General features: G+C 43.4%; 3 protein-coding genes and 1 long non-coding RNA gene across 11 annotated transcripts; 2 read left to right on the forward strand and 2 right to left on the reverse strand.

Moving 5' to 3' along the window:
• The first annotated feature begins 550 nt into the window (after positions 1-550).
• LOC143516138 (free fatty acid receptor 2-like) lies at positions 551-2,469 on the forward strand. Its single transcript, XM_077007730.1, has 2 exons — positions 551-617; positions 1,167-2,469. The coding sequence occupies exon 2, from the start codon at positions 1,211-1,213 to the stop codon at positions 2,207-2,209; it is 999 nt and encodes a 332-aa protein (XP_076863845.1). The 5' UTR covers positions 551-617; positions 1,167-1,210; the 3' UTR covers positions 2,210-2,469.
• Positions 2,470-6,636: 4,167 nt separating this feature from the next.
• On the reverse strand, positions 6,637-18,420 carry usf2 (upstream transcription factor 2, c-fos interacting). 2 transcript variants are annotated; one of them, XM_077008011.1, is made up of 11 exons: positions 18,279-18,420; positions 16,695-16,738; positions 15,083-15,201; positions 13,861-13,980; positions 13,531-13,693; positions 13,126-13,213; positions 12,820-12,864; positions 12,278-12,336; positions 11,804-11,898; positions 9,334-9,462; positions 6,637-9,235 (listed from the first exon to the last, which is right to left on the reverse strand). In XM_077008011.1, the coding sequence occupies exons 1-11, from the start codon at positions 18,314-18,316 to the stop codon at positions 9,146-9,148; spliced, it is 990 nt and encodes a 329-aa protein (XP_076864126.1). In that variant the 5' UTR covers positions 18,317-18,420; the 3' UTR covers positions 6,637-9,145. The 2 variants fall into 2 exon arrangements, with proteins under 2 accessions (XP_076864126.1, XP_076864127.1); XM_077008012.1 differs by lacking the exon at positions 12,820-12,864.
• Positions 18,421-18,673: 253 nt separating this feature from the next.
• Positions 18,674-27,844, forward strand: LOC143516437 (uncharacterized). Of its 5 annotated transcripts, XR_013131679.1 has the most exons (6): positions 18,674-18,815; positions 18,927-19,036; positions 20,242-20,386; positions 20,493-20,593; positions 20,749-26,661; positions 26,837-27,844. It is a non-coding gene; the product is annotated as an uncharacterized LOC143516437 (long non-coding RNA). The 5 variants fall into 5 exon arrangements; XR_013131676.1 differs by having other exon boundaries at positions 18,927-19,476; positions 20,749-27,844; XR_013131678.1 differs by having other exon boundaries at positions 20,212-20,386; positions 20,749-27,844.
• A 19,172-nt stretch (positions 27,845-47,016) lies between these two features.
• LOC143516438 (fMet-Leu-Phe receptor-like) lies at positions 47,017-51,951 on the reverse strand. 3 transcript variants are annotated; one of them, XM_077008016.1, is made up of 3 exons: positions 51,724-51,798; positions 50,046-50,565; positions 47,017-49,819 (listed from the first exon to the last, which is right to left on the reverse strand). In XM_077008016.1, exons 2-3 carry the CDS (start codon positions 50,562-50,564, stop codon positions 49,301-49,303), a joined length of 1,038 nt encoding a protein of 345 aa, XP_076864131.1. In that variant the 5' UTR covers position 50,565; positions 51,724-51,798; the 3' UTR covers positions 47,017-49,300. The 3 variants fall into 3 exon arrangements, with proteins under 3 accessions (XP_076864131.1, XP_076864130.1, XP_076864129.1); XM_077008015.1 differs by having other exon boundaries at positions 47,018-49,819; positions 51,759-51,951; XM_077008014.1 differs by having other exon boundaries at positions 47,018-49,819; positions 50,046-51,310; positions 51,759-51,951.
• Positions 51,952-71,773: the final 19,822 nt, after the last annotated feature.

The following is a 71,773-nucleotide window of genomic DNA, read 5'->3' on the forward strand; positions in this document are numbered from 1 at the left end:
TGGACAAACATATAAACAAAAACGCAAAAAGAAAATGCACCGAGTAAGAGCGTTGAGCCGCTGCGTCTGTGCGCGCCGCCGATAAGCAATGCAAATACAAACACATTTTTGAAACTGAAACAAAATATTAATATTGGTAAAAAAAATTGTTCCTAATTACAAATGTGTTGGTTACTTCTAAAATGGTCATCCTGACATTACTGATTAACACCAGAGGATGCATTCAGAAAAAATCATCACAATGTCATTTAATTAACCCTTTCTCCAATTCTCTCCCTCTCTCTCTTTCAGACAAACACACACAAAAGAACAGCCACACACCTATAATCTCGGAGAAAAAATGTTCTTTTAACGGATGTAGCTTACATTAACAATGGTTATGTCATCTTCCTGTGTTCCCCGAACAGACTAGTTTAGAGAGTTGCTGAGCAACAGTGTTTGGTGAGCTTCAGGCATGCAGGTTGTGTTCAACTAATTAAATTTCCGTATGGAGAGACACCGCATCCACCCCATAATATAATAAGGTAATATACGGTAGATTGTACAAGACAAACCAAAAGGTACATACAGCTACAAGGGGGACAGCTACAAAATAATAACGCACATTATTTTACAGGGTGAGTTTTAACTAAATTGTTCAAATTTTAAGTAAGTAATACTTAATTGTATTATTGATTTACTTTAATAAATTCACTACAACAAAGCATCAAGGATGCCTGAAGTGCAATAAAATGTCCCAGGACTTTAATGGTTTGTACAGCTTGGGTTTTGTATTTTGTGATGACATTTTTGTTGTTAATATAATGTATAATATAATGTTATTTTAATTAGATTTTTTGGTACTGACTCTTGTCATTGATATGGCTTTAATTTGATGATATCTTAAAAACGTTTGACTATAACTTGAATAAGGGTGTCTTTCTAAGGCAATCACAAAGTACTTCATGATCTTGCATTATGTATTAAATAATCTACACTATAGTGTTTAAATTATGTATACATTTTTAATAATTAATAAGTAAATATTTTTAACAAGTATTTAACAAGTTATTGAAATTGAAAACTGTGGAAAAATGTGGATCAAATAACTCTCTGATATGTTGTAATTTGTCCTCTATAATTTTTTAACTTTCTTTCCAAACAAATTATTTCTGCTCTCTTTATAGTTTTCATCCTGTTGTCAAATGCTTTGTGAGAGACAGACATCACCATGTTGGTCAGTCAGCTGCTTCTGCCTGTCTACACTTTCACCTTCCTTCTTGGTCTTCCTGCCAACATCCTCGCATTCTGCACTTTCTGTCGCAAGGTCCATCGCAAACCTGCGCCCATTGACATCCTTCTGCTCAACCTCACCATCTCTGACCTCATCTTTCTGGCCTTCTTGCCTTTCAAGATGAAGGAGGCGTTTGATGACATGATCTGGACTATGGCCGACTTCCTGTGTCCCCTTAGCAGTTTCATGTTCTTCTCCACCATTTACACCAGCACCTTTTTCCTGACGGCTGTTAGTGTCGAGCGCTACCTGGGAGTTGCTTTCCCGTTTCGGTACTCATTGAACCGTCGGCCACGCTACGCGGTGATAGCTAGCGTGTTCTTCTGGCTTGTGGGCACCATGAACCTGAGCATCGTCTACATCGTCCCATCTCTGCCCTCACGCAGCAGCTTGATCGACTCCAGCCCTGTCCAAAATGGTAGTGTGCAGACCTTAGGACAAAAGTGCTACAGCAACTTTACCCTGGAGCAGCTGGAGATCCTGCTGCCGGTACGCCTGGAGCTCTTCCTGGTGCTCTTCTGTGTCCCCTTCCTCATCTGCTGCTTTTGCTACATCAACTTCATTCGGATTCTGTCAAGGTTGCCCCACATTGGCCGCCGACGCAAGCTGAGGGCCATTGGACTCGCCGTGGGGACACTGGTGGTGTTTGCTGTATGCTTTGGACCATATAACGCCTCCCATGTGGTTGGTTTCATCAAGGAGGAGGATGAGGACTGGCGTGATATGGCTCTGATCTCCAGCACCCTGAACACCTGTCTGGACCCCATTATTTTCTACTTCTCCTCAGCAGCGGTACGGAATGCGATCAGTGGTTTTGTAAAAGGACTCAGGGAGAAAGTTCTGAAGTGCAAGAGGATTGAGTGTTGCACCTTTCTGGTCCCCACACCTGAGAAATATAGAGACACACAACCACCCGACAGCTCAAGATGTGCTTAGGATCACTGGAATTATTATACATTCAGTATGTATGATTAGTTATGGGTGTTTGAACTGGAAGGCCCACAGTACTTTATGCTTTATGCAGTACTTTTAGGAGGATTTATGTAAGCAGCAGTTCAAGCTTTTGTGTGACCTTAAACGTATTCCTTATGACTGGCCTGTGATATCAGAGGAGCAATCATACCACATCGCATTCCAGTGAAGTAACACCTCCCTCTATTCACAGCAGTTGTTGTTTGATGTTTACTTGGACTTCAACGTGCTTAACATTTTATCATTATTATTATTGTTATTATTTTGTTGTTGTTATGTTCTACCACATCAGTTAGTGATGGTTCCTGTAGTATTACTTTGAAATTAAGGTTCAGTGATATCTAACTGATAAAATCACTTCAAATTGTGCTTGATTATTTTTAAATGGTATTTAGTGAGTGCAGATCATGTGTTCAATAATGGCTGAAATAGAGGTGAGAGGACTGTTTAGCTAAAACGTTGGGCTGTATTATGGAGAACAAAGGGGGAGTCAGGGAATACAATAGGGAGACTTTACTCTTTAGGACTTTAAGACTTTTATGAGTAAAGATGGGCTTTTCTGTTGTGGTCTTTCTCTCAAATATAACTTATTCCATAACTCCATGTAGTGTTTATGGTGATAATTGGTCTGCTAATTGGTCTTTTAAGAAGAATCCGCTAGCAGGGTGGAGTGTAGAGGTTGTTGTTTTAACCTTAAATCTGGTTAGGGTTAGGGTGACTGTTATTGTGTGTCTGAAGAAAGGGCATGGCACTGTTGTTGATTGTTTTTTTTTTTGCAATTAGATTTAAAACAATTAACATGCTAATTGAATTCAGAATGTCATTTTTTGCTCACTCACATGATGGACACTGATATTGAAATTATATATCTATTGTATACAGAAATACTAGATTGTTTCCCAAATGTTTTTTTTTATTAACTTTTCAAACATTCTTACATTCATTCATCAAACACGTAAATTAAAGAATAGCACAGTATATAGAAATAAACACATATCACACACGTACCGAAATACTAGATTGTTACTGTATTTGTATGTACCTATTTTGGACAGTAAATTCGAATTAGAATTACAATTAGAAAGGGTGCAGCAATGTATATATTGGAAAAGTAGATAAACCAAATATGATGTGTACTTTTTATTGTTTAATTAAATAAGTACGAACTCTGAATAATTGGTAGCCTCAATCAGTGAAGTTATCGTGGTGCAGGTAAGGACAGTGTCGTTCTCCAATGGTCCTGGTCATTCTCTGCCGAGGACGTTTGAGTTTTGTCATCTGGTCAGAACAAAGAGGTTGAGAAACCCATTTATTCAATTGACAATAAAAGCACAATTCTCTTGCAATATAAATGAAAAATTCATGTAAAGGTGACTGAGGCTCTTAAGTGACAATGTATTTAGGTCTCTCCAAATACAGTCTCGCATCAACTCAATTTAATGTGTATGTCTACTTGTATTAATTTGGTTTTATGTTTGTAAATGTTAGTTATATATGTTTTCTAACAACTTGCGTAACAAGTTTCCTTTGGAAGAATAAAATGATTTGACTGATATATTAACACTGCATAGGTGCAGGTTCAGACTACATGACTGTGGTCACCTCTGAACCCCTCCCTTTAGTTTTGTTCTATAGATTAGCCTGCCAGAGCCACATGCTAATCAATGGCATGTGAGCTATGTATGTCTTTAAATCAATGGTTGTCTAAATTGATGTTGCATGCTTCTACCAAAGACGATTCCATACAAGCACCTAGGAGATGGTCTGGCTTGCCAGTGGATGTGCTGATGCCGGGGTTGGATGTGCCATTGCTGCAAGAGGACGAGCTGATGCTAGCTCCTACCTGAGGCTCACCATCTGCACTGAAGGGACTGTGTCTACTCGGCTAGAGAACTATAGAACTATATTTGAACTACAATTATGGACCTGTGCTAACAGGCCGCCCAATGGAGGATGGGTTCCCTTTTGAGTCTTGGTCCTCCCAAGGTTTCTTCCTAATCTCCACCATCATAGGGAGTTTTTCCTCTGGCTTGCTCATTAGGGATCTGGACCCATGCCATTGTAAAGCTCCTTCTCTGCATGTGCTAACAAAAGTAGATGTCTCAGCTTGGCAATATTACATAACTGGAAAAGGCAGCCTTAGTGACACTGCATATGTGTGTGTCAAATGAATGATCCCAATCAAATAGTGACACCTTGTAATGGTGTCTAAACTTCCTCCAACTTAATGAGGACAAAACAGAAGTTCTCCTCCTGGGCCCTAAGGCCTCAAGACAGAAAATTCCAGATCTAATGCTTAATCTCGCAGGCTACCCCATTACACCTGGCTCAGTAGCCAAAAACCTAGGCGTCATACTCGACTCTGACCTATCATTTGATAAATACATAGATAATACTACTAGGATAGCTTTTCTACATCTCCGCAACATTGCAAAGTTAAGAAATGCATTATCACAGGATGATGCAGAAAAATTGGTGCGCGCCTTTGTTAGCTCTAGCTTAGATTACTGTAACCCACTACTGTCAGGATGTTCAAATAGGAATCTAAATAAACTTCAAATAGTTCAAAATGCCGCAGCCAGGGTTCTGACCAGAACTAGAAAATTTCAGCATATTAGACCAGTCCTATCAGCCCTGCATTGGCTCCCAGTTAAATTCCGTATTGACTTTAAAATTCTTTTATTAACTTATAAAGCATTGCACAGGCTTGCTCCTGAATACCTTCAGGAACTTATTTCCTATTACAAACCCCCACGTCCACTAAGATCACAGGGTGCTGGTCTTTTATTAGTTCCAAAAATTAACAACGTAACAGCAGGGGGAAGAGCCTTTTTTTGTAAGGCCCCCCAGCTTTGGAATAATCTTCCTAAATGCGTCCGGGACTCTGACACAGTCACAATCTTTAAGTCTAGGTTGAAAACCCACCTATTTGGTTTAGTGTTTGATAATTAACATCCCCCCCTTAGATAAAGGTACAGATTCAGGGGTTCATAGGCGAAGGGTTTTATGGTAGACTGGGGCGCTGGTGCTGTCGTCCTGTCACTGCTCGTGGTCACTCAAGTTTGTTGACAGTGCAGTGGATGGATGCCATTGTCTCAGAATGCCCCCAATTTAATTTACAGCTAATTTTCGCTGTTTCATTTCTCCACATGGCTGCCCGCCTGCTTGAGGAATAATGAGATGAGGAGACCAGCGATCCATCCTGGGCCAGCCACCTCATGCCTAACCGGATGCATACATCATGATGGACATTATTACATATTTTTCCTTTTCTTTCTGTCTAAATTGTTGTTGTTGTCATGGTGACCGGTGTCGGCCAGAGGAGGATGGGTTCCCCCCCTGAGTCTTGGTTCCTCTCAAGGTTTCTTCCTCATGCAAAAACTAGGGAGTTTTTCCTTGCCACTGTCGCCATTGGCTTGCTCACTGGGGGCTAGGACTCGGCACTTGTAAAGCTGCTTTGTGACAACAACTGTTGTAAAAAGCGCTATATAAATAAAATTTGATTGATTGATTGCTGAGCCAGGGTTGGTAGAGGCTGGATGCAGTTATAAATTGATTTGTAATAAAAGACACTAAGACAATTACAAGTAGGCTAATATCAAATGCAGACAAACCAAACAAGTCTAAAGACAACAACCAAGTGCTACTTAAAAAGCCTCCGAAGTAAAGGAACTTCATGATTTGTCACCTAAAATTCATTTACTATCAAATTGTCAGTATCACACTTTCAAACAGCATATAGAATGTTGGTAAATACAAAAAAGTGACAAGTTCACGCATTGAGACACAGCCACATGAGGTCCGAGCGTACGCACAGCATCGTCGCAGCACAGCACGCGCCAAGTAGCCGGATACGCGTATGCTAGTTAGATTTCTTATAATTGTAATATAATTACAATCATGAAGAGCTATGAACTCACATATGGACATGTTCAATTTTATACTGCTTGACTAAGTTAGTAGCATTCAATAATTAGCTTTTTGTCTTTTAAAAATAGCCCATTTTGATACTGTTAACAATCATGGAAATCTTAACATTTATCGTAATGCACAATGACAATAATTTAGAGATTAATATAAATAAAATGGAAGGGGATGGTACAACCCTGCCTAACGGCACATATTATATAAGATCCTTCGGAAGTACTTAAGCACTCAATTGAGAAAATTCAAAAATCAAGCTTTAGACTGCAATGAGTGTGCATAATCGAACAGGTCCAGGATCGGTCTAACTTTGTTGCTAATATGAGCACTTTTATTAAACCCTTTTGTCTCTGAAACATTTACTACCTAGTCCTGTAGGTAGGATCAAACTGACCACAATCTATACTTTATTGTTTAGAAAGAATTGTGATTTTCTGGCATGGACTAAAAAAGTGATGCACCCTCTGTACAGTATAAATATAACAATTTTATTGTACATTTGGTAGAAAACATGCTAGTGAAATGGCCATAACATCCGAGTTAAGGCTCTTAGTTGGCAATTAGTAATCTGAGTATCTAGCATTGCCAGCATTACCCTCCAGGAAGACCACAAGTCAATCTAGAAACATGTTTATGCAATTTTGAATACAATGAGGATAAAGTAGGACAGGCTATTAATCATCTGTAATATTTCTGATAACTCACATGGAAGTATGGCTTGGGTTTTAATAAGTCTGTTTGTACTCACTTTTTAAGTCAATTGTTTTGGAGTTATGTACAACGAAGCCACTGTTCACTGTACAAACTAATTAATCAGGTAATTATGTCAGGTGTATCAAAAGTGGAAAAACACTGAGCCAGAAATAACTTGAGCATCCCTGGACTGGAAAACATCCCAAGTGCACATCTTGAATCATCACTCTCATACCTATCCAAGTTCAGCCAGCTCTCTCTTTTGTTGAAGATATATATAGGATATCTCAAAGTACGCAAAGAGAATAGTTATTTAAAAAAGACAGAAAATTATAAAAAGGAAAAAAGCCTGATATCGTCTTTGAGAGGACTGCTTTCATTAAAGATTCACTGTCCAAAGATAATTCATAATATACTTTGAACATCAACAGAATAAAAGATCATTTTAGTAACTGAATACAGATTTCAGAAAACAATTTGGAAGTACTTGCTACAGATGGTTTAAGTTTGTGCAGTTACACTGGGAACTACACAATCCTGAACAGCTCTTAATGCTTCATAAAAATGACAAATGATATAGATAAGCAAATTAAATAAGCAAATTAAAGAATCATTCATTAATTGTGGGCACCTAAATGTTTTTTTCTTTTAAGCAATAAATTAAAAATTACATTTTTACATTTTTTGCTTTAATGTTTGCTGTTTAACATGTTTAATTTAGTTTGAATGTCATTTAGTTCATTTGAGTGTCATTTCTCAAACCTGCTTGCAAAGAAAAAGGTTGTTAGCCATTTGTTAGATAAACTATCTTTGGCGGTCAGCCTTTTTTTTAGGTTTTGAGATACAGGACTTCATTTGAAGTTTTTCACACTAATTTCACTCAAGTGGTGTGAATGGTGCCTGTAGAACAGAGATGAGTCAGACAATAAGTGTGGAAAACAAGAACAATCAGTAATGTTTGAAAACACATTCAGTTGCATTCCAATGTCATTTAAAGTTTCTAGTAAATTTATTCTTGTTACCATGCCAAAGCAATTTTGCAGTCATCTTTAAGGCAGGCAGAGGGGCAGGAGAGGTTATCAGGAAGCATTTCTATGCAGTCTATGGCATCCTCCACCTCATAGCCATTATGTCCTAAGGTAATTAGTACAATATTTGGCCTGGGGATCTGGACGTGATCCAGGACCCATCACTGGCCCAGACTGAATTGCCACATTTACACAAAGCCCCTACCCATCCACTCCAAGAGCCAGACTCCCTGTGATGTTTCACCGGCTTGATGTGAAGATACATGGAGGAAGACTTAGTTGGAAAAAGCAGCATGAAGGAGAACAGCCTTGTAAATTAAAAAACAAACAAACAAATGCAGTATGAAAAGACACATGGGTCCACAATAAGTGGTGGCGACAGATTCAACACACCATTTTACTTCTTTGCCTCTCTAGACCCTGAGCTATGCACATATCTTTTATGTAATTGCATTTCATTCTGAATTATAAGACGTAGACCTGAACCAAATTTAGTTTTGCAGGTGTTAAGGTACTGTTATTTCGCTATCTAAATGCTATACATGTCCAACTAACAAGTCATTTGGTTACATTATAACCATTGTCATACTGCAAACAGAACATCAACGCTACAATCCTGATCTGATCTACTGACCTGATCTTATCTCAAAAATAGCTAAAAGTACATGTCTAATAGGCTCAGGAACAAAGAAAAATTGACCCTAATTGATTTGAAAGTATTTTGAGGAGAAAGGCAAATCAAGTTCATGACATTCAAGCCTCACAACAAAAGTTTTTCATCCCTGGTGTGTACCTTCTTTTTTCCTGCAAACTAATAAATAATTCAGGAAAAAAAAACTTCCATTATGATCAAGACAGTAGTAACATTTACAAGGAAATAAACAAAAAAGTAAACCCCACTGCTGTAAACCAAAGAGGGTCATGGGGAACTGTTCATCTATTAAATGGTACATAATTGGAAAACTCAAATTAGACGGACTTCCGATGCAAGCACGCGTACTTCAGGTGGAGGCTCTGCGCTGCTCCGGTGGTCAAGCTCTCACAGGTGACACGCAAGACGAGATGAAGAAAGAGGTGTGCTCTTTTTTTAAATAGTGAGGGGTCTTTTAACTATTGTCCAGTCTCTCTCTGGGGATGCGTGTTAATATCAAACAAGAATTCTTATTCTACCAAGTTACCAAACATCTGAAGTCTGTGATGGGATGTGAAATGTGTTTCACTGACAGGTCGTCACCATACTGTTCCATTACATCCATCACTGTGAAGTCGTTTCTCCACTGATTTCAAGGCCGTGCTGCTGTAGTTGGGCCCTGAGCAGGGCGTTGTCATTCTTCAGGTCTTCAATCTAGAGCAAAGTGACATGCAGATATTTTATTGCGCTCCCACATTGCCGTGCAGGTATTCAGCTAAGACAATGGCCTCCTGTGATAGAGGAGGGTGTACCTGTTGTCGTAGGAGCTCGTTGTCCACCTGTATTCTCTCCACTTCTTTGAAACTCTCTTGCAGCCTTTGGTTACTCTGCCTGAGTTCTCTAATGTAGTCACATGCCTTAGACAGTATTCCCCCTTTACTCTGTGTGCACGAGTGATGGAGAAAGAGACAATCTTTTAAAGAATGAATTTGACCAAACCTATGTTGAATACCATGTTTTGTGGTCTACTAAAGGTTCTGGTAACTCATCTTAACGGGCTGGTGTTTGTGTTGTGGTCATACGTTCTGGTAACTCTCATCTTAACGGGTTGGTGTTTGTGTTGTGGTCATACGTTCTGGTAACTCATCTTAACGGGCTGGTGTTTGTGTTGTGGTCATACGTTCTGGTAACTCATCTTAACGGGTTGGTGTTTGTGTTGTAGTCATACATTCTGGTAACATCTTAACGGGCTGGTGTTTGTGTTGTGGTCATACGTTCTGGTAAATCATCTTAACGAGTTGGTGTTTGTGTTGTGGTCATACGTTCTGGTAAATCATCTTAACGAGTTGGTGTTTGTGTTGTGGTCATACGTTCTGGTAAATCATCTTAATGGGCTGGTGTTTGTGTTGTGGTCATATGTTCTGGTAACTCATCTTAACGGGCTGGTGTTTGTGTTGTAGTCATATGTTCTGGTAAATCATCTTAACGGGTTGGTGTTTGTAGTCATACGTTCTGGTAACTCATCTTAACGGGCTGGTGTTTGTGTTGTGGTCATACGTTCTGGTAACTCATCTTAACGGGTTGGTGTTTGTGTTGTGGTCATACGTTCTGGTAACTCATCTTAACGGGTTGGTGTTTGTGTTGTGGTCATACGTTCTGGTAACTCATCTTAACGGGTTGGTGTTTGTGTTGTAGTCATATGTTCTGGTAAATCATCTTAACGGGCTGGTGTTTGTGTTGTGGTCATACGTTCTGGTAACTCATCTTAACGGGCTGGTGTTTGTGTTGTGGTCATACGTTCTGGTAACTCATCTTAACGGGTTGGTGTTTGTGTTGTGGTCATACGTTCTGGTAACTCATCTTAACGGGTTGGTATTTGTGTTGTGGTCATACGTTCTGGTAACTCATCTTAACGGGCTGGTGTTTGTGTTGTGGTCATACGTTCTGGTAACTCATCTTAACGGGTTGGTGTTTGTGTTGTGGTCATACGTTCTGGTAACTCATCTTAACGGGTTGGTGTTTGTGTTGTGGTCATACGTTCTGGTAACTCATCTTAACGGGTTGGTGTTTGTGTTGTAGTCATATGTTCTGGTAAATCATCTTAACGGGCTGGTGTTTGTGTTGTGGTCATACGTTCTGGTAACTCATCTTAACGGGCTGGTGTTTGTGTTGTGGTCATACGTTCTGGTAACTCATCTTAACGGGTTGGTGTTTGTGTTGTGGTCATACGTTCTGGTAACTCATCTTAACGGGTTGGTATTTGTGTTGTGGTCATACGTTCTGGTAACTCATCTTAACGGGCTGGTGTTTGTGTTGTGGTCATACGTTCTGGTAACTCATCTTAACGGGCTGGTGTTTGTGTTGTGGTCATATGTTCTGGTAACTCATCTTAACGGGCTGGTGTTTGTGTTGTGGTCATACGTTCTGGTAACTCATCTTAACGGGTTGGTATTTGTGTTGTGGTCATATGTTCTGGTAACTCATCTTAACGGGCTGGTGTTTGTGTTGTGGTCATACGTTCTGGTAACTCATCTTAACGGGTTGGTGTTTGTGTTGTGGTCATATGTTCTGGTAACTCATCTTAACGGGCTGGTGTTTGTGTTGTGGTCATATGTTCTGGTAACTCATCTTAACGGGCTGGTATTTGTGTTGTGGTCATATGTTCTGGTAACTCATCTTAACGGGCTGGTATTTGTGTTGTGGTCATATGTTCTGGTAACTCATCTTAACGGGCTGGTGTTTGTGTTGTGGTCATATGTTCTGGTAACTCATCTTAACGGGCTGGTGTTTGTGTTGTGGTCATATGTTCTGGTAACTCATCTTAACGGGCTGGTATTTGTGTTGTGGTCATATGTTCTGGTAAATCATCTTAACGGGCTGGTGTTTGTGTTGTGGTCATACGTTCTGGTAACTCATCTTAACGGGTTGGTGTTTGTGTTGTGGTCATACGTTCTGGTAACTCATCTTAACGGGCTGGTGTTTGTGTTGTGGTCATACGTTCTGGTAACTCATCTTAACGGGCTGGTGTTTGTGTTGTGGTCATATGTTCTGGTAACTCATCTTAACGGGCTGGTGTTTGTGTTGTGGTCATATGTTCTGGTAACTCATCTTAACGGGTTGGTATTTGTGTTGTGGTCATATGTTCTGGTAACTCATCTTAACGGGCTGGTGTTTGTGTTGTGGTCATATGTTCTGGTAACTCATCTTAACGGGTTGGTATTTGTGTTGTGGTCATATGTTCTGGTAACTCATCTTAACGGGCTGGTGTTTGTGTGTACACACCGCTCCAGTTTTGGTGTTGTCCATGTTGCAGTCTGGGATGATTTTGGACAGTGTGACTATCCAGTTATTGATCTTGTCTCTTCGTCTTCTTTCCACTGCACAAAAAAGCTCTTGTGTTTAAAACGTCCACTTCTCATATCTCCATATCACATTAACAGCAAACAAACTGAAATCTAGATTATGCATTAAGATGGGTTGGACTGCATTATCAGATGGCTAGACAGATCAGATGGCTTTGTGTACCTACAGGTACCGAATAGTGACATCTAGTGGACAAAACTGCACACATTTTAGCCTCAGCCAAAATTCTCTGAAAATACTTAATAACTTAATAATATTAGATCACAACTCAGATAAATGGAACCTTGACAGCCTACTCACTAATTAATAGTATGTATTACATCATATATAACAGGTACACAGACATTGCCAGTCTTCTTCATAGTTTGGTTATTTTCGGTGTTTCAGTTTTACCTTCGTTGTGTTGTGCTCTCCTCCTCTCATCCCTCGGTGCTCTCGGGCCATCCACCTTCCTGTTTAAGAGAAGACATACAGGAAATGGCGAGCAGGTGCTGTTATTCACAATATTAAAATACCACACAAATGCTGAATCTTACCTGAAGTCTTGGAACAAAACGCACACACTAAACTCCATCTCCTACAAATGCTGTATATCCCATTTTAGAAGGCCCAAGGGCATTGCCAGTTTATCGTTAAATCAAGGACAATTTCTGTTTACTCAAGCTGGCTTTGTAAATCAACCCTGAGCACAGGCCAACCTGAAATCAAACCAAAATCCATCCCAGGGAAAAAGGACCCCACATTAACACACACAACGGGCTACAATCAAAATCCACACGTTAACATTGACACATACAACGGGCTAGAGTCAAAAGGCCTGTAGTAGTTGCAGCTAGCATCCAGCCAGAGGCCAGTGCAGAGGAAGGGTCGGCATCTTCCCTGTTTCTGTTGTTGAGGGGGTTGGGGGTGTGAGGGGAGCAGAAGGTGTTCCTCACCAGTTTGAACTGCCATGTTGAAGCATCTCGTTTTCGCCAAAGTCTCTGGGAACGGCAGGTAAGTAAGTAGGACACAATGTTTTCCCCTCTCTGTTTTTGTCAGGTTTATAAACATTCTTAGCACCCAATTTGATGGGCAAAATGTAAATAATTATTTTATTGTGGTTCTAATTATAATCACTGGAATTCTATTCACTCTGGGAGTGTGTGACATGGACCAAACTACTTCAGTGTTCTGCAGGGGGATGTAAGAGGTGGATGTGTTAGGAGGGCAGGGGTGCATATTAACCCATGGCTCATACTTACGTGGAGTAAGTGTGTGTGCGTGGGGCAATAGTCCTAGGTGTGCCCGTCTGCAACACGTCTGGAGGACTCATCATTACATAAAACTGACCTGAGTACAGAGAGAAGTATATTAGAAAGCCACCTTGCTGAAGGCAGTTTAGCATTGTGCATTTTCAAAGAAACGCATCAGTGCCATTTCCTCAAAAGCATATTCACTAGTATTCATTATATTTACTTTCCAAGTTTTAAGCAGTTTTAGTTATACTAGGAAGACTCGGGAGTTCATTGACTGACTACTGGTGAAGGATTTAAGAGCCACGCCCATCATACCAGCCAGGTATTATTCTACACTGCTGCAGTCGCTGGTGTGCTGAAAGCAGGATAAGCCTAACTCAGAAGTGAACTGACTGGCATCGCAGAACAGACCTGCAGCTGGCGTGAGCGTGGTGTCAGCAGCCGCCTGCACTGAAACGGCGGTCGTCGTCCCGTCACTGACTGTAGCCGCGGGGAAGTAGGCGAAACGCGTCTCTCCGCCCACCGTCTCCCCTGCTGGACTGCCCCCGTTACTGAAAGGGTTCTGAATAACAGCCTAGACACAAAAAAGAGAGAGCATGTACAAATTAGTGGTTACACAGGACAACCAGCGAGATATTAGGATACAAAAGAAAAGGTAAAAACACAGAATAACAGCTTTGCTTCACTGCGCCCAAACACACACACACACACACACACACACACACACACACACACACACACCTGTGCAACTGCCTGGGGGGCCCCAGCGAAGGCTGCGGTGGACACCACACTGACGGCAGCTCCTCCATCTCCCGCTGCCTCCAACTGGTCTTCTGTCACTTGGACCACACGATACGTCACCTGCACATTTTAAATAAACAAACAAATACACATTTTTGTCCTAAACGTGCATGAAAGTGGAAGACAAACCGTGTGGCTTAGTGTGTTTAGTACCTCTGTGTCCTTCTAATTTACTGCTATGGTACAACACTCCATTCATGAAACATGGTATGACCGTTGGCCTTTAGCACAGGCATTGTCCAAATCAATTTCTGTGGCATTACTAAACGGTTTTGTGTGTCACCTAACTGAGTATGTCACTTGAAACTTCTTCCAATCATACTTAGTCAGTTGGTCTCTTTGTTCAAATGCAACATGCAATTTGTTTTTTGTACAGGAGGACTCGGCTCTCTCCAACAAATAAACATTTCTGCTGACATGACAATTTTGACGACTGACCATAGATCACACGGAAAAGAGTGCAGAAGCAACGTAATGAAAGCTTTTAATTGTGATTTTTATCATGTATCAAAATATGACAATCCTCTTTTAAGTTTGCATTAGTTTAGTATGCATTGCTAGTGCTTTCATCAAAATAAAAATACAGTGTATACAATAAAACTATTTTGCACTTGATAATGTGTATCTTGCATTAAAAATTCACACAGAATATAGAAGATCTTAATTATGCTAGACACAATGCATTTTATGCAGTGCTTTAGGAAATGTATTAATTAAAAGATAACTGCTAATATGTGGTAAACACAGTAGCAATCTCGGTACCCATCCGTAATTACGACTTTTTGCCTTAAAATTATATTTGATCTTGTTGTGAATTTTGCAACCGTAAATGTCAGGGAAAATACAGGAGTTGTGCATATTTTCCATACATCAAGCAAGTTTGGCTTTTTGCAGCTCCTTTAGAAGGAAACTGATCAGTCAAATAGTTATATCTACTCACCAATAAAACAGACACACTGTGGGAAACAAAAACTGAAGACAAGGCCAAGCAAACCTGACTCTGCTTCAGATTCAGTGTATAGAACATCCAGATAGAGACTTCAAGCAAGTTGTTAATGTCCCCAGAGAGACAGAAAAGGGTTCCAAAGGCCACATTTTGGGTTGAACCTTTCCTGACCCTCTAAAAATGGACCCCTCCCCAACAGCTAAACGCCGCACTGACCTGACCACCGGTGTTTTCTGTGCGGAACTGGTACTGGACATTGTGGTCAGTGAATACTGCAGCTTGCTGGGCACTCGCTATGGTAACTGCTGCTGGCTCTTCCACCCCCACTCCCTCTCCTGAGGAATGAACACACATTTAGACAGATCTATAGTCCAATAACAATGCAGGAGACCACTTTCTTCAGCCTTCATCAGTAAGACTGTGAATGTAGTAAAATCCATTAAGATCATTCAAACAGACCAGATGCAGATTTTTATTCCACTGTGTAAAGAATCACTAGTGTGGCAAAGTCGATGCTCTGCATACATTTAAACTAATTCTGAACGATAAAACGATATCGATTTGTTTCACGATAATTTTTTCCTCGATGACAATGATAAGCTTGGGCAACAGAATTCAATAAACCTTTGTTTCCATTTCCCATCTTAAGTAGAGCAACTTAATACATAGCTAGCTACACTTAAAGATCTTTACTTATGTATTTAAGCCTTAGTTTTTGTCTAAACAGCCAGTCATCTAGCTAGCTATATTTAAAGAGCTTTACTAATCAAGTCCAGTTGTGCCAAATTCCGACTCCTTGGGAGAATCCGACTCCTCGTTTGCATGCACATAAAGACGCTATGATATTCTGACTTAAATTAAACCCTTTATTAAAAGAGTCAATATAAAAAGTTATACTATAAAAAAACCTTGTTGAATGTAGCCATGTGCTTTATGTGGAATAGCCTACACATCCAGAAAAGTCACCAAAATAAAGACATTAACCAGACATTCAGTCCTTTGAGTTACAGTGATCATAACTTAGTTTATTGAGCACTCTAGTTTTGTTTTAACTAGATTATTGGACATAATTAGGGAATATTTGGCAAAAATCATATTTAAAAAAATAATAAACTAGATTGTCCGTAGGATGTACAAGATGTAAGGTTGACAATAATGACGAGGAACAAAATAACACTGCGAAGTCCCGTGGTCAGAGGTGAACTTCGGTATAGCAAGTATGCTACTGCTCCAGGCTTGAGAATTAAAAATATATGTAGTGTTTTCATAATCTTAGCATGAAAGACATTCGATCCCCAAGAATGCTATGGTAACAACCAATCTTTGGTACATTACATTTTATTAAAAACATTTAAACACGAATCAGGTGAGTTTTTGTTTTGATATAGACTAGATAATGCTACGCCAATTGCAATGATTGATCATTAAAGATTACTCTTTATTTATGCATAGAAACAACAGAAATTGCTAAAATCATCGGTAGCGTCTGCAAATGAGGGGAGTCGGATTCTGTCGAGTAGTCGGAATTCGGAACAGTGCGATGAGATACTGTATGTGAGGGGATTTATGATCCACTGTCTGTGACGCTCAATCAGAGCACTCTGACGATATCAACTCATATGAAAGAAATATTGTCATAAGATTTGTCTCCCATATTGCCTAGCCCTAATTTAAACAGACATGAGATTCGCATGCGCAACATTTAATTAAACACATAAAGACACTCTCTCTGTCTCACACACACACACACACACACACACACACATGCTCGCACAACCGATGATATACCCCCAATGTCATTTCTGCAACAGGACAAAATAAAACTTACCTTCCTGCAACTGAACAACTTCCTCGGTTTCCTGTTTCTCGTGACTGGACCAGAATATGCAAAAGAAAGATTAAAGAACTGTCAGAAAAAAATGACATCAGAGCTGTGCAATATGATAACATGCAGTCTAGCATCTAAAATTAGATAGTAGCAACTTTGCATTCCTAATACCATCACAGATGTTTAGGATTAGAGTTCAAGGGCAGTTTTTTACCTCTGAACAGAGGGAGCTCGTTCTAGATCTCAGTTTAGCACCTTTTGACACAACTGAAAATACGAGGCCAGGCAATAGGACTCTTATCGGTCATTAGCGACTTAGGAACACAACTGTTGAAAACAGTGCAAGAAACTCGATATATTGTCAGCTACAAGTGTTGCAAGCTGTCAGAAAATTTTCGTTATTGTTCAAATGCCAACAATAACACTTTCTAAAAGTATTTCAACCCATTTCAAACACTTTATGGTCATCACGCTGTGCTCCTTCAGGAACTTAACAGGCAAAGGTGTATAAAATACTAGGAAATGGAAGGAAATGTCCAATACTACATATCGCAGATTCTACCAATTTTGCTAAATATATAATTTTTCGCTTTGTCTTCAAGAGTAGTGCGCAACTTTCCTTTGTAAAATCTTTTATTCTATTTCAGAGAACTACGTTTTCAGTAGGCTATTGGCTTTTATATTACATTAACGCTCCCCTCCAAACACGAACATCACACTTTGAGCAATAAATAAGAAATGAAATGTAAAAAAAATGTAAACTAGATAGCACCTGTCTTTAACAGAAGGAGCAGCTATAAGACACTTCTACGTGCAGCCCAGCTAACCGAGCAGTGCAGCTGCGGGGCTGAAACGCGTTCACCAGGACCGCAGCCCACTCGCACCCGGGGCAGCAGCCCACGGAACTCACTCGAACTGGGATCAACTGAGCTGTAAAGTCTTCAGAGCACATCTGGGTCGAGCAAGGATAAAATGTGCTTGACACGTTTTGTGGAGCCGCTCGGCAAACACGATCATTATAAACGAGAGTGCCGGAGTATCTGGCTGGATAACAGCAGTTAGGGCAGGAACAGCACCAGCTAGCTGCTCAAATCAAGAGAAACACGTCGACTTCAACCGCAACTTGCACTATTAACTGTATTAGCTGGCTGCTGTGCTAAAAAGTAAAACGCCTACCATCGATTGCACTTAAGCACGGCGTGCGACAAACTTGATAGCAGTAGTAAAATAAAAGGTGAATGTTGGTGGTAGTGGTGAAATAAATGTGTATGTTGGTGGTAGTGGTGAAATAAATGTGTATGTTGGTGGTAGTGGTGAAATAAATGTGAATGTTGGTGGTAGTGGTGAAATAAATGTGTATGTTGGTGGTAGTGGTGAAATAAATGTGTATGTTGGTGGTAGTGGTGAAATAAATGTGTATGTTGGTGGTAGTGGTGAAATAAATGTGTATGTTGGTGGTAGTGGTGAAATAAATGTGAATGTTGGTGGTAGTGGTGAAATAAATGTGTATGTTGGTGGTAGTGGTGGCCTGTAAGATGGTGTCTGGGCCCGGCAGCCATTAACTAGGACGACGAGCAAACTCACCTCGTCGGAGTGTCCAAGCTCTGTTCTAGCATATCCATGAAGGTAACGATTTAAAACGTGATATTCAGCTACACTGAAATACGGAGATGGAAGTGCTGATCACGGGGACAAACACACGGGTCATGTGAGAAAGACAGTCCAGGACACGTGAGGTACAGGCTGGGCAAGAAGTTAAAATGGAGCCCGCTGGAGAGACGGAGGAGCGCGGACTAGCGCCGCACTACCCCCTCCGGGCAGGACTGCCGCTCACACAGCCCCCAAACCCTCTGCGACCTGTTCGACACTCGAACGTTTTTGTAGTAATGATCTCGAAAATGTGTTTAATTTGGATTTGTCGAAGCGTTTGTAACATTACGCCGCTTGTTTGTTATATTTGTGTCTCATTATTGAGCTTCTTGGCGTGTATTGTTGGCGTATCCATCCGCACGGTGAGCCGGTGGTAATAAGACGCGGGGTGGAATATTCCCGCCGCTTTCTGCTCCGTTTCGGACCGCTACACCTCACAGCACCTCGCGTTAACTGTTGTTGGACAAATGTGTAAGTGACATGATTTTTTTTCCATTGTAAGTTTAGTTTGATGTGTATATCTGGCACAGATAGGTTCGGGAAAAGTGTTTATAATAATTATTTTTCCTTGTCTTATTGTAGTTAAACGGGGGACATTGTCCAAACATTTCCGTGTGTACTGGACAATGTTGAAGTAAACCTCCAGCAGGCTAAACAAACTGCACACAGTGACGAGCTGGTGTTTGACTCAGGTGACCGCAAAGATCCAATCCGGGTTTTCGGTCAAACCACCTGACACGGATGGTCGTTCGTTTGGTTGTTCGCTTTATGTTCCACATATAACAAAGTAGAGCAGACGAGTGCGTTGCCGTTTTATCGAAGAATTTAGTGAACTGTGACATAATGTGCAGAAATCAGCAAAACATTGTTTAGCATGAAAGTAAAACTGGTGAACATAGTGATTACATTTGCCTCTGTTTTACTATTACTGTAAATCAAGGAATGCTAGCTATGCTGCAGTCGTTGTACACTTTTCATCGTTGTAGACGTGTATTGTAGAAGTCTACTGAATACCACCGTGAAGAAAATTTGCTGCTTAAAATCAGCAAGTTAAACGTTGTGAGTAATATGATTAGCTTAACAGAGGAACAAACCGTACAAATGGCCAAGAGGATGGTCACAACGTCTGAGGGTAACGATGTTTAAACCCTTTAAAACAAGCCGAAATTTTAGGCTAAAATCTATTTAATGACCACATAGATAAAGGAGCCAGGCAGGTGATTGAACATGTATTTTATAAATTAGGACATTAAATTCAAGAAACCATGAATTTATATAGAAAGTTAATTCTTTATATTTCCATATTTTGACCATATAACAGCAAGAGCTCCATGACATTATGATGATACAGGTGTGTAAAAGCAGGGCAAAGACTAATGCGTTCCTCACAATGTTAAAAGCTCTCATGAAATGGACGTTGGGTCATTCTGCACTGCTGCTTCATAAGCATGAATGCATGCTAATTTATAAATACTATAACCAAAGATTGAGTTTCAGAGGAATTTTTAAATGTAGCCAACCAAAATGCATGAAACATGAGCATGGTTTTATTTTTATGAATCACACATCAAGAAAAAACAACAGATGCTAATATTCAATTCAAAATGCATTAAATTCTGTAGGATTTGCTAATGTCATTGGTGCTATAGACCAGGGGTAATCAATTAAATCTTTCCGCGGTCCATTTTTGGCAGATAGCTCAGACCTTAGGTCCGGGTTCGCGGTGGCGAACGAAAGTTGTTGAGCGGGGGGGGTTGAACGTAACACTCAAATGGGTGGTGACCGTAACACTCGTCTAAAAATAAATTCTCCGTTTTAAAATATAGTCTCCCGTTAAAATTTTTTTGGCATTTGGGTCCGTATCCAGTTAATCAGGAATGTGATTGGGTCCGGACAGGACGGCGTTCGGGTCCGGATCCGGACCGCGGTCCGCCATTTGGTGATACCTGCTATAGACTGCACTCGCATCTGGATAAAGGCTCTATCTGGACCCACTGAGGCAGACTGTGAATCGAAAATCATTTCACAGTATCAATGTAGAGGTACGTGCAAGTTTTTTTTTCTACCCAAAAGAAAATTTTAAAGCATGTAAATTCAGTCAGTCCATGAGTGTGTACAACTTTCAGCCTTTGTCACTTTGTGTTCTAGGTGATTTGCACCATAGATCTATTTTCCATTGAGGCAAAATGGCTCGGTGCATGATTCAAGAATATTTCGTGCCTCCTCACTGGCACAGAGGTTTGCCCAAGGTAAGAATACTCCAACCACACAAAATAGTGCAGATTTGGCCTCAGTGTTTAACTCTACTCCTTATAAATCGTAGGTGCTTTTCCTGGCTTACTGCTTGGGGATAGGGGTTACCCCTGCCAACCTTTTCTCCTTTCTCCCTATGACCCTACAACAGATGCAGAGAGGAGGTTCAATCATGCACGTTCCAAGACAAGGGCATGCATTGAGATTGCATTTGGACAGTTAAAGAGCAGATTTAACTGCTTGCCCATCTCAGTCACACTGAGAGCCTGTGACATTGTAGCAGTCTCTGCAGTTTTGTACAGTGTGGCAAAAGAAAGCGATGTGAAGAGTGCAGTTGGAGCAACAGGAAGTCAACATTTTAACTGCAGACCACGTGGATGGTAGAGCTGTGTCGTTTATTACTTTGGTTAATGGAATATTTTGTTTGCTTTTGTTCATTAACACAGTATATTCTTAAGACAAAACGACATTTTTTTGAAAGAGAAGTTTATTGACTGATTGTCTTGCTGAGTCTGTGGACAGAAGAAACTATGATTTACTTAGCTTGCAAAAATAAGCACATTAAAGTTAGACCTTTTTACAACTACTGATATTTCTCCATTTTCTTTCTTTCAAGCTTTCACATTAAAGACGTTCTCAGACACGCTCCTTACAGCTGGCCTTTCTGAACAGGCAGACACTGTGTCCTCATCCTCCTGTACCATCCTGGATGGTCCAGCAATCTCCCCCTGCAAACAACAAAATAGACACGTAAATGTTAATGGTCCTCAGGGTTCAGTCATAAGAAATAGGCTGGTACTCACATAATTAGGACAACTATTATTTACACTATACATGCAAACATTGGGCATAGTTATAAACATAGTGTCATCTTTCACTGCTATGCAGATGACACCCAACTTTACACATTAGCCAAACCTGATGACAAATCCAGATTAGGAAAAATTTAGGCCTGCATAAGAGATTATAAATGGTGGATGTCGCTAAAGTTCTTCCACCTTAATGGTGACAAAAGGGAGGTTCACCTTCTGGGCCCAAAGGTTGCAAGACAGAAAATACCAGATATAATGCTTAATCTCACAGACTACCCCATTACACCTGGCACAGTAGCCAAAAATCTGTGTCCTACTCGACTCTAACCTATCATTTGATAAATACATAGATAACATTGCCAAGCTAAGAAATGCATTGTCCCAGTATGATGCAGAAAAATTTGTACATGCCTTTGTTAGCTCCAGATTAGACTACTGTAACTCATTACTGTCAGGATGCTCAAATAGGAAGCTAAATATACTTCCAAGTAGTTCAAAATGCTGCAGCCAGAGTTCTAACTAGAACTAGAAAAGTTTGTAATATCAGCCCAGTCCTATCAGCCCTGCATTGGCTCCCAGTTAAATTCCGTATTGATTTTAAAATTCTTCTATTGACATATAAAGCACTGGACGGGTGTCTCCTGACTACCTCCAAGAGCTTATCTCCTATTATGAACCTCCATGTCCACTATGATCACAGGGTGCTGGCCTCTTATTAGTTCCAACAATAAGGTAACAACAGGGGTAACAACTTTTCTTATAAGTCTTGGTTGAACACATACTTATTTAGTTTAGCATTTGGTAATTAATGTGCCCCCTTCGATAAAGGTTATTGATCCAGGGGTTCATGTGCAAAGGGTTTTATGGTAAACTGGGGCACTGGTGCTGTCATCCTGTCACTGCACTTGATTACTCAAGTTTGTTGACAGTGTAGTGGATGGATGCCAAGGTCTGTTACACCTGCTGGTTTTGCCCAGAAGTTGCTTGAGTTGCTGTCACACTCCAGAAATGTTTACATTTCCTCTGTCCCACTTATAATCCCATACATATCAAATTGTCCCTCTTTTCTTTTTCCAAATGGCTGCCCTCCTACCCAAGAACAAGGAGAGTTGTTCTGAGACAACTCTTACTATCCTACTGAGACAAGGAGAGGCGAGCCTTTCCTGCTATCCACCCTGGGCCAGCCACCTCCTGCCTAACCAGCTATGATGAAGGATCAACCCACTGCCCTGGCCCCTCTCACCACCCTGAATTCTCTGCTATGTCTGTATCTCCACGGCCCTGGACTATTATTACCGACCAGATAGGTCGGTAATCTTATTAGGACTGAATAAGAATTACATAGAGAACACATATATATATAAATACTAGTGGTGGGCCATTATCGACGTTAACGGCTTTTGATAGTGTGATACTTTTATCGGGTGATATTTTTTATATCGCCATTAATCTATTCTTAAATTTGGGTTGGGAACTGGGTCAAAATAGGTAAGCAAACTATGATGACTTTCACCTTTCACCCCTAGTTTAGCTCAGCTGTATTCCTAACTAAATAGCACAGTATGGGGCGAGAACGAGTTTTCAAACCTGTGAATTACAAAGACTGCCACAACAAATCGCACGTGTGCTTACATGGATGTAGCCACGAAGCCGCTAGGTTTACTTCATGGAAAATTCATTTTTAAGAAGCTTCCTAATGGAGACATTGACAAGACTAAAGTTGTTTGCACCTTATGCAACGTGGAATTAGTTTATTGTAGGAGTTCTACCAGTCTGAAGTACCATTTAAACGCAAAGCACCCGTTTGCTAATGCTGCTGACGCTGGGTCAAGCACTGATGCAGCCCAGGCGAAGAGTCGCCGCCAAACTACTGAGTGCAACCGAGACAGCGCAGCTCTATCAGACAAGCTGACCAATCTCTTCACTCAGTGGATTACCACTAGCTGCCGGCCCATAAGCATGGTTAGAAGCCCTATCTCAAAGACTGACTTTTAGTCATTACTTGGTTAGCATGCATATTCTGAATGAGCCATTTTAATCTAGATTAATCCAGATCAATTTCAAGATTTCAGTGAGATTAATCTAGATAAAAATTATCTATGCCCACACCTAATAAATACACAAGATGATAATTATTTATCATTCACATCTTTGTTTATGTATTTTTCTAATTGTTGTTATGGTGACCGGCATCAGCCAGAGGAGGATGGGTTCCCCCCTGAGTCTTGGTTCCTCTCAAGGTTTCTTCCTCATGCCCTTAGGGAGTTTTTCCTTGCCACTGTCGCCCTTGGCTTGCTCACTGGGGGCTAGGACTCGGACACTTGTAAAGCTGCTTTGTGAACAACCTTTGTAAAAAGCGCTATATAAATACATTTTGATTGATTGACAAGTATGTGCTGTATGTTGGTGGTTGTTATGGATGCAACATGGTACTGCAAGTGATCCCAGAAGCACAGTGTATGTTGAGTACAACGAGGTAGTGACATTTAATAAGACTTGTTTGGTTCTGACTGGTGATTTATGTTATGAAGATTGGACTGTGAAGGGATGACATCTATCTGTACTGAACTGTGATGTCATTCATTTATAACTAATGCACACATTATGCACCAAAATTAACACCTGGGGACTGGCCCCCCACACCATTACTACACCTGTACCACATCATTACTGTATCTCCACCACACCATTACTACACCTGTACCACATCATTACTGTACCTCCCCCACACCATTACTACACCTGTACCACACTGGTTGAACTGAGGGTATTTTCAGTACAATTCGTATTTTCCTCATAAAAAGCTGAGTTCTAACAAACGAAAAAAAAGTAGATATATAACTGATTTAAAGATGAATAGCAAGACTATTTTCTTTTGTGAATACTTGTTTTTGTTTTGTTGGAAGACAGTGACTTGGTAGTTCCAGCAGATGGCGGCATTTCATTTTGATTTTGGAATGCCAACAAAAGCATAGGACCAATGTTTCATCTTTACTAAAGATTAGGCCTAAGCCTGGTGTTTTTCATGACTGAAATGATTTGTGTGAAAATTATTTTAGCTCGAACTGCTGGAGATCCGTTTAGAAGCATTTTCAGGGTTGTGGTTGTCTTGTGAATAGTCTATGAACGTGTGAACAGCATACTGGAATGCCACACAGGCATTGATGATCCTCTCAGGCATACCAAGCTTCAGTGGTATTATAGCTGCCAGCCTGTCCGTCCCCCGGTGTTCTGCCCTTGAGGATATCAACTGCTGTTTTTTCTGTATGCGTCTTGATCTTAATTTCTAGTGAGGGCCACGTGAGCACACACACTATTTACTTTATATTTCTCACATTTTTTATTCTCATTTTTTTCTGCTATAAATCTGTCCTCTATTGCTTTCATTAAATTCATTGGCTTTGCAATGAATTTCTTTCAGTGTACTCTCACCACCAGCGTTTTAATGACCAAAATCATTCTCAATCATCTTTACCTATTTGCATGGACTCCAGCCTTTTTCGTCATGGTAGCCATGTTGATATGTGGTGAGTGCTGTGGTGATTGCTTTGACGTCTGGCACTTCTCATGGTCTTACATGCTGTGCTAATGATCTTCTTTGCAGCTGAGCAAAAATGCATTGATTATTCATACCTCAGTTTGAATTGAAGGTTCGACCTTTAACCCTTGTGTTAATATTTTGTAGCGCTACCTTTTCCTGCGATTACAGCTGCGAGTCAGATGGGGTATGTCTTTATCAGTTTTGCACATCGAGAGACTGAAATTCTTGCCCATTCTTCCTTGCAAAACAGCTCGTGCTCAGTGAGGTTGGATGGAGAGCGTTGGTGAACAGCAGTTTTCAGCTCTTTCCACAGATTCTCCATTTGATTCAGGTCTGGACTTTGACTTGGCCATTCTACCACTTGGATATGTTTATTTGTGAACCATTCTATTGTAGATTTTGCTTTATGTTTTGGATCATTGTCTTGTTGGAAGATAAATCTCTGCCCCAGTCTCAGGTCTTTTGCAGGCTCCATCCATCTTCCCATCAGTTTGAACCATCTTCCCTGTCCCTGCTGAAGAAGCAGGCCCAACCCATGATGCTGGCACCACCATGTTTGACAGTGGGGATGGTGTGTTCAGGGTGATGAGCTGTGATGCTGTTACGCCAAGTATATCATTTTGCATTATGGCCAAAAAGTTCTATTTTGGTTTCATCTGACCAGAGCTCCTTCTTACACATGTGTGGTGTGTCTCCCAGGTGGCTTGTGGCAAAGTTTAATCAAGACTTTTTATGGATATCTTTGAGAAATGGCTTTCTTCTTGCCATTCTTCCATTGTTGATTGTTGTTGCATGGACAGACTCTCCCACCTCAGCTGTAGATCTCTGCAGTTCATCCAGAGAGATCATGGGCCTCTTGGGTTTATCTCTGATCAGTCTTCTCCTTGTCTGAGATGAACGTTTAGAGGAACAAACAGGTCTTCGAAGATTTGCAGTGGTCTGATACTCCTTCAATTTCAATAAGATAGCTTGCACAGTGCTCCTTGAGATGTTTAAAGCTTGGGAAATCTTTTTGAACCCTGAGACCGTCACAGGGCAGGTGCATTTATACAGAGACTTGAGTACACACGGGGGATTCTATTTATCATCAACAGCCATCAACATTGGATCATTCAGAGATCCTCACTGAACTTCTGGAGTGAGTTTGCTGCTCTGAAAGTTAAGGGGCTGAATAATATTGCACCCACCACTTTGTAGTTTTTTATTTGTTAAAAACATATCCATGTTTTAAATATCCAAAAAAAATCGTTCTGCTTCAGGATTGTGTCCCACTTGTTATTGATTCTTCACAAAAAATTAAAATTTTATATCTTTGTTTGAAGCCTGAAATTTGCCAAAAGGTTGAAAAGTTCAAGGGGGCCAAATACTTCCGCAAGGCACCGTAAATCCCCGAACATCACGTCTTGATATGTTGACCATTTGTGGTAAAGGGGAAACTGGGTGCATACAATTATTAGAGGATCCATGTGGGACTTTCTGTTCTCTTTTTAGCTAATGACCTTCAGCACTTAGCCTCATTTTCCCACACAGTGAGTGAGTAATGATAAATTTTTGTTTTTGGTGGTATGCTGTGGTTAATTAAAGAATTCTTTGCATTTGAGGATGCATATTGTAGAAAGCTGCCTAATACACACTTTTGTGTTTTGCAGGGATATTCCATAAATGTGCCCACAGAATATACCAGTCAAGGAGAGCAACTGGAAATCCATGAGTAGAAAAACATTTCTTCATGCTACATGCAGAAATACAAAACAAATCACAGTTTTCAACCACAGAGCTTAATCATTTGAGTCACTTATTAAAGGCAAAAATGTTGGAATTATTGCAAATATACAATGAAAAAGGCTTTTTGGTTTTTTTTCCAAACACAATTGTGACTTTTATAGTGGAGTTTCTGCACACTGCTCCAGCAACCTTCGCCTGAACGTGGACAAGACAAGGAAATGGTTGTTGACTTCAGGAGAGCGCGTCACACTCACTCTCTGCTCAACACCGATGGGTCCTCTGTGGAGATCGTTAAGAGCACCAAGTTCCTTGGTGTCCACTTAGCAGAGAACCTCACCTGGACCCTGAACACCAGTTCTACAGCCAAGAAAGACCAGCAGCGTCTCTACTTCCTCTAGAAGCTGAGAAAGGCCCGCCTCTCTCCACCCATCCTCATCATCTTCTACAGAGGCATCATAGAGAGCATCCTGAGCAGCTGCATCACTGCCTGGTTTGGGAACTGCAATGTCTCCGACCGTAAGACCCTCCAGCGTATAGTGAGGACAGCTGAGAGGATCATTGGTGTCTCTCTCCCCTCCGTCACGGACATTTACACCACCCGCTGCATCCGCAAAGCAACCAGCATTGTGGATGACCCCACCCACCCCTCCCACACACTGTTCTCCCTCCTCCCATCGGGAAGAAGGTACCGCAGCATCCGGTCCAACACGGCCAGACTCTGCAACAGCTTCCTCCCACAAGCCATCAGACTCCTCAACGCCAGACACTAAACTGATGGACTTCTCCTCCATACATACACACACACACACTCACTCACACCCAACCACTTATCCCTGACAATGTTTAGTGCAAATGCCTTCACATAATACCTCACTGCGACAGGGACTCCTTTTGAACATATATTGCGTATTGCACATGGCATAATCTGCACAAACCGAAACCTACCTCTTACACTTCTCTGTCTAGTGATGTGTCTGTCTGCACTCTGTATCCTGTACTGTCTGTATTGTGTTGTACTGTCTGTCCGCACTTTGTACTGTGTTGCACTTATGTTCTGTCTGCACTGTGTTTTATGTTGCGCCATGGTCCTGGAGGAACGTTGTTTCGTTTTAACTGTGTACTCCGTATGTAGTTGAAATGACAATAAAACCTCTTGAACTTGAACTTGAGCCAGATCTGCAGTGTGCTTTTAAAGCCTTTTATAGTGCTGTTTCAGTACACTGCTCCTGCAGCATATTTATAGTGTGTGTACAAGTACTTCCCTGTCCACAACTTTCCTTTCCATAAGATAAGATGTTACATTAACTGAGGTCAAGGAAGGTTCACTCTCTTGGTGTCAATGTAAACCTTTATAGAAGCCCAGTGTCTCACAAGCATGTCATTTCAGAGAAGACATTGGAATAAATGTTTTATGCTTCCACCGAGTATTAAGAAGGTCTGAATGTTGAGTTACTTCTTCCTCCTTGATCCAGACTAAGCAGAAGTTACAGAGGTCAAATCCACACAGGAATGAGTCATGCAAGCTGGTTAAATTGGAGTTTATCTCTGAAAACCTGACAGAATCAATAATGATTCTGATGGATGAAACAAAAAGTTGGACTTTGCTTTTGATATACATGTGTAATGAGTGGGATTGCTCCAAATTGCTCATGTGGTGGACTGAATAGGTTAATTAATTGACAATTGAACACATTCATCAATTCATTAATGAATTAGTTAACATGAACAACACATGAAGTAACACATTAACAATAATTAACTAACTAAACATGTACCGTATTTTGCGGACTATACGGCCCACCGTATTATAAGACGCAGTCTGAATTACGGGCTCTATTTCTGTATTTGATACACGTATAAGGAGTACCATACTATAAGGCGCAGGCTCAATTACAGTCTCTATTTCTGTACGGCACCGTATTATTCTGTACGGCGCCGTATTATAAGGCACATGCTAAAACATACGGTCTACAACAGGGGTACTCAACTGGCGGACCGCGGTCCGGATCCGGACCCGAACGCAGTCCTGTCCGGACCCAATCTCATTCCTGATTAACTGGATACGGACCAAAACAAAACCGTAACATTTATTTCAGGGCTATTGAAAAAACACTCCGTCACGAGTGTTACGTTTGCCACCCCCGCTCAACAACTTACGTTCGCCACCCCCCCCACCCCCCCCCGGGCTACAAGCCTGGTTGACGCTTCGCGAGCGGCGCGAGGGTCCGCGCGGTGAAAATAAGGTAATCGCTGAGGCTCCGCGCTGTCGGTTCGCGAGGTCGTGCACCTGTAACTTCGCGCGCGCCGCGCTTCAGCGCAATGAACAAAGTCACGTTTTCAGGGTTCATACACCTTCATAAGGTGGAATTCAAGCACTTGTACGTCACTTTCAAGGTCCATTTCAATATTTCCCAGCATGTTAAACATAATTAAGTTAAATATTTATACATATACTCGAAATAATTCGCTTTTTATCACATTATTTAATGGTTGTTTATTTAAAAAACGCCCAATCTTCACGTCTTCACGTTCTCATGTTTCGTCCTGGAATTACAAGAGGCTCGTATTTGTTAACCTAATGCAAGAGAACTATTCAGTCAGACAGATATTTGTTGTGAAACCAAGTAGTTACAATTTCAAGCATTTTAAAGTACTTTAACCTAAATTCCAGCACTTTTCAAACCTGAAACACATAGCAACATTAAAATTGGTCAGGTAAATGTTCATTCCCCTGTTTTGAGGGGTGTTTCTACCACATATCTGGACAGGTATCTGGACCACAGGTATCTGGTATCTGGACCGCGGACAAATTTAGTTGAGTACGCCTGGTCTACAAGAAAAGTAAAGGACGCGAAACGGTGATTTTTAATTGAAGTTTACTTTACTACTTGACAAAACACAAATATAATTTTTACTCACTCTTCTCCCACAAATACATCAAAGTCCTCATCCTCTGTGTCTGAATTAAAAAGCTGCGCAATTTCTCTAACAAGCAGTCCGGGTTCCCTCTCATCAATGTCTGAGTCAGTCTCATCGCCAAGCGACTGTTCAGTAATGATGCCGGCTGTCGCGGCAGTCACATCAGAAATCTTAGCCCAGGCATCCACAATCCATTCACAAACTTTGGCGTAACTCGCACGCCGCTGCCTCCCAGTTTTAGTAAATGTGTGTTCGCCGTCTATCATCCATTGCTCCCAGGCCGCTCGCAACTTCACTTTAAACGCCCTGTTAACGCCAATGTCCAGCGGTTGGAGTTCTTTAGTTAATCCTCCTGGAATGACGGCAAGCTCCGAATAAATTTTTTTACATGGCTTTTAACGTTGTCTGTGAGATGAGCGCGCATGGAGTCACAGATCAGCAGGGACGGTGATGTGTGGAAAAAACCACCTGGTCTCTTTACATAGACCTCTCTCAGCCACTCTCCCATTTTCTCCTCGTCCATCCAGCCCTTTTGGTTAGCCTTAACTATTATTCCAGCTGGAAACTTTTCTTTCGGCAGCGTCTTCCTTTTGAAAATTACCATAGGCGGTAGTTTCTGTCCATTACCTTGACAGCCAAGAACAATGGTGAACGCCGACTTCTCATGCCCCGTGGTGCGTATCGATACCGTGCTAGTCCCCTTTTTCTCCACAGTATGGTTCACGGGGATGTCTAAAGTGAGGGGACCTCATCCATGTTGGTGATGTGGCTGGGTTCGATCTTTTTCTCCGTAATCCTTTTACGACAGTATGTACGGAAAATGGCCAGCTGTTCTTCGTAATCTGCTGGCAGTCGCTGTGCCACAGTAGTCACAGTTCATATTCAAAGGTTTTTGAAAAACAAAGGTTGATTTGCAGCATACCTGTAGGTAAGCCTAAGTACCGGTACTGTGTATTACGTAGTAATCTCTAATTGGTTTACGTGTGAAACGCGTAACTGAGTTTACGCACCAAACTCGGATTGGTGCGTAAACCAATCCGAGAATACTACGGTACGTAGCGTTAGTGTTCTCTAATTGGTTTACGTGCGAAACGTGCATAAACCAATCCGAGAATACTACGGTACGTTAGCGTTAGTGTTCTCTAATTGGTTTACGTGCGAAACGTGCGTAAACCAATCCGAGAATACTACGGTACGTTAGCGTTGGTGTTCTCTAATTGGTTTACGTGCGAAACGTGCGTAAACCAATCCGAGAATACTACGGTGCGTTAGCGTTAGTGTTCTCTGATTGGTTTACGTGCGGTACTCAGTACACGTATAAGGCGCACCGTATTAAAAGGCGCACGTCCGATTTCTGTGGAAATATTAGGCTTTTAGGTGCGCCTTATAGTCCGGAAAATACGGTAACAGTTAGGGAAATAGGATGGTTTAATAGAAAGTGTGCAAACCAAAAACCCGTGCATGGTTCCAGATTAAGGAAATAATAACCAGCAGTCAACTGGTACAAAGACAAGACATATATAGACGAACAAACGACCCTCAGGTGAGACGGATCACGGGTCCCGCCCACCTGAGGGACGAACATCACGTGACCAAAAACAGGACCGCTGCCGCTGTAACCGGGGGCGACCGGTAGGGGGCCCCCCCACAACGTGACAGACCCCCCCACCAAAGCCGCACTCCCCTCCGGATGTGCGGCTTACAGCGGCAGCACACAAAACACAACAAAGGGGCGGGAGGGCGGGGACAAGACAGGGACCCGTTCCCTGCCGTCCTGAGCTGAAACACAAAACACATAAGCTCCTCGTCACAGGACGCAGACAATGCAGGGACCCGTTCCCTGCAGTCCTGGAGCTGAAAACATAAAACACATACAGGTTAGCTCGCCTCCTGGGCGGGACCCTGGACCGACCGGGCCGTCAACAAGACGATAACCACGCCCCGGTCGGTCACAGGGCCCTCGCGCCCTAACCGGCCTTAGGCCACTTAAGCCCCACCGCTGTGTGCGGACCGGGAGCACATGGCCCAACACACGTCACAGGTGTGGATGTGTGCAGACCGCCACACTGGGGTGCGGCCACGGCTTCCACAAACACCTCCCGAACCTACCTCCTTGCTCGGAGCTGACCCCTGCCCTTTTCGCTAGGGGTCACCCCAGACTCCTGGGGAGTGAACCCCTCCCGGGGCCCCTCATCTCAAGGTGGACTCCTCCACCCAACCCAGGAGCGCCAGAGACCAGGGCCCTGGCAATGCGCATCAGGGACACGCTGGTCACCCCGAGCTCGAAGGAGAGGGTCTCCGCCTGGAGACCCCACTAGGTCCGGGAGTACCGCAGTCCACCACCAGGAGCGACCTGCAACACATCACACACACAAACGCACACAGACGACACACAACACATAACGTGCACTGCCCTGCCTGTTAAACCCCCTTTACCCAGGGGGGAGGAGACCCCTTCTTAGCCTGAGGAGACACCCTGCCACTAACACCCCAGGCATCCTCTGCCTACTTAAAGGGGTACAGGGGCTCCTACCTGCTCAGGGGTCCCTCCCAACAGGACAGGTCTCCCAATGGAGCAGCGCCTTCTGAGCCACATTCTGTGGCTCAGGAACCCCATAGCTCCCCCCCCAAAAACATATTTAGGGGGGGGCCCTCTGGGGAATAACAAAACAAAAAACACAGACACTACATAGAACACTGACGCACCCAAGATGGACCTCAAATGGACCCCTCCCCACACACAGTGAAAAGGGGCGCAAGAGAGGAATTACATAAAACAAAGCACGCTACACTCTAGGACAAAACGAACACGCAAAGACAGAGAACACTAACAAACGGACAGGACCCACGCGACGCGCCTACTCCAGCTCTCTCTCTCACCGTTTTCCCAACGGGATCCGCAGATCTTTGGAGAGAGAGAGCTATACGCGAGCGGCTTAAGCGTCACGCCCACAGCGACGCGTCTCTCGGGCTCGCAGTGGCTCACCCCCGTCACCGCGGGATATCGGGTGAGCGAGGCGAAAGGAGCCGAGAGATTCGCGTCACACGCGTTATAGCGTGCGGCACGCACCGGTGGACCCGACTACATACACACACGAACACCACCAGCGAAACACACACACCACGGCACACTCACACACTCACTCACGTCCGCGTCGTTATTAAAACAAAACACTACAACGTACATACACACACACACATACAGACGACAACGGACGTGCGCAATGTGAGGCACCGGTAGTTTCGCTGGGCGAGAGCGGAGTCTACTGGTCCCCAGCTCTAGTCACCGCCGTGTTACTTACGGGTTTTACACAAACAACATTTAAACACGGCGGGACGAGTGGGGACAGACTCAACACTCTCTCGGACAATACACGACAAACACACAGCACGTAGACAAACACTTACCACGAGACATGACCACGAACGAAGGAGAAAGCAAAGGAGACTGGCGGCTTCCGAAGGTGGCTGGTTATTCTGTGACGGGCAGGGTGAGCAACTCAAAAAGGAAGCGATCACGCCAAGTCTCAGGGAAATAGGATGGTTTAATAGAAAGTGTGCAAACCAAAAACCCGTGCATGGTTCCAGATTAAGGAAATAATAACCAGCAGTCAACTGGTACAAAGACAAGACATATATAGACGAACAAACGACCCTCAGGTGAGACGGATCACGGGTCCCGCCCACCTGAGGGACGAACATCACGTGACCAAAAACAGGACCGCTGCCGCTGTAATCGGGGGCGACCGGTAGGGGGCCCCCCCACAACATGACAGTTAGCCTACTAAGAATTACCGTTGTTCGCCGTAGACCGTGCGCGGGAGAAAAGCGGCTCCGTGTGCCGGCCTGCTATATTGAGCGAATATGTTTCCCTCCGTATCCACTTCCCGGTTTCCGGTTTCATAATGAAACCCATAGTGTATAAATGCAAAAAAAAAACAATTATCTGTTAATCCTTACAAGGTGGGTTACACAGGCAAAAGGATACAGACTGATTGTGTGGACATCAATTTAAACCACCATTGATATAAATGTACACAGCTCACGTGCCAGTGATTAGCAGGTGGCTCCGGCAGGCTAATCTATGTGTTGTTCATGTTAACTAATGCATTACTTCACGTTAGTAAGTAAACACAATGTAAAGTGTTACCAAAATCAGTTTTAGTAGACATCTCATTCTTATTCATGCCGTGTTGTAAAACATGATAGTATGGTATTATTTTAACAGAAGGTGAGTAAAGAAATATAAGAAATGTACTGCTTAGGCTACTGCCCCCACGACCTGGATAAGCGGATGTAAGTGGACAGATGGATGATACAAGAAAAAATTATAGAAAAAGAGTGACCTAATGAACCTAATTTAGGTTGAAGCCATCAATATTTTAAAATTGAACAAGAGCACTATTGTTCTCATTCTCAAAATTCTCAGATATTTAAGATTTGTATATAAATGTTTTTCCTCTGTAATAATAATCACCTCCTCTTTATGGTTTGTTGAGTTTTTCATGCCTGATAGGGATCCTGAGTTAGGAAAAATAAGTAATTGTCACGGTGAGGGGGCCGGGTCGCCACCAGAGGGCGCGCAACCCGGCCAGCAGCCGATCCCAGCACACACCCCCGCGCACGCAGCCACTCCCACAGTCGCAATCACCATCATACTGAGCACCTGTTTCTTGTTTACTTTGCACTTCTTAAGCCCGCAGGTCGTCTGGTCCAGTGCTGCACATTGCCACTACACGAGCGTCTCTGGTTGACTGCACGTCCCTACCGTGTGTGTGTACGAGCGTCACCTTGCATCAACTGTGTATGCGCTACGAGCTTTACCTTGCATCTACTGTGTATGCGCTACGAGCTTTACCTTGCATCTACAGTGTATGCGCTACGAGCTTTACCTTGCATCTGCAGTATATGCGCTACGAGCTTTACCGTGCATTGCGTACTACGAGTATTACTGGTTGCCATGGATAATAAACCACCTTCTGTTCAACCCACGTCTCCGGCTGCCTCTGTCCCGACGCCCCCGGCGTCACAGAATGTGCAGCCTGGAGCAGCCGGAGGCGAGGGCGCCTCTGCCATAGAGGTGTTGGCCCATCAAGGCATCATCCTGGGCAGACAACAGCAGGAGCTCCAGGAGCTCCGCTCAGTGGTGAATACCCTGACGACCTGCATCCAGGCTCTGACGGTACAGGCAACTGCGCGCCCTCCGACGCCCAGAACGCCGATTCCTCCACCCGAGCTCTATAACGGGGACCCGGAGCGCTGTGAGGGCTTCCTGGTCCAGTGCCAGCTCTATTTTACCAGCATGCCTCACCTGGAGGAGAAGGAGAAAGTTGGCTTCATGGTAAACCGGTTACAGGGCAAGGCACTGGACTGGGGAGCAGCCCAGATCAGCGCGGAGAAGCCATGTACCCGCAGTTATGATCAGTTCGTTCGCGAGCTGCGGGCGGTCTTCAACCACCCCAGCCAGGGGAGGGTCTGCGGCCAGAGCCTGTTAAAACTACGGCAGGGAAGCCGAAGTGCCGCAGACTACGCTCTGGAGTTCCGGACCCTGGCCGCCAGGACTGGTTGGGGAGAGGCGGCTCAAACAGACGTCTTCCTGGCGGGGTTGAAGCCCGACCTGAGGGCAGAGCTGAGCTGTCGGCCCGAGGGACAGGACCTGAATCAGATGGTGCACCTGGCCATAACCATGGACAGGTTGCTGCAGGAGCGAGGCAGAGGAGCGGCGCTTCCTCCTACCCCGCAGGCTCCCGTGCACACACCGCCCCGTGAGACCACGCCCACCGAGCCCATGGAGATGGGTGCTGCCGCCCCCCCCCTCACTCGTACCGCTGGTCCAAGGAGGGGGCGGGCTAGGGTGAGTATCGCTCTAATGAAAGGTCTCTTAACGTGGGAGGCGTCAGTGTCTTACGGGGCGATGTCCTTATCTGTGTTTGCCTTAGTGTATACGGGAGCCTCGGGGAACCTGATGCGGAGGAGCGTCGCCGAGCAGTTGAGGGTGCCCCTGATCAGACTCGAGGAGCCGAGACGCGTGCATGCACTGGACGGGCGACCTGTGGGCGGGGGTTTTATTTCTCACCGCACTGCACCAGTCACCATACACGTTCAGGGCCGAAGGGAACAGATCAGTTTTTTTTGTACTCCCTTCCACACGCTATTCCATCACATTAGGTCTCCCTTGGTTTAAACTCCACAACCCCGTTATCGACTGGTCCACGGGTAAGCTGCTGAAGTGGGTAGCGCCCCTACAGGGCACCCGGTCTCCCTCCCGTGTGTTCGCGCAATCCACCAGCGTTGAGAGCCCAAACATCAGCTCCACTCCAGTCATTCCCGCTCCGTACCGTGATCTAGCGGAGGTGTTCAGCGCTGCCAAGGCGACCCAGTTACCACCTCACCGACCCTGGGACTGTCACATCACACTCAAGGCAGGTACTACGCCACCGCGCGGTCGAGTCTATCCACTTTCTCAGGAAGAGGAGCGGGTCATGGCTCAGTATGTTAAGGAGGCTCTCGCTCAGGGCTATATTACTCCCTCTACCTCTCCCGCCTCAGCCAGCGTCTTCTTCGTAAAGAAGAAAGACGGTGGGCTGAGGCCATGCGTAGATTACCGAGGGCTCAATTCCCTCTTAGTGAACTTTGCCTACCCGCTGCCTCTAGTGCCGTCGGCGCTGGAGCAGTTAAGGAAGGCTAAAGTTTTCACTAAATTAGATCTGCGCAGCGCCTACAACCTCATTCGCGTACGCGAGGGTGATGAATGGAAGACGGCGTTTAGTACCTCTACGGGGCACTACGAGTATCGCGTCTTGCCGTATGGCTTGGCGTCTGCTCCGTCGTTCTTCCAGGCGTTCATTAATGAGGTCTTAAGCGAGTATCTGAATAGATGCGTTGTCGCTTATATCGATGACATCCTGATCTATTCTCCCTCCTACGACCAACATGTGCGTGATGTACGGGCAGTTCTGGGCACGCTCTTGCGCAATCGGTTGTATTGCAAGCTCGAGAAGTGCGAGTTCCATCTCAGCGAGATGAACTTCCTAGGTTACACCATTAGGCCAGGCTCCGTGCACATGCAGCACAGGAAGGTAGAGGCAGTCGTGAAATGGACGCAGCCTCACACACGGCGCGAGCTGCAGAGATTTCTGGGCTTCGCGAATTTCTACAGGCGGTTCATTCGCGCATATAGCCAGATCGCAGAGCCCCTTACTGACATGCTGAGAGGGGGAGGAGTTAAGCTTCGCTGGACAGAGAGATCTACGAGAGCGTTCAACCAGCTGAAGCAAGCGTTTGTCGACGCGCCGGTTCTGCACCAACCGGATCCTAATCGTCCCTTTATAGTGGAGGTAGACGCGTCGAACGTGGGAGTAGGCGCGGTGTTATCACAACGACCGAAGAAGCATAGCTCTCTCCGTCCCATAGCCTTCTACTCGAGGAAGCTCACCGCCGCCGAGCGTAACTACGGGGTGGGAGACCGTGAGTTGTTGGCCATGCGCAAGGCGTTCGGTGAGTGGAGACACTGGCTGGAGGGAGCTAAGCATCCATTCACCGTGCTTACTGACCACAAAAACCTGGAATATATCAGGACCACGAAACGGATGAACGCCCGTCAAGCCAGGTGGTCTCTGTATTTCTCTCGTTTCAAGTTCCAGGTGACATACCGGCCAGGAGAGCTTTGGAGTGGCAGATCGATCGGGAGATCGAGGCAGCGAACCCGCATCCAGGTTGCCCGCCGCACCGTAAGTACGTCCCCCCCGCGCACCGTAGTGCCCTCATCAGCTGGGCTCATACGTCAGTGGGGACGGGGCACCCAGGGGTGTCAAAGACGGCTCAGTTGTTGGGGGCTCGCTACTGGTGGCCGGGGCTGCACCGGGACGTACTGCAGCAGGTGGCGTCCTGCGCGGTGTGTGCGCGGTGCAAGGTGCCACACACTCCTCCTGCGGGTAAGCTCCTCCCTCTCCCTGCACCCAAGCAACCATGGACGCACATCGCTTTGGACTTCGTCACGGACCTCCCCCCGTCCGAGGAGAACACGGTCATCATGGTGGTAATAGACCGGTTCTCGAAGATGGTTCGCTTCCTTCCCCTGCGGGGCCTGCCCACCGCTTGGGAGACTGCGGATCTCTTGTTTCGGCACATATTCCGGCAGTTCGGTCTGCCTGAGGATATCGTGTCGGACAGGGGACCGCAGTTCACCTCGCGTGTGTGGCGGGAGTTCCTATCCAAGCTCAACATCACGGTTAGCCTAACCTCTGGTTACCATCCGCAGGCTAACGGACAGGTGGAGCGAGCGAACCAGGAAGTAGGAAAGTTCCTGCGCGCGTACTGCAGCGAGCACGCGGACACATGGTGCGCCCTTCTGCCCTGGGCCGAGTACGCACAGAACTCCCTCACACATTCCAGCACGGGGATGACACCGTTCGAGTGCGTGCTCGGTCGCCAGCCGCCGCTCTATCCTTGGAACGCCGCGTCCTCAGACCAGCCCATCGTCGAGGAGTGGTGCAAGAGGAGTGAGCGGGTGTGGGAGGACACCCATCAGCGGCTGAGAAAGGCGATTCGGCGATTCAAGCGGAAAGCCGACCGTCGGAGGGGAGAGACCCCATCTTATCAGGTAGGGGATAAGGTGTGGGTCTCCACCGAAGATGGACGCCTGGGCAGGAGAGGTAAACTGGGGGAGAGATATGCCGGCCCGTACGTCATCTTGAGGCGGCTTAACCCAGTTACTTACCGCATCAGTCTGCCCGAAGACAGACGTGTGTCGCGTGCATTTCATGTGTGCGCTCTCAAGCCATACAGAGCAGGTGCATTGGAGGAGGCCTCGACGTCACGGCCGCCCTCGCCGCTGCAGTTGTCGGACGGACCCGCGTACCTCGTGGAGAGGTTACTGGACTCGAGGCGCAGAAGAGGTGGCTTACAGTACCTGGTGGACTGGGTCGGATACGGACCGGAGGAGCGCTCCTGGATACCGGCCTCTCAAGTGGTAGGCCCCTCCCTTATCGCCGACTTCCACAGGGAACATCCAGACCGGCCAGCTCCGCGGCGACGGGGAAGACCGCGTGGGAGTCGACGGGAGGGGTCCTTGGGGGAGGGCTCTGTCACGGTGAGGGGGCCGGGTCGCCACCAGAGGGCGCGCAACCCGGCCAGCAGCCGATCCCAGCACACACCCCCGCGCACGCAGCCACTCCCACAGTCGCAATCACCATCATACTGAGCACCTGTTTCTTGTTTACTTTGCACTTCTTAAGCCCGCAGGTCGTCTGGTCCAGTGCTGCACATTGCCACTACACGAGCGTCTCTGGTTGACTGCACGTCCCTACCGTGTGTGTGTACGAGCGTCACCTTGCATCAACTGTGTATGCGCTACGAGCTTTACCTTGCATCTACTGTGTATGCGCTACGAGCTTTACCTTGCATCTACAGTGTATGCGCTACGAGCTTTACCTTGCATCTGCAGTATATGCGCTACGAGCTTTACCGTGCATTGCGTACTACGAGTATTACTGGTTGCCATGGATAATAAACCACCTTCTGTTCAACCCACGTCTCCGGCTGCCTCTGTCCCGACGCCCCCGGCGTCACAGTAATTGCTAAAATCATCAGTATTCATCTAAATATATTACTTAAATAAAATATATTATATAATTAGTTATATGAAATATAAATAACATTTGTTTACATTTAATGGCAAAACACATACCAGGTTCATATTAAAGTTTAGAGCAACTGTAATATGCTTATCACAGAATGTATCAATTGCAATTTGTATAATAAATTTGTTTTAAGTGCAAGTATAGTCCTGTTTGCTATCTACACAAATGAAATCCAGATGCAAACCTAATTCTATTGCCATGCATTTTGAGTCCCATGACTACAATTTCCAGCAACCTTTGGTCAGACAAAGGATATCTGATTACTGATCACACCTGCTTATTCATATACTTTTTGTGAAGTATCTGCGACTTCTTTGTGTTTGGAGCTACTGCGTGTTTTCTTCAGTGTTATTGCGTATTTTATTATTGAACTTGTTTTGGACTGGACCACTGCTTCTGCCTCCCCCTTTGTATTTGTCCGTTTCATGTATTGCTCTTTGATATTGTGGACCTGTTGCCTGTTTTTGTGACTCTGGATTCTTGGAATGTGTTGCTTAGGATTGTCTTTTTGGATTTTGACCCATGCCTGCCCATCACCATGATTCTCATTAAAATCCCCTTTCTGTCTGCAAGCATTATCCTTGTCTGAAAATCATACATCTTACTTATATAGGTTTGCCAATAAAATATGAATGTAGTGTATGTTCTGTAATAAGAGTGTGTGAAAAGTTATATTTTAATCATACTGGTAAAATACTTACATGGTGTTTCGCTCATGTTACACACAAAAATTAAAGACAGTGATCCTTAGTAGAAATATACCATTTTCTGTAAGCCAGGTAAATATAAATTAACCTGCAGTACCAGTTTGTGAGGGTAAATATATTGGCACATCATTGGACAGTAGATTAAGATTCACAAGTACTTCTGAATAATAATAAAAAAAAATGCTGTGCAATGATTACACCTGCTCAGAAAGTGAAACTACTTTTTCCTGTGGATAAAATCATTCTATTTAGTTTACAAGTCTTATATAGATTGTTCTTTTTTGCAACATTTCATCTAGATATGGCTTTACTCAAGTTATATGTAAGAAGACACTGATAAAATTATCAGTATAGCATGGGAAAGTTTTGAAAACCACAGAAATGTGTGAGATAAATGAATTAATTTTTCTTCTGAAGGCAGTGTGAGGTCTAGGCAGGATGTGGGGACGAGTAGTCAAAAACACGTAACTTTTATTAGCAGTAGTGGCTAAACGAGTGACACTTTAGCCAAACAGAGAAGAACCAACGAATGCAACACTAAACGAACTCACAAAGACGAGCACAGGACAAGAATATCACACACAATATATACTAAATATTTAACAAGCCCCGTGTGTGACACGAGCAGATGAGACGGGTGAAGAAGTACGCAAACAACCACGTCACCTTTATTGTCCCTGGTTATTCTCCTGGCTGTGGGCAGGAACCAGTGGATTCTCCAGACTAGAGCTAATCGCATTCACTTCACTTACTTTTTTCCTTCAGAGTGAGTCACAGTAGCCTAGTTTGTGCTCCCAACACATCTCTCAAAAATGACGAGGATATCATTTAAACAGAGAGAAGCCGTTAATGCGAGTCACCACCACAAGGCAGAGACGGGCAAGAAACAGAAGCATCCACCCAACAGAAGGAATCTCTCTTAAACAAAGAAAACAGTACGCTTTCACCTATGTGTCTTAAAGGGACATAAACCTCAATCTTGTAACACACAACCACAGGAAGCACTTGTATACAGACGATGTATACACGGCCCAAATGGAGGGGTCCGGGGCTGTAATGTGAAAGACCCCCCCACCAGGGGCAGCTCTTCCTGGAGCACCCAGCAAAGCTGTGAGGCCCCAGACCCACACCAACGGGCCACCAGAATCACACGCCTTTGGGAGTTGCCATCCCCAGTGAGCAGGTGTCTGCCACAAAACAATCTCCCTGGGAAGACAGGGGAAAAAACGTTATAATGTATTGGAACAGTCACAAAAACATACATGAGCATGTTGATTACAAAAGGCACAAGAGGGAAAAATGGACTGGGGAGAAGCACAGGGACCAACAGAAGGACTGGCACTCCCCAGGGAGCTTGCTGGCATCATGGCATCAGGCGGGTAGTGCACTACTTCTATTTTTGTACTTCATATTATTATTTCTATCAATGTTTGCATATGCATTGTAGGAGCCTAAATGCAGTCTATTTAAGTTTAAATTATTTAACATTTAAAATGTTTCAAGATCATTAATAAGTATGATTTATAATTTCATGGTTTAAAAGGATTACACTGCATTTTCTTTGTTTATAATGTCTTTAAAGTTTAAAGTAAAGTATTAAGTATAAAGAAGTGGACTCATGGAATCTTGTCAGGAATGGCACCCAATCTCCCATTTGCCACTCCCTACTATTTATACACGCACATTTCACTTCCTGATTGCAAAGTATTGCTGACTCATGCCGCATACTGAGCGTTTCGATCTCCTGTTTGATCTAACTGTCTGTTTGATCTCCTGTGTACTGACCTCTGCTTCCTCCCCAGACCTCGCCCCCAGTCTAGCCCTCCTGTACCTCCTGGACTCTGCTCTCCCGGTGTTGTAACGTGAACTTCTCAACCTGTACTTCTAAATAAGACAACGGAGTCTCTCACTTCGTTTGTAACACACGTGTACATCACAGTGCCCTGTTTTATTTTTGCAAACTGAGATTAACATGACATCCGAGCCAAAGTGCCCCAGGTCACCATGCACACGCATTACATGTGCCCAACTCTCACTCATTCACTAGACACACACACACATCATCAACCATAGGGACTACCAAGTCGACGTGCCTACGCCACACATTCCCTGCTAACTCCACCCTGTAAGACAGAGGACCTGTCTTGTCGATCACTGTGCCTGGCAGCCACCTTTCCTGACCAGAAAAGTCTCTGACCCACACAGCGGCCCTGAGCGGCAGGTCTCGAATGACTGAATTTCTACTAGAGTTGGTATCCTTGATTGCCTGTACTTTCTTTCCCAGGGGCTGTAGCCCCCTTGCTGAAATCTTATGGCCCAGATATTCCACTTCAGGGGGCATAAAAATGCATTTGGACTGTTTTAGTCGAAATCCTGCTTCCTCTAGCCGAGACAACACTAGGTCCAGGGTGCACAGGTGTTGGGTCTGGGTGACACCTGCCAAAAGTATGATACAGCGACGTGGTCTATCCCTGCCAGCAAGCCTTCCATCGTCCTCTGAAAAATGGCACACCAAATGGAAGGCGCATGTACTGGAACAAGCCGTGATGGGTATTGATCGTCACAAGTTTTCACGAACCTTCTGCTAAAACCAGCTGCTGGGACGCATGGGACATATCTAACTTGGAGAAGCAGACACCTCCAGCCAGCTTGGCAAATAGCTCGTTGATGCGTGGGAGTGGGTAGTGCTCTACTCGAGATGTCAGTTTATAGTCACCGCAGATGCGGATGGAACCGTAAGTCACAGGCTGGAGGATCCCTGATTCCACTAACCGAGTCAACTCCGTTTCAACTTTCTTTTGCAAGGCCAGTGGAACCGGCCGCGCTTTGCAGAAACGCGGTAGCACAGTGTCATCCACATTAATGGTTACTTTTGTTGCCTTTAACTCACTTAGCTCATCGTCGAACACAGACTTATGATTTTTGAGAACAGCTGCTAGGGAGCAATCAGACACCCAGAATAGCCCATCCAGCAGTGCAGATCAGTCTAAGGGCGTACTCACACTAGGGTCTGTCATCCGGGCCCGGTTGCCTGCCGAAGCACGGTTCGTTTGGCTAGTGTGAGCGCTGCAACCGTGCCCGGGCCCGGATCAGTTAACCGTCCTCGGGCCCGCTTGAAGAGGTGGGCCAGGGCACGATTCATGTGGACTCGGGCACGGTTTGCTTCTTGTGTGAGCGCTATCCATGCCCGGGCCCGCTTGGTGCCTCGTGTGATTGGTTCATTTCGCTGGAACTCAAACATGACGTCAGTGATGCGACGCTCACGTTAAACAGTCATAGCGGCAAAGCGATTAGCAGACAATCGTTGTGTTAAATTATCGATAAATCTGTGCTTGCACCGTGTTTCTGCACTCCCAAAACGACTCCAAAAATACAATAAAAAGAGAATCGTGAACTCCATAGTGTTGTGCGAGCGTGCCTTTTTTTCCAAATAAAGCGGCGTTGTGATGACGTAAGCGTGCTCGGGCCGGGTTGATGAAGGCAGTGTGAGTGCAGGCCAGAGGGGGAGGGGGGATAACCGGGCCACCAGCACGGAACGAGCAAACCGTGCCTAGTGTGAGTACGCCCTAAGGGCAGAATTTTGATCCAGTCACGCCCCAGCAAATTGGAGCCCTCACCAGCCACCACCAGCGCGCTAAGGTAGTAGGAGTTCCCTTTGTAAGACACTGTTACTTGAGTAGCCCCCTTCAATCTGATGTGTTGGCCGGTGTATGATCTGAGAGAAATGTTATATGGTTCCAAAACCAGCTGTTAAAATGTACTTTCTGACATGACATTGCGGGACACTCCGGTGTCAACCTCAAAACGTGTCTCCATGCCATTGATGTTTAAATCCAGAATTATTTGGCTGGGTGCTTTCTCTGTCACGGCAAGGACATGTGCGAGGTCTTCTTCCACACTGTCAGCCTGTACATCCGGGTGCTGCTCAGTGATTGCATTGGCCCCAGCGCGGCCAGGCATAGGGCTCTGGCTGTCCCGTTCCTTTTTGCGACACCAGCGGGATATGTGGCCCCGCTTACTACAGTAGTGGCACTCTACATCTTTAAATCGGCAGCCCTCAGGCCTGTGGACCTCACCACATCTGTAGCAGCGCTGTGACTGAGATGGCGCTGCTTTGGTGCCAGGCCCCCTTATAGCCTTGCTGGACTGATAACGTGGTGCCACTTTGTTGATGTCTTTCAGGGGCTGTAAGGCTAAGGCCCCCTTCTCCGCCGTTTCAAAAGCGTTACCTTTTGAAACTGTTACCTTATTAATTTTTGGAACTAATAAAAGACCAGCACCCTGTGATCTTAGTGGACGTGGGGGTTCATAATAGGAAATAAGTTCCTGGAGGTATTCAGGAGCAAGCCCGTCCAGTGTTTTATAAGTTAATAAAAGAATTTTAAAATCAATACGGTATTTAACTGGGAGCCAATGCAGGGCTAATAGGACTGGTCTGATATGCTGAAATTTTCTAGTTCTGATCAGAACTCTGGCTGCGGCATTTTGAACTATTTGAAGGTTATTTAGATTCCTATTTAAGCATCCTGACTGTCACACCTGGGACCCCCCCACCCCCTGTCTGTCTATCCTGGCTCCTCCTCCTTTGGTCATTTCTACTTCTGTTTCTGTTTAATTCCACCTTTGTTTTCGTTTCCATGGTTTCAGTTCTCTTCTCTCATTGGTTTCAGCTGTGGGTTGTTTTGGGATTCATTTAGTTTTGTATTTATTCCTTGTGTTTGGGATATACGCTGTGGGTCAATATCTGAATCTAGGTCTTGCTTTATGTACCATTTCTTTGTCATTCTAATTCGTTTCTTTGTCACCCTTGCCTCGTAAAAGTTGAGTGCTCCGTGCAAACATGACACGGCTAACCAGTGGAGTTAATTCAGTTAGCCTTGAGTCCCGCTCTTCAGTGCCAGGGCGTCCGCCCCATGATTGTGCAACAACCCCAATGTTACACTGACAGTAATGAGGTCGCCACTAATTGTGGTCAACTCCCGTAGCCCAAATTGTTTGATTAACAAACTATAAATCTGAAGGTTACAGTTCAAATAATAGTTCTGGCTTCAGGTTGTAACAGAGAAACGACTCAAACGACAGCATTTAAACATAAAACATTTATTAATCACAAAGCATAATAGTTAAAACCATCACAAACAAAGGGGGCAACAGGGTAGGCTAGTGTGTGTGTGTGTGTGTGTGTGTGCGTGTGTGTGTGCGTGTGTGCGTGCGTGTGGATGTGTATTCGAGTGCACGCGGATACGTGCGTGTGGACGTGCGTATAGGGGAGGAGATCCTTTAGACAAAGAGAAACTCGATGGCGCGAAAACCAAACCGAGCTCTCACTACGGTCACGAACACAACGCAAATTTAATCTAACTAACTAAGGCACGGTTTCGTCAGTCACTATACAGCCCCAACGAGCGTAACGTGGGACACACGTTTAACAAGTACACGAGGAACTGGATATTAACTATGAAATAAAGGAATCAGTGTGAATAATCGAACAAGTTTAAACAGAATACCTATTTAAGCTTTGAACAGAATATCTCTTTAAGCCTTAAACAGAGTACGGTTTAACATGAACGTGATTATAAACACCACTGCAAACAAGCCTTCACAAAATATCGGTCTAAGCACACAGAAAAGAGTAAAACAAGATATTGTTCTAAGTCTGCCCAGATGCACAGTCTTACTTTGAGTTGTTCAGTCCGCGGCCCGCGCAGTAGGCCAGGTAGCCTCTTGAGGAGGACTCCTTCGTGCGCTTTTGAGGAGAAGGTTCCGCTAGATCGCGTTGCTCCGTCCAAGGGAAGATGCGGTGGCCGTTCGAACGGCGGTCCCTCGGTGGTCCGTTGCGTGGTGTCCCGGGGAAGTTATCGCTGTCGACGTTAAGATGAACTCGCGGAGGTCCGGCCATCGCGCGAATGTTCAAACAGTTCTTAATCGTCGGCTAGCTGAAGCGATTGGATTTTAGCGAACTCCGCAAAAGAAATAAAAGTAACGAACTAGTTACTTCTTGCGTCGCTTGCGTGCTGCACGGGCCCAAGTGCAGAACCAATACCGCTTTGTTCTCGAAGGTGTGCGCGCTCTTCGTCTCTAGGTAGCTACTTTGATGCAGCCAGGTAGAGAGAACGAACAAAGGGGGATCCCCCCTTTTAAAAGGGGATTCGTCTGATGACGTAGTTCCACATCCGTCCTGACGTGGGCCATGCACCTAGGGGGAGCACCCCCCTTCCTTTGTCTGTGGAGGCATGGTACCTACACCTGCCTGGTCTCCTGCTGTGAAGGCAGCATTTCTGGCCTTCAGGAGCCTGTGGACCGCTCCTGTCAGCCATGGCTTTTGATTAGCACGAACAGTGGTGGTCTTGACTTGCACTTGATGATGTAGGCACAGACAGTTTCTGTGTATTCCTTAATGTCTGTGGTGGAGTTGTGTGTAGCAGCCTCTAGAATTACCAAACCACTGCCTTTTGGCAGACATACCTTTAAGTCCAAAAGCACTGCCAAATGGCAGGTGTGAATAGCCCTTCTTGCCTCCAGTGTTATGTAAAGGCGTGTGTCAGGTGTGGGTGGTTGATGCTTACACACCTTTCCTTACACACCTTGGCTGCCACATGAGACTGTGCAAGCACTCTTGCAAGAAGTCTCCTCATCTACAGGACCATATGTTTGAGATTTGATTTGTGAAAGGTTGAAATAATGTGAAAATGACACAAACATAATATTTGAATTATATGTATATTATATATTATATGTATATTATATGTATATATCTCTGGATTTTCGTGGGTGTGGTTGTGTCTGAGTGTGTTCATCGGTCTCACCTGTGCCTCGTCTCATGATCACTCAGGGTTTATGTGGTTTGTCTATTTAATGTACGTTCGCGCAGTGTCCCGTGCTCATCTTTGTCTGAGTCTCGCACATGAGTGTGTGTGTATCTGTTATATTAAACTTGACGTCAGTGTCTGGAAGTTGGACTCCATGCCTCGTCCTTCTCCCTGCACCCAACATGACCAAAACCCTCAGCTACTTGAAGTAGAATAATACTCTTGAGCAATTTTATCAAGATGGTACTTTTTGCAGTGTGTCTCTTCCAAAAACACAACAGTCATAACCGGCAAACAAAAATAGGAAATGGAAATCTCACCAGAAAAGACAACTTTATTTATAGAATGGTTGGCACTTGATAACCATCAGTTCCACTACCGGTGAACAGTATTTGCAGACCACAACAGCGTTCCAACATCAATCATCACTGATGTGAACCTAGAGCCTGCCGCCGAGGGTCTTACAGCCCGCAGCGAGAGATCGGTCTGCCCGATAGCATGTTAGCTGCTCAAGCTGAACAGTGTGATTTGGGATGCTGTCGTTGAGCCAGGTTTCCGTTAACACATAAACACAACAATCTCTCACGGTCTAATGAATTGACCGAAGTAAGTGTATGTAGTCCAGTTTATTGTCCAAAGAGTGTATTTTGGCCAGAATCATGGTGGGTATAGCTGGAATGTGTGGGCTAGCCGCTAGCCTCGCTCAGATACCTCCACGCTTGCCTCGTCTCTGCCTCCTATCCTGCCGCTTGTGGCGCTTCCATGGTGGGCAAGATACAGTGGCGGAGGGGGTCAGTGGGGGTGCCAGTGACCTGAGCAAGCCGCAGACTCACAGCTCTTCAAGGAGTCCTTGCTTGTATTCCAAAAATGAGTTTCTGGCTTCAAGCAGAAACTCACGCATGTATGTGTGTTCCAAGATGTGAACACACGACAAATACGTACAAAAGCACTGCGACTCACAGGACAAAAACACAAAAATCCAGTTTCCTTTGGAGAGAGAAAAGCTGCTGTGTGTGCACTTACCATCATCTTGTTAGAAGTTTTTTAAAGTTTCAAGGAAGTTGATAATAGAAATCATGCAATGTCACATTTTAATATTCACAAAATACAACTGCAGGGTTGCCAACTTTTCATGATCGCTTGGAGTGAGATTTGAACCTGGAGGAGGTGGTGAGTGTAAATTGTTGACGGGGGGGGGGGGGGGGGGGGGTTTAAGTTGTTGACGTTGGGTGGACGGGACGTAAATTGCTACCGGGGTGGTGTAAAATGGACACAAATTAAGTATTTTATTGCGATCGATCGATCGCCAGTAGTTGGCGCCAGAGCGAACTAGTAACTCATTGAATCATAGATATGGATCAGAGGTAAATAAACTAGATTTTTTTTTCAGGGTGAGAAATCGGAAGTGTGGCATGTGAGCATGTGTGTGTCTCACGCTCAATGCGTGACAGTTGGCAACCTTGCAACTGCAACACACAAAGCCAAGTGCTTTTCTTAAAAAATAATAAAGCATGTGGTAGGCTACAAATATTAATGGAAAATAATTGTTTATTGTATTGTTGCAATATTTTACTTTACTGCTTATGAAATACAAAATATTCATAGTACACATTCATTCTTTTTCACATGCCACATTTCAGTAACTGCTAAACTTCAGTATTTGACCACAACAGGAAACGTGGCCAGTGTGTGAACTGTTAACTCAGTTTTGAACTAAATGCATTTTATCATATGAGCTCATTTCCAATGACGGTCTGACAGGTTCCCTATTGTGAGATTTACAGATCCATATAGTAGGTGTACACATGGTATGTGTAATTGGGGTAATTACCTACTACTTATCTCTTAATTTGAATCTTATTTTCAAACAATGCTAATGCTATAGGAATATTTAATTAGCCAACATTAATTTAATCTGGGCTGACAGCACGGAATCATTAATTGTTACTGCAGAGACAAGAGGTAAGTTGGTCAGTGTTGTGTTATTTCACATAGCTGTGCATCTATGCCAATAACTTGTATGTTAGATTTACTAACATACTCTCTAAGCCTAATTGATGGGTTAAGTATTAATTCAAAGATCTTGAGAATTATCCATCCTTAATAAAATGTATTTATCTACAAAATATAAAAGACCCACATCCAGAAAATGCAGTAGGAGTCATATTTCCAGAAAGTTAGCTAGCTAGCATTGCTAAAGTAGCTAGCTAATGTTAGCTATGTAGCCAAGGGTAGCTTTGTGCATTTATGCATCCTCAAAAGTTTCTCAAAAAGCAAACAAATTAATACAGAAATAACACATTTTAAAATATGCGAAGGAAATACATTTTTGGTCCATGTGGATTCTTCCTGATATTTTTACTCCTGCCACTACAAGATACAACTATAGCATACCACCAAGTTTCAGTCAAAATAATATGTCATGTTGGAGAACAAAATAACTGGCGAGGTATATATGACATCTACATATGAGTATATAACAGACTGTTCTGAAGGCCTATGCAGTCGTCTTATAGAGTAAAATATCTAGGATCAACAATATTACGTTTTCAAAATGTATCACTTTCCTCCAACTTTTTCTTCTCTGCTGCTTTGACTTTTGAAACCGAAGTGGAACTCTCATCCACAAAGCGTTCCTCAGACGGTAACATCTGACCCGCCCAGTCCTCAGCAAAAGCTTTTTGGTAAATGCCAGACAGGCTTTGTCTAAATCGTTGCTTCATATCTAGGCCCATGCAAAAGTACAGCAGTGGATTAACACAACTGTTGAAGTAAGCCAAACCCTTAGCTAAGGGCAAGCCTATTTTTACTGCCTGGCTCTCACTATCTACCATTTTGGCCAAAAGGAGACAGTGGTAAGGGCCCCAACAAAGGAAGAAAGCACAAACCAATAACATGAGAATTCGGAGGGGCCGTGATTTGCGAGAGCTTCGCATTCGTTGTATCCCTACAGCAGCTAACGTGTAGCATGAAAGGATAATCAAGAAGGGCAACAGGAACCCACAAATGAAACGAATGCTGTACAAGGTCACTTTAGCTGTGTTGGCACCTTCAGTTGCTTCCTTCACCTATAGAAATACGTAAAATGATGGTTAGGTAGCAATCTCGTCACTCTTGGAATTTACATTCAAACCAACAAAGACACAAGTATTTCAAATGGCATCATCTGTACACTTAACTATTGCACTCTGTTGAACATGAAGAAATGAGCAGTCTAAACTATGCAATTTTCCTTTGAATGTGCTGCTTGCCAGAGTTCAGAAATGAGCCTCAACCAGTTAAAACACCTCCTACCTCCAAGGAGCATTTGCTCATGTTTTTCTTGCCAATGTAGACCTGCCGGTGCACATAATATGGTGCGCTGAAGATCACAGCCACAATCCAAACCCCCAAACTGACAAGTCGAGCAGTACACAGAGTTCGCTGCTGTCTAGTGAACACTGGCCACCACACGCAAAGTACTCGGTCCAGACTGATGACAGCAAGGAAGAAAACACTACAGAACATGTTGGCATACTTAAAAAAACCATTGAATTTGCAGAGGAAGACACCAAATGGCCAGTAATCATAAAATATATTCTTAATCAATGAGGTGACACGAGTCATGCAGAAAATCAGGTCAGCCACAGCCAGGTTGATCAGCCACACATTGGTGACATTAGCTTTCACGCGGAACCCTGCCATCCAGATCACGAGAGAATTCCCAGTGATGCCCAACAGAACGGTGATGGAGTAGAGAACAATAGTGGTGTTCTCTATAATAGCAAAATGTTTGTCATGGGGGAGATAGTAGAGAGTATCATTGGATGTCATCCTGAAAAAAAAGTACTGATGTTATTTCTTTGTAAATCAGGTTTAGATTACATACCATTTTGTATGAACATAGATATTTTAATGCTGCAGAACTTATCTATCCATGTTACATCAGCAGGTATCAGCACAACACAAACATCAACAAATCATACTAATGGTTTCTCTTTAAGAAAATAATTTTAGCTATTATCAGCTTTTCACACTTCCTTTTTCACTGTCTTTTGACATGACTTAAATGCAACCACTTCCTTAAAAACTCAAAACCTCACAAAGTCTCTTACTCACAATGTGTTTCTAAACATGTGCTGAATAAGACAAAAAATTGTCCTTTCACCTCACAAAAGAGAATCGGAACATATAAGGTCAGTGCAGCAATGCACTTGCTATAACTTTGAAAGTAGCACAGGCCAAAGGTGCATGTATGTGCAAAAGTTCCTGTACTCAATGACATGTAGTCCAGTAAGTCCAGTGGGACACAAAAGCACTGTACTCCTGTGCACTTTAGACTTTAACTGAAAATAACTGGAATATAGTACGTTTACACACACAAAAGTTGTGTATTCATGTTTATACAAACAAAAGCTGCATATTCATGTTTATACTAAAAAAGCTGAGTATTTGTTTTAAATATTTGTAAACAAAATTGCATATTCATGCAAAAACAACTTGTTTAGCCAGCCTGTTTTCCAAGACATATTTTGCAAGTGTAGAAAGAGTGGTTGCCAAACTAGTCTCCTCAGCTCACTCTGCAAAATACGAGAAGCAAATCTGTTGTCAGGCAACCAATCTGTCAGCTATAATCTTACCATATGACAAAACAAAGCTAAAGCTCACTAAAAGGAAAAACTGATTTTTAGTTTGAGTGTCAAAAAAACAGGATGTTTATTATTATGTATAAATGCATCTGGCCCCATGTCATATATTTTTGTCCAGTGGTACATCTATTATTAATAATAATAATTTCTTATCCAAAAAATTTAATTTTGCATGCCTCATCACATTTATTGTTTATAGTATTTAATCAAATATAATAACTTAATAGGAACTTAAAAACATATATCTTTAAATCTGACACTTAATTAAGTGGGTAGTGTATGTGAACAACAGATTTGAAACAATTATGAGAAATCTGAATGTTTTACCCAAAAAGATATTTTACCTGGTTTTAAAAGGTGATGAAAAAAGATATTTTACCTGGTTTTAAAAGGTGATGAGTCTTTTCGCTCAATTTGTCTCTACACAAAAAACAACACTGTGTGGTCACCAGTGTCTTTAGCCTATATAGAAAGGAGACACGAAGAAAAGGGGAGGAGACACACTTGTGCGTGCGCACACACACACACACACACACACACACACACACACACACACAAGTACACGTTCCCGTGTTCCCTGGAACTCTAATCTTTGCTCAGTAATCCTCAGTGGCGGATGCAGCCGGCAGTTTTTAGACGGGCCAAAGTGTAATTGGGGTGGGTAAGCACGAACGAAAGTTGTTGGGGGGGGTTGGCGAACGTAAGTTTTGTTCGGGGTGGGCAGGGTGTCTGGTCATTAAATGACTTGTGCACTAGGCGCCATCCTGCAGCAATTATAGTTTATTTTCTTTAATTTTCATACGGAAAACTGTATTCTGAGCTTGTGATTAGGTGGGCCCAGCTGCCAATCAGGGTGGGCCTGGCCCACCCAGGCCCGCCTGTAGATCCGCCCCTGGTAATCCTACATAAATAGTTACATAGCTGATGTTTCCTCAAGATCTCCCTGCCAGCTAATAAACCATACACACATATACTGGTACCTAAAAATCATTATTTTTATTTGTATTATAACCTGCCCTCCATCCCCGCCATTTATCCATCCATCCGTCTTTTTAATGTAAAAGTCCTGTTCAAGTGTACTGCAGTCAAGAATCATGACATTATGATAACTTCAAAATATTTGACTTAATTTTCTAATATTTTTTAGATGCTAGACCTAGCAGAATGTCTCAGAGTTACACAAGCTTCAGATTGCATAATGTACATTAAATTGTTAAAATGACTCATCACTGCCTGTGGATTGCAAAACAAAAGTGAAAATATGTACTTTCCTAAAACCCTTAAAGATATTATTGGCATTAATGATGTGTCAACATTATATTGCAAGTAACCCAGAGATGACTAATGCATATGCAAAATATTTTGAGCTACCGCCCACCACTGGTAAATTAAAGCATTGCAGATGTGTCAAAGATGAGTGGTAAAAAGTAATTTTTTAAACACAGATCCAATTACTATCCATACTATATGCATATTATATACATTACATAATTATTTACAACAACAAAAACATACACCAAATGTTGATGAGCCAAGATGTATGAGCAAAGATGCAGGTATTTTTTCAGTATTGCAATTGCAGTAGATATATGAGGCTAATACAACTAACAAGCATCAGAAGCTTATACATAAGAATCTTAATCTGAGACTGTCAAAGGCAAATTACCTGCAGGAAAAATTTAAGAAGCAAACATGTGTCCAATTGAAGTCTAGTATGGATGATTTCTATTATCTATGCTCAGCACAGCCATGCATTTTAGCATAATAATAGCATATTGTAACTAGAAATCAAAACTTCTGACAAAATGTACCTAATCTCATGTCAAACACAGAAACCTAAGAATTTGTCCACTGAGAAGGAAACTAGCAAGCAAGTTTTGGAATATTATATAGACAAGACAATGCATAATATTTTGTGAAGGACTGGTTTAAACTGGTACAAAAACCTAAACTGAATGCACATACCGCAGTGACCACATTTTAACACACCTTTTTTCATTACAACTAAGGTTCACTAGTAAATAACAAACCAATCTTTTAGACCTTCTGGACCCATACGATTGTAAAGCTGCTTTGTGACATGTGTTGTAAAAAGCGCTGTGTAAATAAATTTGACTTTGACCTTAAATTGTAGAAGAAGAAACGTGATGAATCAGTGGAGGGAAGCTGATGTATATGCCTCTTTGCTATTACAACTCATACTAATGCTATTCATGCTAATGCCAATCAAGCTAATTACTGGTGGTGTCTGGCCTTATACTTTTGTGAATTGTACAGTTTCTATTTATGAAATGTATGGTCAAAAATGTGAAGGAATTAAATAGACAGTTATTACTAAGGTAAGGTTATAATAATTTTGGATTTTTCATCATAGTTTAGTTTTTATTTAATTGTTTTTCTAATTTATTTAGTTTTAATTAGTTTTTAAAGCATGTTTGCTGGTTTTTATTAGTTTTATTTTATTATTTTTTTAAACTTAGTTTTAGTTTAGTTTAGTTTTAGTGTCACGGATCAGCTTCGGAACCCTTCCTTGTGGGTGTGTAGTTATGTCGTCTGCATCTGGCTTCTTTGCAGATCTGCATCTCCATGTTTGTAGTTCCGTGGGTGTGGGTTGTTTGTGAGCGTGTTCATTGTTCTCACCTGTGCCTCATCTCGTGATCACTGGGGATTTTGTACTTCGCCTTTTTAATGTGCATTCGCGCAATGTCTCGTGCTTGTCTTCGTCTAAAGCTCGTGCCTGAGTTTATGTGCTTTGTATGTTCTGAGTACTGTGCACTGCTCGCGCTGGACTCCATCGTTATTTGTTTAAATAAACGTCTGTTTCACTGCATTGTGCTTCACCATGCCTGCCTCTTCCAACCATCACAATTAGTTTTTTCATACTTTGCGTTATTTGTCAGGTGCAGGATGCAAAAAGTTCAGAGTAAATATTGTGAAATAAAAACTCATCAAAAGATACCATTCAAAAAATGCACTTAATTACTGTTAAATAACCAACTGTCCACAAAAACTGTAACAGTCTACAAGATAGCAGCCTTAAGTGCAAAATGTGTAATACTGCTGCTGAAAATTGCAAGACTAAGAACAGACACAAAGATAGGAGCGTAACCCTATTTTGGTTCCTGTGAAAAGCCAAACTTCACACAGTCGTGTTGACATCCAGTCTTAACACATTAACTAGTGCATCCACCCGCTTGTGGTTTTCCTGCATATTAACTAACCAGCAGCTATTTGATCACTGGTGAAAACGGTCCATAATGGTTCACCTTCCTGGTGCTACCTAGCCGGGAGGTTGCTTCTCTTTCGGCGAAGCTACTCAGAGGGTAGCTTGTCAAGGTACTGGCAGTTAGCCCTCTTTTGTGAGCTTTGAGATTTGTGTGGTTTTTCCTCTTGAGAACTACTCTATATATATATATATGTGTCCACTACAAACATGTAGTATTTCTCGTAGTCATATTAAAAAAAGAATCCCATACAGGACTCCCAACTTTTGTTGTCGTAATTTTGCAGGCTAGCATGGTGAGCAGGACCTCTAAACAAGAAACACGTGACGGACCATGAGGTGCCATATGATTCTGCCAGCTAATGTAAAACCTCTAGTGAAAAAAAAACAAATTTCATATCAGTCCACAAGACAAGAATAAATTGACAAACACGAAAATGAAGGGTATCCTATCTATAATATAATTTCAGAACGTTTTAGTTACTTTTCTAAACATGTAATACCGTTACAGTTAGTTATAATTTTTTTCTTTTAATTACCCTTATTATTTATTTTCGTTAACGAAATGTTTTTTCAATATCAGTTTTTGTTCGTTTTCCACTAACGATTAAAACCTTGGTTATGACTACAACTAAGGTGTGTCACGTTGAGGACCCTGGCCCCTCCCTTTTGGGCGTGTGTTTACGTTGTCCACGTGCATCGTCTGCGTCTGTGGATCTTCGTGGTTGTGGTTATGTCTTGGGATAATCTGTCTCACCTGTGGCTCGTCTCGTAATCACGTGGGGCTAATGTGGTTTGTCTATTTAATGTGCGCTCGCGCAGTGTCCTGTGCTCGTCGTTGTCTAAAGTTTACACGTGTCTGTGTCTGCTTAGTGTTCCACGTGCGCTATACGCGCTATATTTGTGTTTATATTAAAGTGCACCCATTGTCACAAGGTGCACCTTCTTATATAACATATATGGCTCTCAAATGCTCCTTTTATGGATTATTCTTTGACCATAGACTGTATGTGTTGCTGCACCAGGCGCGTACGCCAGCCACGCTGCTCCAGGCGCGTACGCCAGCCGCGCTGTACCATGCGCGTACGCCAGCCGCGCTGCTTCAGGCAGGTCTGCCAGCCGCGCTGCTCCCAGCGGAGGGTTCGATGCAAAGGCTGGAGGAGGACCGTCCACCGCAGCGCCTGCAGCTCCCGATCTCTCCCCCCTTATCGCTATCCTCCTGGCGCGTAGCTTGGCGCCTGTTTCGTGTTTGTCTGTCCCAGTGTTTGTGAGTCTTCCTGTGTGTGTGCCAAACCCCTTTTTCCCTTTTGTTCCTCTATGTGTAAATGTCCCTGTTTGTGTGTTTGTACAGGTCCCGTTAAATGTGTCTAACATCTTTTCCCCCGTCTTCCCAGGGAGGGTGTTCTAGGTGGTTCGTGGCGGACGCTTCGCCGAGGGCGATCACCTCCCAGACGCAGGACTGAGCGCGTCGGATCCGCCCATCGACGTGGGTTCGGGGCACTCGGTCCTGTTGGCACCCTGGGATGGGTAGTGCCCTTGGAGGGGGCGTCTGTCACGTTGAGGACCCTGGCCCCTCCCTTTTGGGCGTGTGTTTACATTGTCCATGTGCATCGTCTGCGTCTGTGGATCTTCGTGGTTGTGGTTGTGTCTTGTGATAATCTGTCTCACCTGTGGCTCGTCTCGTTATCACGTGGGGCTAATGTGGTTTGTCTATTTAATGTGCGCTCGCGCAGTGTCCTGTGCTCGTCGTTGTCTAAAGTTTACAGGTGTCTGTGTCTGTTTAGTGTTCCACGTGCGCTATACGCGCTACATTCGTGTTTATATTAAAGTGACGTCTGCTGCTAAAGAGGATTTGTGTCTCGTCCTTGACGCCGCACCCATCGTCACAAGGTGCACCTTCTTATATAACATATATGGCTCTTAAATGCTCCTTTTATGGATTATTCTTTGACCATAGACTGTATGTGTGTGGATTTATGTTGACTGTATATATATTGTTTGGGGGTCTTGGTGATGAATGCTATTTGGTAAATACACTGTATGTTAATTGGTAAATACACTATATGCTTACATTTCTTGTTTGTGGTGTAGCATTTCTAGCATTCTTTGTGAAGGTGGCTTCCACAGTTACTCCTTCACCTGCCACGTCTCAAGACCAGTATTTCCTTCTGCAGGTAGAGTACAACCCTGGCCACTAAGCCAAGCATGCACTTCCTGTATGGACATGAACCAGAGTTCATGCCCTTCGCCATGGTAGCATAGTAGGCTCATGTGTGTTTCCTCTCTCTTGCCAGGCACCATGTGTGCAGCCAGTTGCCTCACTCATGGCTAGCCAGACTCCTGAGGCAGAGGGCAGGTGTAGAGTTGGACAGTGCCTACTAGGCCTGTAACGGTATAATGCAGTGGTTCCCAAACTTTTTCTGCCGTGCCCCCCTTTAGTAGATAAGAATATTTTTGCGCCCCCCCTACACCATATTGACTAGGGATGTGTTGAAAACTTACAAAAACAATAGGTTCACAACTTTGGTCAAACATGAAAAAAATAAACTGCAAGAAACCTTTTAAATGGTTCAAGAATTCTAAATATAATTGAAAATAAATAAGGAGATGAAATAAGAGAAACAGCAATACATATGCGGCTAGTTTGCAAGCGCAGACATCACGCAGAGCACAAAGCATGTAACGGCCAGAAATATGTGTACTGTCTCTTTAAGGGAGCGAGTTGAGCGCGCGTATGGAATATTGTTTTTTTAGCTTTCTGCCGTAGACCGAGTCAGACCACTGCTCTTTAATTTATTTCTGTAAGTAACGCATTAAATGAGCTTTGGACAACTCATGAGTTCATGTATGAACAGTGAAGTATTGCTGGAGCCCAGGTTTATTTTGGTCAACCAGCAAATAAACGGACTAAGTGGAATACCACCAGCACGAGTATTAAGGTTGAACTAACTCCGAAAAGCAAGCAATACAAGCATAGAATTAGACTGAATAGATCTGTTTTTATGGATCGGTCACATTGTCCCCGATACCCAATCTAGAATTTTTTCAGATATTAATATCGGAATCGGTGCATCCCTAATATTGACACATGTGCACGTTTTACTTTCAAGCTCCGCGCCCCCCCTGCAATAGCTCCGTGGGGCGCGCCCCCCACTTTGGGAACCACTGTGTAGGGGTTTCACCTACTAATCCTTTAAAGTAGATATAATTTGTTTTACCTTAATTATTAATCAGTCTCATTAATTTAGAATCAGTCTCATATTCTAATTATACCAGAACCATAACATTTAGTTATTAACTAAGGGTAATTAATGGTTTGGTATCTGAAGGATTTAACTATGAATTCTTTGGAGGTTTTGGCAACAACCACTTTTGAATGACATCAACACAGACAATTTGGTGAAAATAAATGATACATTTATTTAAAACTAACTATTCTAAAACAAACGGCATCAACAAGGATCAGTACATTTACAGTGAAGACTGGGTATCTAGTGTGTGTGTGTGTGTGTGTGTGTGTAAAAAGGGGAGGAGAGTAATGTGTGCACGCGCTTGTGCGCGTGTGAGGAGGCGGGAGTTGTAGTTTCAGTTCTCCTATAGAGAACAAAGCAACTAAAATGGCGCCGACTTTAAACAGTAGAGCAGCGCGACTGTGTTAATTAGCTCAGCTGGTTTATTCCAACGTGGTCAGAACAAAGAGTAATGGAGCTGGCTTAATAACTAAAAATTAATGTGATGTGTCTGAGAATGGGGAAGACTACAAGTTGTCCATTAATCAGATAAATAAAAGATGGTGGCATGCACAGCAAAGAGAACTTTGTATGTACAAATCTTGATGAAGATTATGAAAATAAAGTTAAACACATTCAGAATGTATTAACAGAAAGCTTGGTTAACTCTACAGTTCAAATAACTTTGCCCTTTTATAAACTATGCCCAGCGTTAAGAGTCTCACGTGTTGAGGATTTGGGGTAGTGTCGTCCTCCCTGAATTCTCCTGGAATTAGGAGGGAATTTCCACCGCAGGCTCCTCGTTGATTAAACGACGTCGTCCAGGTGTGCTGGGGAATCGTCCAGGAACGCGAGTCTCGTTCACGGTTTAACGACAGGGAGTTGATCGCCTTTGTTTCAGTCCGTGTGGCCGCGTTAGCAAGCTTGATTGAAGTAGTTAGGTGAATCTGTTGTCGCGGTACCGTTGATCAGTTGCTGGTTAGATTACACCGTAACTCGGGCTCGTTAATTAAGTAATACGACTTTCAGCTGTTTGCTGTTAGTCGTATGAAAGTTCGCGTGCTCTCAGAGAAAACCGGAGAGAGAGAAGTGGCGGAGCCTCTCTTTAATAGGTCTAACCTCGGTGTCAGTCAAACCAGAGAGAGAGAGATGAATGGCTGTTCAGGGTATTTAAACACCTGAACTGTAGACACACCCTTACTTCCGTCAAAGCAAGCTTGTTCCATGTGTTTCCAGTGGTACTGCCACCTGCTGGTTTAGCATGGTACCTACATTCCCCCCTTGGTCTTCAGACTGGGGCTGATGTCACAGTCCTGAAGAGCACAAAAGGTTATCCATGCAGTCCATGTTCCCTGTAGCATCCACTGGAAGGTGATCAATTCCATGAGTCAAGTTGTCCATCCCGCTCATAGCATAATCCATGAGATGGCTGGGAGACGCTGTAGAGACACATCTGGGCAACAAGTTCACTACTGGGCAGTTCTTGAACAGTAACTAAGGTTAACCAAATCAAGAAAAACAATGAAAGGATACTAATGCATGGCTTAGATTTCTCTTGGCTTTACAATAAGAAAACAAGGTCACATGCAGGATTAAATGCCTTTGATGGAAAAGAGGAAATGGAGAAAGGTGTGGAGTTAGCACATGTTGGTGTTAGTCTGTTGGCTGGAACAAACTTAACAATGCTTTAAAGGAAAGATCTTGCTGGACTAAAACATTTGGGTTAATGTCCAGTTAGAGTGTGGCTTCTTGTGAGATCTAGTAAAATGTAAATGGGGGTTTAACTGAGGTGTAATGCCTCATCCTATCCTGTGATAGACAAGTATTTAAGTATCTCACACTTGCTATACTGGTAGAGGAGAGAATAAGATCTGTGTGAGGGGTAAAATGTAGAAGTTAGGAGGTAACGCCGGGTACACCCCCCTTAGTAAAGAACCTACTGCATTGAGAATGCAGAACTGTGAGCGGAGATGATGTCAGGAACATCTCCCTTTAAAGGGTTAGAGATCTGGAAACATAGCTACATGTTTACAGGCTGAAGGTTTACATGTAACTTCGTATAAAGTCAGTTCTACCTCCCCCCTGGCTCAGGCTGGAGGTCCACTAACTGATCTTTATCTATGGCTGTCCCCCCTTCCACTGGTTCTGCCTCTCTTTCCACCTCTTGGCTCTGTCCCTGTGGCGAGAGTAGTGAGAGGGGCCTGCAGAAATAACAGTGTCTGAATTTACAGGGAAAGCATAGGGAGGATCTTGGAGCTCTTTGGAGTCTCCTTCAGGCAGACTGGGCTGCACAACAGTCTCCCAAACTGTCTGCGTGGTCTTTCTGATCTCACGCATCGACAGGTCACCTTGGCGTGCTAAAAGTGTGACATGGGTTCTCACACAAGGGTGGAGATTATGCAAAAATAGGGATTTGAAGGTTCGGTCTTCTGTGAGACCTGGTCCATTTCTTCCCTGGAAAAATGTTTGTTTCAAGCGATTAAAGTAATCTCTGGGATGCTCTGAACGCTTGTGCTTAATTTTAATGGCCGACATGAATGCTGACGCTTCGTCAAAGAAAGGGGAATACTCCTCAGCGAGGGCTTTACAAAGCTGAGTGTAACTGTCCCTAATGGAAAACGGCTGTGACTCTATGAACGTGTGAACTGATCTAGAGGTGGTTTTCCAAATTAGCTTCACTTTCTCTCGTTCGGTTGCATAAGGCAAGTCCGAGAGGCTACGCTCAATTTCTTTGAGGTAGTCTTCAACATGGTAGTTTGACCTTGCTGGGTCGAATGGCTCCATGTCCTTGGCTAGTGAATCTAGTAACTTTAACCGAGGGAAATGTTCAAGGACATGTCTATTAGAATAGGAAGGTGGACCTTCACTATCCAAGTGGTGTAACTCTTGGTCAATAGGATGCCTACTGCCTCCTGTCTCTCTGTGCCTAGGTGGCAGTAATGAGCCTTTATGCATCTCAAGTTGAGAAATATCTGTATTTCTCCTTGAGGAAAAAGCTGTAGCATGTACGTCACTGTGCCAGCCTGTGCGTGGGTCAGTGGAATGATGCTCAGCGTTTAAGTAAGGCCTGTTATCTGCTCTACCTGGTGAGACGTCCCTTGTCTGTACGTTCTGCCAGTGGTGTACATCAGCATGCCTTCTGCCGTCCTGCTCTGTGTCTATAGGGGGCAACAGTGAGCCTTTGTGCATCTCAAGTTGGGAAATTTCTGCATTTCCTCTTGAGGAAACAGCTGGAGCATGTACGTCACTGTGCCAGCCTGTGCGTGGGTCAGTGGAATGATGCTCAGCATTCATACAAGGCTTCTTAACTGTGGTACCTAATGAGATGTCCCTGGTCTGGACATCATGCGGAGGATAATGGTCACCAGCATGCTTTCTACCTTCCTGGTCTCTGTCCATAGGGGGCAACAGTGAGCCTTTGCGCATCTCAAGTTGAGAAATACCTGCATTTCTCCTTGAGGAAGAAGCTGGAACATGTACGTCACTGCGCCAGCCTGTGCGTGGGTCAGTGGAATGATGCTCAGCATTTAAGTAAGGCTTCCTAGCTGTTGTACCTGACGGGATGTCCCTGGTCTGGACATCATGCAGAGAATAAGGAGGGCCAAAAGACATAGCAGGATTAGTATTACTCTCTTTGTTACTCAAGAGTAAGGGGGCAGAAGCTAGGGACGAGTAAAAGGGCTCTGCTGACTCGTAGCAAGATGATGCAGACAGGGCATCTGCTCTAGGAGGGTGATTCTCCACAGAGGCTTCACTTTGAGCTTCAGAAGCTGAACAGTCAGTAGTATCATATGGATACTCTGAGGAAGAACTAGTTACATCTAACCTAAGGCTCATGGGGACTGGAGCCGGGGCCTTAGGACGTACAACAGGTGCATCATCACCTGTGGAGTGCTGACTATATTGGCTTTCTACTGTAACTAATTTAGAAGGTCTAGAGGTGTCGGACCTAGTTACAAGGAAATCCTGCGCTCTTGCACGGGCAAGTTCACTCTCCCTTTGGAGGCGGGCAGTTTCTGTTAAGCCCGTGTGACGTTCACTTACGGTGAGCACGTCATTCAGCGCATGAGTGGTCAGTTGGAGGTTGTGGCGAAGGCGCTCAACCTCAGAACTGAGCTTAGCAGTGTCCTGTTTGAGGAGTCTATTTTCCTTGCGTAGTGCCTCTACTAAGCGAGCCTGCTGCTGACATAGAAGGAACATTTTAAAAACTACATCTGGAACGGTAGGGGTCTCCTCAAAGGAGTCCTTTAGAGGTTTGTCAACTTCCTTTCTACCTGGTTCAAGCATCTGAAGGAGCTGAACAACCAGAGACGGACAAGTATTCTGCTTTAGGAAAGCCATGGTTAGTCTCTCTAAGTGCACCTAAAGACTATTTCAAAAAGGGGCTAAATCAAATCAGCTTTAGTACAATCTGGCCTAGTTAATGTGCCGCGATCCTGTGTCTGGCAAGTGTGGGCAGGTAAAAGGGTAATACCTAGATAGGCAAGCCAAATTGAAACTGGGATAAAAAGAATTGTGCAAAAGGTGATTACGGTCTCTGAAACTAAACACTAGCACACTGGACCAAAGACTGCAATAGTGAAGTTATACAAAGACTGTGAAATCTGATAACGGTGCTAAATAATTATCCCAATACTTCTGCAGTACAGGGGAAATCAGTGGGATGCCACACAAGTTAAAGCAACTGAGTTACTATTGAAGTAATCAGATTAAATGAGTAAAATAAATATACTGATCTTCAGTTGATTGCACAATGAATGTGAATAGTAACCAAATGGTAAACAAATTAGAACAAGATATCACCAAACTAAAGTTACCAAGGATTAGCTTTCCTCTATAGGAAGACTTAGGAAGCGCTCTGGCGCCCTCTTCTGGCGAATTTGGAGATGGTCCTATTCTAATGGCTTGAAAGCCTGTGATATGAAAAAATGGTCGATATCAAACAAATATGGTTGAGCCAGAAATCTCCCTCACACGGGGCACCAATTATGTAGGGGTTTCACCTACTAATCCTTTAAAGTAGATATAATTTGTTTTACCTTAATTATTAATCAGTCTCATTAATTTAGAATCAGTCTCATATTCTAATTATACCAGAACCATAACATTTAGTTATTAACTAAGGGTAATTAATGGTTTGGTATCTGAAGGATTTAACTATGAATTCTTTGGAGGTTTTGGCAACAACCACTTTTGAATGACATCAACACAGACAATTTGGTGAAAATAAATGATACATTTATTTAAAACTAACTATTCTAAAACAAACGGCATCAACAAGGATCAGTACATTTACAGTGAAGACTGGGTATCTAGTGTGTGTGTGTGTGTGTGTGTGTGTGTGTGTGTGTGTGTGTAAAAAGGGGAGGAGAGTAATGTGTGCACGCGCTTGTGCGCGTGTGAGGAGGCGGGAGTTGTAGTTTCAGTTCTCCTATAGAGAACAAAGCAACTAAAATGGCGCCGACTTTAAACAGTAGAGCAGCGCGACTGTGTTAATTAGCTCAGCTGGTTTATTCCAACGTGGTCAGAACAAAGAGTAATGGAGCTGGCTTAATAACTAAAAATTAATGTGATGTGTCTGAGAATGGGGAAGACTACAAGTTGTCCATTAATCAGATAAATAAAAGATGGTGGCATGCACAGCAAAGAGAACTTTGTATGTACAAATCTTGATGAAGATTATGAAAATAAAGTTAAACACATTCAGAATGTATTAACAGAAAGCTTGGTTAACTCTACAGTTCAAATAACTTTGCCCTTTTATAAACTATGCCCAGCGTTAAGAGTCTCACGTGTTGAGGATTTGGGGTAGTGTCGTCCTCCCTGAATTCTCCTGGAATTAGGAGGGAATTTCCACCGCAGGCTCCTCGTTGATTAAACGACGTCGTCCAGGTGTGCTGGGGAATCGTCCAGGAACGCGAGTCTCGTTCACGGTTTAACGACAGGGAGTTGATCGCCTTTGTTTCAGTCCGTGTGGCCGCGTTAGCAAGCTTGATTGAAGTAGTTAGGTGAATCTGTTGTCGCGGTACCGTTGATCAGTTGCTGGTTAGATTACACCGTAACTCGGGCTCGTTAATTAAGTAATACGACTTTCAGCTGTTTGCTGTTAGTCGTATGAAAGTTCGCGTGCTCTCAGAGAAAACCGGAGAGAGAGAAGTGGCGGAGCCTCTCTTTAATAGGTCTAACCTCGGTGTCAGTCAAACCAGAGAGAGAGAGATGAATGGCTGTTCAGGGTATTTAAACACCTGAACTGTAGACACACCCTTACTTCCGTCAAAGCAAGCTTGTTCCATGTGTTTCCAGTGGTACTGCCACCTGCTGGTTTAGCATGGTACCTACAACTGGTATAATGTATTTGTACCGAACCGTAGCGAACAGCCCTTCAGTAAGGTACAGTGCTGTACCGAACAAATACAGTCAGTTTATATGTGGGTTTATATGCAGCCATCACAGACCTAGAACAGTAGACTCGCAGCGCCTGTTCTACCCTGCGTATGTGCCTGTCATACGTGATTGGAGTAGTAAAGGGAGGCTTTTTATAAAGAAACTATTTCGTGATTCGTGCTCTTGTGACCATGTGGGGGTGACCTTGCACGACAAACCAATCAGTCGAGCCTTTCCTAACCACACTTCAAAAATCAAAACACTTTTGCGAGGTACACGCTTCTGTTGTATCAGAGAATGGTGTAGACTAGTATAGTTTAGTAGTTTAATTTGGACATTATGGCTGCTGCTTCCAGAGCTAGAGAATCCTCCCCTTGCGTTAAAATCTCCCGTTTGGTAACACTTCAGTTTCCCTGTAAAAAACTGCAATGGAAAAAACAAGTGGATAAAACGAAGGCGGTATGTCGTCATTGTTTTGCTGAGGTCGGCTATGTTTCGGGCAACACTTCAAATATGCTAACTCACCTGAGATAGCACCATCCAAGTGTTAAGATTACCGCGACAAGAAAGAAAACCCCCATTGCGCAAACGCCACTGACATCTGCGTTCAAGCATCCTTTCAATCGCAATTCAGATCGGGCTAAAGCCATAAAAGCATCCATCGGCACTTTTATAGCATCGGATCTTAGACCATATTCAGTTGTTGAGAATGCTGGTTTTAAGCATATGCTAAAGGTGATTGAACCACGGTATGAAGTACCCAGTCATCCACATTTCAGCCAAACAGTCATTCCAGACCTTTATGAACACACCAAATCTACTGTCGTTGAGGACTTAACAAAAGCATGTGCGATAGCACTGACAACTGATGGATGGACATCCAGAGCTAATGAGAACCATGTAACAGTGACTGCCCATCACATATCCCCTGAGTGGAATATATCTAGCCACGTCCTGCAAACAAGGGCTATGCACGTACAACACACCAGCGCAAACCTAGCAGAAGGGCTAAAAGAAGCTGTGTTGGAGTGGAAATTGGAGAGGTCAGGAACAACAATTGCCGTCACAACAGATAATGCCCGGAATATAGTAAATGCCGTGATTGAAGCTGGAATGGGTCCCCAAATAGGGTGTTTTTTTGCGCACACCATTAATCTTGCCTCTCAGAAAGCCACAGGCCTCAACCAACTAGCCAGACTGCTAGGTAAGGTGAGACGTGTTGTCGCTTTCTTCCACCGTAGCCCGACAGCTGCACCCATACTAGAGCGCAAACGAGATGCTTGGTCTGGTGAAACACTGTCTTATTTATGACATGACCATCCGATGGAACTCAAGTTACGACATGCTTCTAAGGTACCTGGAGCAACAGGCAGCAGTGTACGTGGCACTGACAGAACAGGCTCTCAAGAAAAAGGACATCAGCATATTGTCTGACCAAAAGGTGAAAATTACTGAGGAAGTGATTGTCATTCTGAAGCCATTAAAGACCAGAGGTGGAAAGAGTACTGAAAAATTGTAATTGAGTAAAAGTATCATTACTTTGCCTAAAATCTACTCAGAGTAAAAGTAAAATTACCCATCTCAAAATTTACTCGAGTAAAAGTACAAAATTACTTCATTTAAAATGTAATTTGAGTAAAAGTTACTTAGTTACTTTCAGTTATTTAATGCATGGATGAATCATGAACCAAATTCAGCACAAGTTGTTTTAATCAATTTCAAAGCGTATTTAAGTGCACATCCACACTTGCAAAAAGATCACCTGGGCTCAGGAACATGCTTCCTCACAGCACAAGGACAGTCACAACCTGTACCATAAAGTGCAAACAATTTTCAGTCCTATTGTCCAACGGACAACACTATGATAAGAATAAAGAAATTTAAATTACAAATTATTCAAAAAACAAAATGCACACAAAATTAAGTGCCCACAAGATGCCACAAATCAAACTAAAATGCAACAGGATTCCACTACTCACAATAAAATGCCCACAGCATCCCACATAAAAAAAAAATGCTCATAGGATCCCACAATTTAAAAGTGCTCACAGGATCCAACTATTCAAAATACAGTGCCCACCGGATCCCACTATTCACAATAAAATGCCCACAGGTTGCCACAACTCAAAATAAAATATAAAATGACCACAGGATCCCACATCTCAAAATAAAACAAAATGCGCACAGGATTCGACTATTTAAAACGCTCACAGGATCCAACTATTCAAAATACAGTGCCAACAGGATTCCACTTTTCACAATAAAATGTCCACAGGTTCCCACAGAACCTGATAGATAGAAGATTTAAAAATAGAACAATCTCATCCTTTTGGAAAAAAAAGTGCACCAGATTACGACCTGATTATGAGACAATGGAAAGGGCGCGCGCAAGGCAAGGCCACGCAATTGGCCTTCAGTTCTGGGACTCAATTCTGCCCGCATTAAATTTTTCATGATCAATATTTTTTTACTCAGTAATGTGAGGACATTCAAATGTAGTGAAGTAAAACTACTTGGGTCAAAATGTACTCAAGTAAAAGTAAAAATTACATATTTCATAAACTACTCAGAAAATTACAAATAACTCATAAAAAGTACTCAATTACAGTAATGTGAGTAAATGTAATTAGTTACTTTCCACCCCTGTTAAAGACTCTCACAACACTCATAAGTTCCGAAGCTACACCTTCAGCATCCATGATCCTGCCCCTCAAAGCCACAGTTCTCCACTCTATGGAGCCAAATGATGGGGACAGCACCATAGTTACCCAAGTCAAGGCTGCCATCAGGGAAAACCTGGAGGACAGGTACTCCTCTTGCCAAGATTTCCTCCACAAATGCACAGCACTTGACCCGAGGTTTAAACCTCTTCCTCATGTGGATGATGCCTGCCGTGACAGGATCTACAACAGCCTTATCACCGAGATTGTGGCCATGGAAGAAGAGGTATTGTAATAGTAGTAGTAGTAATAATAATAATAATAATAATAATAGATGATGATGACATGTGCATAAAATACCTTTCACCTTTAAAAAACACTTGCCCATGTCTGTTTGTATTGAAAATATTTGTACTTTCATTTATTTTACAGCATGAGGCCAAATGGACAGCAGCAGCTACTTCATCCTCACACACCCCACAGGGTCTGAATCACCTCCTCTTGTCAAGAGGTCAGCGATGGCCGAACTGTTTGGTGAGCTCTTCCAGACTCAGGTAGGAGACAAGGATACTTTGCAGCTGGTCAAAGAAGAAGTTGCTGCGTACAAGGCAGTGAGCAGCATTTCAGTAGACTCTGACCCACTTCTATGGTGGAAGACCAATGAGCCCACATATCCCCTGATTGCCAAGCTAGCAAAGCGCTACCTGGCTATTCCTGCTACCTCGGTCCCTAGCGTAAGGGTATTTTCAACTGCTGGGGACATTGTAACTGCCAGAAGATCTGCTCTTACTGTTGATAAAGTTGACTATTGTAACACTAGAATTTTGGAACTGGGTGCTGCACTTTACATGTGTTTTGTTTACTGTTTAAATGGAATTTATTTTTTTTACTTTTAATATTTTAATTTTAACATTGATTAATCATTTGAAAATATTTCATTTAACTTAATGGTACCCAGCAGCACTTTGAATTTTTTCTGTTTCCGTTTGTATACTGACAATTTTTTTGTTAAATAAACAACAAGCTGTGGAAGAAAATGGTTTTGCATTTTGTTCCCACACTATACCGTAAATGTACCGAACTGTGACCAAGGTACCAAACCGTGATTTTTGCATACCGTTACACCCCTAGTGCCTACATTCGGGCTGTGCCTTCTCCACTGAAGGTTCTTGGATGCACTGCTTGATTTCTTCCAACTTGGCAGCCACATCCCACTTATGAAATCAATGTAGGATCAGTGAAGGAGATCCAGAAAACACTATCTTCAATTTTCATTTTGTAACATGTAGGACCTGGGGCCTCATGTACGAACGGTGCGTACGCACAAGAACATTGCGTACACTATGTTTCATGCAAATGGTCAGATGTACGAAATGTGATTTGAACGTGAGAAAGTGCGTACACCTACGACACCTTCACCTCTGGCGTACGCATGTTTCTAATGTGTTTTCGTCAATTAGCGACACTTAGAGGTGATGCATTGAAATTACAACTATTAAGATATTCTTCACACACACATTGTAGTAAGCCCTTATTGGGTAAAATAAAGTAAATTAATGAGAAAATCAAACAGTAAATTAATCAGACAATTTCACTGCCTTACTGAAATAATCATTCAATGTGTTTCCACTTAGCCTAGATTATATAAACATGCATTAAATGTTTCGCTGGAGTTCTTGGGAGATGGCAGCGTTGGCATTACTGGAAGATATTGATAATAGCCGAATTCGCAGAGAGCGCGTTTTCCGTGACCATTATGATTTGGCCCATGATGATGAGTGGCTTATAAGCTCTTTCAGATTTTCAAGAACTGTCCTCTTGTGTTGAGTTGGGTCCAGTTTTGGAGAGTTGCGCATTGCCAGCAACAACGCTCGGCTTCCTGGCAACTGGCTCATTTCAAAGAGAACTGGCAGACCGGTCGGGGATATCCCAGTCATCTTTGAGCCGTGCCATGCCAGCTGTTTTGGATGGGATCATCTGCATGTCAGCTAGTTATATAAAGTTCCCATATGAAGCGGTTGACCAGGCAAACATTAAAGCGCAATTTGCAGCAATAAGCTGGTTCTCCGGTTTCCCTAATATAATCGGAGCGATCAACTGCACACACATTTCTATAAAAGCACCATCTGAGGAGGAATTTGCTTATGTGAATAGAAAGCACTTTCCATAAACGTGCAAATAATCTGTGATGCAAAAATGTGCCTTACTAATGTAGTGGCACGTTGGCCTGGATCAACCCAATGATTCGTACATTCTTACAAACTGCATGGTTGGGATAAGATTACAAGCTAGTAGAGTGTGTGACGGGTGGCTTCTTGGTAAGCAACAAATAATTTTAAGCATTTAAAGAAAAGCATTTGACATTTCCAGCTTAGAATAATTCATTTTAAACATGGGTAATTGTTAAATTACTTAGGAAACAGCGGCTATGTGCTCAAGACGTGGCTGATGTAATCAGTCGTGGAGAGGGCGATAGGGCAGCTGAAAAGCCGGTGGTGCTGGCTGGACAGGACCGGGGGATGCTCGTGTATCGGCCAGAAAAAGTGTGTCGTATTGTGAGGGCATGTGGGGTCCTGCACAATGTTGCGCACAGGTATGCCGTGCCATTGTTAGAGGTGGTGGAGCACCCAGCGAACCCAGAGCCAGGACAAATTAATGCACAGTGCAAATTTTAACCAATTCTTTTATTGAGTCGCTGATGCTAGTGAGCGCATCACTGATATTTTTAGGTGCATTATATTATTCTGCCAGTGTGCATTATTTTGACCCCACAACATTTAAAGCTTCACACATGCTGTCCCACTAAGACCTTTTGCGCTTTGCCCTAATGCCACAACGTGCCAAACAAACATTTTTTCCGCACCTCTACCTCATTCAGGAGCGTCTCCACTTCACATTCAGTGAAGTTCCTCTTATTTCCCCGTTTAGACATGGTTTGTGATAGATCAGAGAGCAAACTTCTCCGATGCAGGGCAAATTTAAATGAATTTGCATATTTTTAGGGGGGCATGTCACCGTGTGCGCTCAATTCCACGTTTATTGGGATGTACAAAAGAAATGTGCGTGGATTTCGGCATACGCACGGTTTGATACATCCGGATTTTTTGTAAGTAATCCATGCCCAAGAAATCCATGTTCAAGTCTTTGTACATGAGGCCCCTGGAGTAGTGTGCCGTCCCACACAGCACATTAAGGCAGTTCTGAAGGCAAAAGGGGGTCCAACCAGATACTAGCAAGTTGTACCTAATAAAGTGGCCGGTGAGTGTACAGCTGCATCTGAATAGATTAAAATATCATCAGAAGACACAGGAACCAACCAAAAACACAGAGCTGGGGCCTCATGTACAAAGACTTGCGTGGATTTCTTACTAAAAATTGGTGTACGTACAAATCCAGAAAATGGCGTACGCATAAAAAAATCCGGATGTATCAAACCGTGCGTACCCTCAAACCCTTTGAGTCTATGAAGATCACGCAGTGGTTCTAGGGGCTGACTGGACAGTCTCTGTAATGGGACGGATCAGGAGCATGAGTAGATGGTGCCCAGGGGTGGTGCAGCCACGGGGGTAGGCTGGGTGACTGGAGGTGCAGCCATTGCAAACGAAGACAGATCAAACACAGAGGCAGGACCACATAGACACGAAATTATATTGACATGTGAGGGAGGGGGTAGACATGACATGCGCTAGCCTTAAGTACTTTCAATTTCAACTTTTTGCTGTACTAAATATACACACAGTGGTTTAAAGAACCACACTGTGTTGTGTGAATTGGCATTAAATTGCAAACCTATTCAAGAGGCATAATAGTTTCACTAAGGCTCGAATATTAAATTGGGTTTACATTTACGTTTGGATGTAACATTTAAAAAGAGCTAAATTAAGTGACATAATGCTACATGAGACTATCAAGGTTACCATGCGTGTCCAATGTTCCGATGATCAGGGTTTGTGAAATCCATGATCTCATTATGTATATCTTCAGTGTGTAACTGATTACACATTTTCCTTCTTATTCACACTTCTTACTCAGCAAGGTGTATTTACTTTTTAGCACCACCAGTGGTCTTTCTCATGAACAAACCTCTACCTAAGCATTTAACTGTCTAGCATGCTACACTGAGTCACTTCAGACACCAGATGTCAACATTGTACTGCTCCAACTTTTTCTGCTGTGTATGAAGTGGGGAGTGTGAGCAGAGATGTAGTCATCTTGGTCAGCTTTTCCATTAGATTTGCAGTAGTAACCACTCCACAAGTGGTTTTAATCAGTGATTTGTTTATGGTATATGAAAACTTTATAAGCTGAATGGGTTTGATTAAAAGTGGACAATGACCAACATAACTGCTCTGTTTGGTCCATGGTGAGAGGGTGGAAATTACCTCTGATGTACTTTGTTGATAATACATTTAAAATTGAGTACATGTAAATTCTACTCCTGCTCAATACAATAAACTCGCATTTTACCAATGTAGGACTGTACAGTATAATGAAACACTGTCAGGCTGTTCTCTTGTACAGTTGGTAAGACATTTACACAACACAACCAGACATACACAAAGACAGTAGGTGTGTTGTTGATAGTTTGTATAAAGTAGGCGTGAACAGTAATTTGGGATAGCTATGTTAGGTGTGCAATTGTACTATTTAACAGATGTTAAGTTAACAGTGCATTTAATCAGCAGTGACAATGTTCAACAGTAATGGGTAGAGTGTAATAAGCATACAGAGACATGAGTGGAACATGTTGGATGAAGGATGAAGAGAGTATCAAGATAGATCTGTGAAGTGAAACAGCTCACGGTTAGGACCTTTGATGTTCCAGCTTTTCTTTAAAGATGGTACTTGAAACAGGAAGTGGGTGTGTGTGAGGTCAGAGGAGATGTTTCTGACTTAA

The sequence above is a fragment of the Brachyhypopomus gauderio genome, chromosome 6 (assembly GCF_052324685.1).
Source record: "Brachyhypopomus gauderio isolate BG-103 chromosome 6, BGAUD_0.2, whole genome shotgun sequence".
In the NCBI taxonomy this organism is placed as follows: Eukaryota; Metazoa; Chordata; class Actinopteri; order Gymnotiformes; family Hypopomidae; genus Brachyhypopomus; species Brachyhypopomus gauderio.

Coding starts and splice junctions, on each gene's coding strand:
- LOC143516138 (XM_077007730.1), top strand. CDS start 1,211: ATGTTGGTCAGTCAGCTGCTTCTGCCTGTCTACACTTTCACCTTCCTT.
- usf2 (XM_077008011.1), bottom strand. CDS start 18,316: ATGGATATGCTAGAACAGAGCTTGGACACTCCGACGAG. Junction 13,694..13,860: donor CCCCCCAGGCAGTTGCACAG/GTGTGTGTGTGT, acceptor TTTTGTGTCTAG/GCTGTTATTCAGAACCCTTT. Junction 13,214..13,530: donor CACGCTCACGCCAGCTGCAG/GTCTGTTCTGCG, acceptor CTCTGTACTCAG/GTCAGTTTTATGTAATGATG.
- LOC143516438 (XM_077008016.1), bottom strand. CDS start 50,564: ATGACATCCAATGATACTCTCTACTATCTCCCCCATGACAAACATTTT. Junction 49,820..50,045: donor TGAGCAAATGCTCCTTGGAG/GTAGGAGGTGTT, acceptor GTATTTCTATAG/GTGAAGGAAGCAACTGAAGG.